The sequence below is a fragment of the Olea europaea genome, chromosome 18 (assembly GCF_002742605.1).
Source record: "Olea europaea var. sylvestris chromosome 18, O_europaea_v1, whole genome shotgun sequence".
Classification (NCBI taxonomy): Eukaryota; Viridiplantae; Streptophyta; class Magnoliopsida; order Lamiales; family Oleaceae; genus Olea; species Olea europaea.
This window is the reverse complement of record NC_036254.1, coordinates 305,754-357,517: the sequence shown is the minus strand read 5'-3', so window position 1 is coordinate 357,517 and position 51,764 is coordinate 305,754. Positions and strand designations below refer to the sequence as shown.

At 34.9% G+C, this 51,764-nt stretch overlaps 6 protein-coding genes and 2 pseudogenes across 9 annotated transcripts; 3 read left to right on the top strand and 5 right to left on the bottom strand.

Moving 5' to 3' along the window:
* Positions 1-3,968: 3,968 nt before the first annotated feature.
* On the bottom strand, positions 3,969-5,932 carry LOC111366406 (triacylglycerol lipase 2-like). Its single transcript, XM_022987169.1, has 5 exons — positions 5,807-5,932; positions 5,328-5,445; positions 4,983-5,254; positions 4,391-4,528; positions 3,969-4,046 (listed from the first exon to the last, which is right to left on the bottom strand). The coding sequence occupies exons 1-5, from the start codon at positions 5,930-5,932 to the stop codon at positions 3,969-3,971; spliced, it is 732 nt and encodes a 243-aa protein (XP_022842937.1).
* Positions 5,933-8,078: 2,146 nt separating this feature from the next.
* Positions 8,079-10,205, top strand: LOC111366405. Its single transcript, XM_022987168.1, has 5 exons — positions 8,079-8,268; positions 8,365-9,137; positions 9,230-9,352; positions 9,651-9,704; positions 9,921-10,205. Exons 1-5 carry the CDS (start codon positions 8,079-8,081, stop codon positions 10,203-10,205), a joined length of 1,425 nt encoding a protein of 474 aa, XP_022842936.1.
* Positions 10,206-14,958: 4,753 nt separating this feature from the next.
* Positions 14,959-18,962, bottom strand: LOC111367039 (uncharacterized protein At3g27210-like). Of its 2 annotated transcripts, none has more exons than XM_022987726.1 (3): positions 18,576-18,962; positions 15,840-15,920; positions 14,959-15,685 (listed from the first exon to the last, which is right to left on the bottom strand). In XM_022987726.1, the coding sequence occupies exons 1-3, from the start codon at positions 18,706-18,708 to the stop codon at positions 15,228-15,230; spliced, it is 672 nt and encodes a 223-aa protein (XP_022843494.1). In that variant the 5' UTR covers positions 18,709-18,962; the 3' UTR covers positions 14,959-15,227. The 2 variants fall into 2 exon arrangements, with proteins under 2 accessions (XP_022843494.1, XP_022843493.1); XM_022987725.1 differs by having other exon boundaries at positions 18,498-18,961.
* A 3,135-nt stretch (positions 18,963-22,097) lies between these two features.
* On the bottom strand, positions 22,098-22,751 carry LOC111366424 (putative calcium-binding protein CML19). Its single transcript, XM_022987186.1, has one exon. It carries the CDS (start codon positions 22,708-22,710, stop codon positions 22,204-22,206), a length of 507 nt encoding a protein of 168 aa, XP_022842954.1. The 5' UTR covers positions 22,711-22,751; the 3' UTR covers positions 22,098-22,203.
* A 758-nt stretch (positions 22,752-23,509) lies between these two features.
* Positions 23,510-29,232, bottom strand: LOC111366404. The gene is made up of 9 exons (XM_022987167.1): positions 29,217-29,232; positions 28,028-28,731; positions 26,612-27,747; positions 25,839-26,127; positions 25,265-25,489; positions 24,761-24,958; positions 24,235-24,338; positions 23,981-24,044; positions 23,510-23,824 (listed from the first exon to the last, which is right to left on the bottom strand). The coding sequence occupies exons 1-9, from the start codon at positions 29,230-29,232 to the stop codon at positions 23,510-23,512; spliced, it is 3,051 nt and encodes a 1,016-aa protein (XP_022842935.1).
* A 405-nt stretch (positions 29,233-29,637) lies between these two features.
* On the top strand, positions 29,638-30,583 carry LOC111366403 (annotated as a pseudogene).
* Positions 30,584-31,291: 708 nt separating this feature from the next.
* On the top strand, positions 31,292-34,327 carry LOC111366402 (annotated as a pseudogene).
* A 122-nt stretch (positions 34,328-34,449) lies between these two features.
* LOC111367038 (probable inactive leucine-rich repeat receptor-like protein kinase At3g03770) lies at positions 34,450-39,722 on the bottom strand. 3 transcript variants are annotated; one of them, XM_022987723.1, is made up of 8 exons: positions 39,205-39,722; positions 37,479-38,911; positions 37,218-37,351; positions 36,336-36,579; positions 35,902-36,113; positions 35,800-35,825; positions 35,243-35,354; positions 34,450-35,085 (listed from the first exon to the last, which is right to left on the bottom strand). In XM_022987723.1, the coding sequence occupies exons 2-8, from the start codon at positions 38,854-38,856 to the stop codon at positions 34,840-34,842; spliced, it is 2,352 nt and encodes a 783-aa protein (XP_022843491.1). In that variant the 5' UTR covers positions 38,857-38,911; positions 39,205-39,722; the 3' UTR covers positions 34,450-34,839. The 3 variants fall into 3 exon arrangements, with proteins under 3 accessions (XP_022843491.1, XP_022843492.1, XP_022843490.1); XM_022987724.1 differs by having other exon boundaries at positions 37,479-38,908; XM_022987722.1 differs by having other exon boundaries at positions 37,479-39,722.
* Positions 39,723-51,764: the final 12,042 nt, after the last annotated feature.

Genomic DNA, 51,764 nt, shown 5'->3' with positions numbered 1-51,764 from the left:
TATAAGCTGATTTTCCTTATTTTCTTGCCCCAATTATATAATCATTTTTTGATTTGTTGAGAATGTTTTGTTTTGTTTTGTTTGTTTACTAATATACACTTATTTAATTTGCCTAATTATAATCAATTTTTTTCACTTATCTTGAAATTGTATAAATATAAATCAGGATAAACTAGAAAAGCTTTTGACAAAATTTGTTTTTTCAATAACATTAAGCCTTTGTTTGAGCCCCATTGTTTTGAAAAAAAAAATATAATCTTAAACAGTGTTTTGATATCATTTCAACAACACATTCTTCAATAAAATAATACTACATGTAAATTCAAAATCTTTCCTTATTTGTTAACCACACATTTCCCATCAATACACTATTCAAAAATTCATTTTTTGCCTCAGAATGAGGCTCAAACAAGGGCTAAATACGATTTCTTTAATCTTCGAGAAAAATAAAATAAGTCAATATAAATATAAATGGAACAAATGGAGTATATATAAGCATGAAACTTGCATCTTGGAGCTTTGAAAAACTCTGTTTTCACATTAGAGAAAAATGCCAGTTAGCCAACCCAAAACCGAGTCCGTTACTCTGTCATTGGATGGCATTACGCGCACGCAATACTCTGCACAAACCAAGCGTGGCAATTCGCACGCATCATCAGAATTGATTTCCATTCCATATGCCTTGAAAAACGCATCATGTCTGATACCTTGGAAATTGTGCGATCAGGACACCAACCTCTTTACTTTAAATAGAAATATTTACAATTTATCTGTATTTAATTCAACCAATTGAAGGTGCCAGTGCCAATTCTTGAACGTTGTTATAAATGAGTAAAAATTGGAGATCACCAACTACTCCTAAAAGCTTTGTTAAACTGGAATATTAAACGGAAATTCTCTTTTGACAAATCAATTCAGGGAAAATTTAAAAAGTCATGAGAACTCACTTTTTTCCTTAAAAGTGAAGCAAGCAATTAATAATTCTGTCTACCACTAAAATTATGATATTGGGACACTTTAATCAAAGATGCAAATTCGCGGACTCTGAATTCATCTGTCTTTAATGTAAGTTTCACACGAAATCTGCGACTGGTACGCTATGCGTATACAATTACAAAAGAAATGCTTACCACAAGAACTCCGTGTTGCAGCAAAACTGGTGGTTTGTTCAGCCCGCCCCCGCCACCACCTGTGCGGCCTTCCGGGATCCTTTGCAAGCTTAATATGTACCCATCATCAGTTTTCACCTGAAACATCGAACATCCTTTACTCAAATAAGTAATACATATTAAATGAATAACTTGACAGCCGCTCTTACATCAAATTCTTGGCACTTGTAACCGTGTATGATGACTGCGCTCGCACATAAACCTGGCGGTGGCGCGTTAAACTCATTAATCTGACTGCGACTAGAGCCAAATGCTTGATAAGGAAGGACTAATGCAAGCAGTTGCAAACAGAAGCTGGAGACCGCCAAATTCAAGAAACTATTTGGAGCCATTTCTCTTTGCTTGTTCATGCCATGAAATTGTTCAAGTGGTGGGTATATATTTGGAGTGGGAAAACTGATAGTTGAGTGTGAACTAGAACGAGAAAGTGAAGGAAGAAATATGGGCAAAGGACTGCTTTTTTTCTGGCCTTTTTCTAGCTCAAAGGAAAAGGCTATTGTCCAGCTAGGAATATCTCTCCATATTTTTAATTGCAAAGGATTTTTTTTTTCCACGTGTACACAGATATGCTTAACTGATTGGAATTGGAATTCCGTTACATAGACTCTACAAACATCTGACCTTAGCTAAATCCAAAAGACGTCTAGGATTGCAGTTAGAAGTGAAGGGGCAGCACAATACGACGCTTTAGCAATTTGAACCTAAGTCTTAGTCAAAATTCCGATACCATGAATAATTGTTACTGTCGGTAAAATGTAATTTTCATGACGATTGCTTATATATTTACCGTTAATTTTCTTCTAATACTATCTTAAATAAAAAAAAAAATACCTGGATTCAATACGACACTTTAGCAATTTGAACCTAAGTTTGAGTCAAAATCCCGATACCTTGAATAATTGTTACTGTCCGTAAAATGTAATTTTCATGACGATTGCTTATATATTTATTGGACCTAAGTTTGAGTCAAAATCCCGATACCTTGAATAATTGTTACTGTCGGTAAAATGTAATTTTCATGACGATTGCTTATATATTTATCGTTAATTTTCTTCTAATACTATCTTAAATAAAAAAAAAAAATACCTGGATTCAATACGACACTTTAGCAATTTGAACCTAAGTTTGAGTCAAAATCCCGATACCTTGAATAATTATTACTGTCGGTAAAATGTAATTTTCATGACGATTGCTTATATATTTATCGTTAATTTTCTTCTAATACTATCTTAAATAAAAAAAAAATACCTGGATTCAATAATCGTGTTATTTTTAAATAAGCAAAATAAAATGAATTCGATAAGTTTTAGAGAAATTCAAATTGACGAAAATATGAGAACGTGGGATTCACCACATTTTCCATTTCAACCTCAACTAGTGTAGTTGACAATAGTTGAATAAATTTGATTATTAATATTCCTAATATATTCAGTAAACTCATTCGTAAAATTAAACCAATTTTGACATTCAACTCTACAATATTTCTATAAAAGATGCGAGTATGTAAAAACGCGTGAAAATCTGGAACTCTTGCTTAACATAATTGAGTTACAAAAGCACCTTTGAATGAGAACATATGACCCAGATTCCAATAGAAGAAAAATAAAAGATTAACACATGAGCTGTTCAATCTTGAGGCATGTTGATGAAGATAAGATCAAGAATTAGAAGAAAATACATGTCTTAAAGTACCCCGTTTGGCCCCTATTAATTTTCATTCCATTACATTTCATCTTTTTATCTTCTATTTTCAACCAAACAATTTTCTATAAAATAATATTACAAGTAAATCGAAAACTTTTCCTTCTTTTTCAACCACCTATTTTTCAAAATAATACTATTCCATCTATTTTCATTACCACGAAATGGGGCCAAACGAGCAGAGTGCAAGGGCGTTGACTAAGAAAATGAAATGTCAATCGAAAGTTTACCAAGTTAGAGTCGAACACAATATATGATTTGCAATTCAAATTTCTTATAAAAAGTTATGCACATTTTCTATCGCCTGAGTCGCCTCAAAACAATACCAACAAATATGATAAAGGCGCGAATATGAGCCCTTGTCTGAGCCCTATTCTTTTGGAAAAATACATTTTTCAACGGTATTTTGACATCATTTCAACCATACATTTTTGAATAAAATAATATTACACGTAAATCCAGAATTTTTCCTTATTTTTTAACCACACATTTCTCATCAATACACTATTCAAAAATTCATTCTTCCCAAAAAAAGGGGCTCAAACAAGGGCTGAATAAAGTCGAGCAATTCAAGTGAGATCTCGTTTAATACGATAACAAACTTAGGTTAACATGAAGTTGCTACCTGGTCAAAAGTATTAATTTCCAATCTGTTTCCGTTTAGCAAACACAATGATTTAAATAAAAACGATGCCAACCGACCGAATAATACTTATGGTTCTTATCGAGATTATTCATTTATAAAACGCGAAAACGATTTGATCACTTAACTAACGAGTAAATTTAATGAATGCTCACCGAACTTTACTTCATATTACTAATTGCTTACCCAATTTAACTTGATTACCCATTGCTCACCTATCTATCCAATACCCTACCCGTCTATCATCCATCTCATCTCCTCACATTCACTTAACGGAAAGTGCCACGCAGCAGACGGAATCCGACGTGGCACATAACGGAACACCAACTGGGCCAAAAACCAAAAAAAAAAGAAAAAAGAAAATGGCAATTTCATTTCTCTGTTGAACATGTAAAACACGTTTTTCTCTAAAAAAGAATTCACTTTCGCTAAGCACAACGGGAAGTGAGGAACCCTCATTTACGTTCATATGTATCAAGTTCTACCAAATTCAGAGTTCCCCCCAATTTCTCTGTCTTCCCCTCATGTTGCAGCTGTAGATATAGAAAATATAGAAAATCCATTCAGCCTTCTCTCAAGATTCAGAGTGAAATCAAGATTCAGGGAATATATATAATTCACTACACTATTGAGTGTGTTGTGGAATCAAGATTCAAAGTATCCCCCAATTTCTCCCCTCTCTCAACGAAAATTCTCTCTGATACAAATATTGCAGATATCCTTTTGGGCTGACTACATATAATATTAGTACAGTGCTCCTCGCATATTTTAATTCGAATATCAACACTGAAAATTGAAATTCAAGATTTCAGCTCGTAAATTGGAGCTTCTTCTTCCTCCTCCCCTGATTTCTTCTTCACTTTTCTCATTGTTCTACTCCTTCTCTTTCCCCAGCCATTCCTTCTGTAACAGGATTCGGGGGTGATTCGAGTTTCTTTATGGCTTCCTTTTTGGGACTAGGCGATTTGTAGGGTTCTTCATGGATTCGGGGGTAATTTAAGTTCCTTTTTGACTTCTGTTTTGGGACTACAGAAGCATGGTATCAATTGACGTGTTTTTTCCCCTCAATTTTGGCCCAGATGGCTTTCCGTTATATGCCACGTCAGATTTCCATCCGCCATGTGGCACATTCCATTAAGTGAATGTAATGGAGATGATATGGGTGATGGACGGGTAAGTTATTGGATAGATCAGTGAGCAACGGGTAATGAAGTAAAGTTCGATGAGCAAGTAGTAATATATGATAAAGTTTGATGAGCATTCATTAAATTTACTCCTTAACTAACATAACTAAAATTCTAAATACTGTTGTTTTCGATTTATCTATCAAATTATTACACATTTCGCGTATAAATATGGGAATGCTTAGTTCTCATTTGACAAGAAGCAAACTTGCAAAACTCCAATCAAAATTAATCTTTAGTGCAAGTTCTTGAAAAAAGCTAGAATCTGATTGTAAACTATATCACCCCCATAATGAAATCAAGATAAGCATAATCCTCGACATACTGCACAAGCACATGCAGCTTGTCTATGTCGTGCAGGTTAAGACATGAATCTAGCAAAATCGCCACATCTGTGGTATCAGAGAGAGCATCTTGGTTTCCCTGACTCAAAAACAGGGGAAAATCATGAGGATTTTTTCTCAAATCATATACCGGTGGATTCGATTCACCATAATGCTCCATGTTGGAATTGTCACTTCCATAATCGTACTTTGACAGGATCCCACCACGGATGGCTGCATTTTATTCAAGTCTTGTCAATTATAATACAAGATCATGTTCACTATTACAGCGAATAAATGAACTTACATTGAGACAGATGAACCAGGTTCTTAGCTGCAGTTGATTGAACTTCATACTTCAAGACAGACAAGTCATAGGATGCGTTTAGACAATAGTTCTTTCCTGTAATTAAACTGTGGGAAGTCTATTAATATATGCAGAGCCGAGATTTGGTCATTCTGCAGTATGGATAAACATATTACATATGCCTAAAATGAAGATAGCAAGTCAAAACAGTTCATTCCAGGAGTGGCGCACAGGGATTTGAGGACGTCTTACACTGCCTCCCTTTAAAGTTTTACCAACAAGATGAAAATAATTCACGCGTAAAATCAGTTAGTCCAAGCCGGATACGTATAATAATCCAATCTAAGATTTTATTACCCTTGTGGATTGAGTTCTGCTAGACCAAATGCTATTTCAATCTGGAGAAAAAAAATTTACTGATTAGAGATCCAAAAAGCCAAAATGGAAAAAAGAGAAAAAGAAAAGAAACAAGTGCTTACTTCGTCAGGGAAGGCTTTAGCTCCAATAACTCCAAGTGGAGTGGTGATATGGCTTAAGTAGGCTATCGGGCTTAACAATACAGCAGATCTAATCTTGTCTGTTTCTTCTCCTTCGGCAAATACCATCAACGTTCTATGTCCAATTACTTATTCACATGCTCATAATGTCCTAATTAATCTGGGGCTGGGGATATAATTTCTTAGGAGGGAATGGCCTACATAATGGATTTTCCAACCAGTTTGTTTGCAAACTAACTAAGTAACACTGCGTAAATCATGAAGCACCAGCTCATCCAATGACCAGTCAATGGCGGAGCCATGAAGGCATGTTAGGGTGGGCTCAAAATTGAATTTTTTTCTTAGATGCTCTTTATCACTCGAAATTTAATTTAAAAGGTTAAACTCTTGATGTTAATGACAAAGTGGGTCAAAATATATTTTTGAACACTTATGACAAAATTCTAACAAATATATTTTTAATTGACAAAAGTAAATATAGAGTATATTATTTATTTTGATGATAACATTCATTTCATGGTCGAAATAAATAAATTTTTATCTCACAAGTATAAATAGGTAATACATGAAAAAGTACGTTACAAAAATTAATTACTTTTAAGCTTAGTCAAACATGCGACACATTACAATAAGTAATTTATCTTTACTTTAATCTATAAAATTTATTTGTTATATAATAAACTAATTTGATTATAAATGAATTATTTAATTTTGAAGCTAAATTTGAATAATTGAACATTGAGCTTGGGTTGGAAATGAAGTTAATTGGTCTAAAATTCATTTTTTTTGCTGAGCTAAATTTTTATTTGTTTTTAGGGGAAAAAATCACGTTTTATGCAATTAAGCTCGCTTATCATATATAATAGGACTCCAAATGCTAAAAATACGTTACCAAAATTCAAAAAAATCTGTCGGATTTCATTATGCACGGCAACAAAAATGATGTTGTCGATTGATTTTACTGAAAATTGGTAAATTTCATTCCTCTATCGGGTCACAGAGATCGGTGTTGATTCCATAAAAAAGAAATAATTGTCAGAGAAGCCAATCCATGTAATAATATGAATGTTATGTTCATCGATTCGAATGTCACATTCCGAACTGAATTTCGTAACACGAATTGGTCCTAAAATCATCGTTGCAAGGGATGATAAATCATTGCTGGCCACGGAAGTGCTGATCGTCCCTGACTAATATAATATAAGTAACCGTGTATTTTGCTGCCATCACAACTTGAAATCAATAATCACGAATGTCGTTCGTCAAGGAATTAGTATAATATCTAACATATGGGTCATAGCTGCTCATATCATTAGCTGGTTTCTCGTCACAGGTTGTTATTCAGTAGAATCGTAGTAGATGCCTGTGACACGTACGTGAACTGTTTGTGTGAATGTGACTTGATCTATGAAACTGTAACCTCTCTACTGTGAAATGTGAAGTGTTTTAACAACTATGTCCATGTATTTGCCATCAAACATGTCGTTATTTACTTCGAGCTTACGTGACCACTGTGTAACAATGTAGGAAAAGCCATATGTGACCTAATTTGTGGCTTTGTAACCCTAATAGGTAATGTGTGACCTGCTTTGTGAAATTGTGACTTGTGAAACTGTAACCTATTTGATGTGACGTGTTTTGCCCACTATGTGCCGAGAATATAAAATTAAACATTTCGTCATTCGTTTCGAGCATATGTGACCCTCCCTGTCAACTCTATAGTCTAAATGATACCGATCTGTGACCCGACTTGTGATTGTCTTATCCATAACTATCTGTAACTTGGTTTGCTAATTTGTGACATCATTGCTGTGCAGTGTGACATGTGACATATTTGACCTATGATGAAATTATTGATATTAATTGTAATTTGCATAATGGTGTACTTGCACGTATGTTTATGGATTGCAATCCTCATTGGTGTTGGCAGCTCAGAACTGCAGTTATTTAACCATTGCGAATACAGTTATGATAGAATTTGCTTTAGATCCTACGAAGGTAGCGGTGTCATTGAAGTACATACTGAAGAAAGATTTGCCTCCCATCAGGATAAAAAATGACAATAAATTAGCTATCATTTATTCTGCTAAAGGACATGGAGCGTGAACCTACTAAATATCTGATAATTGTTGACGTTGTTGAGGCAAGAATAGATAATGCGTCCATCACAGTGCCAATCAATGCGCATTCCAGCGGTGAGATATTTACATTTCAAGACATGGCATCAAACATATGAGAAGCATCAAATGAAAAAATGGGTCACGTTTGTGACACTGAAGTCACAGTTGTGTCTATCACGGATGCTAGAGAGGTAGAAGAAGGAAGGGTGTTTCGTGATAAAGATGTTTTGAAAATGAGCCTATCATTTTTTGCTATACAGAACATGTTTGAGTTTATGGTTGGATGGTCCGACAAGAGAGAATATATTGTGAGGTGTTCGAATGGTGGATATAGTTGGATATGTAGATCGTCAATATGAGGTAAAACAGATCTATTTAAGATTCGAAAGATTGGTAGTCACACATGTGCATCAAATGTAGTATTGGGATCACATAGACAAGTGTCATCTAAGGTTGTGTCATCTACAATTAAGTACAAGTACACATTGTCCCGTACTATATATACACCAAAGGACATATGCAGTGACATGTTGAATACTTTTAGGGTTTATTTGAGTTATATGAAAGCTTGGAGATCTCGCAAGCAAACTTTGAAAATGATTAGGGGTGATCCAACCAAGTCATTTGGTAAATTGCCAAAATTCTTCTACATGCTCCGACAGAAAAATCCTGGTACGATCACAGAAATAGAGGTTGGTAGTCACAGTAAGTTCAAATATTGTTTTATGACACTAGGAGCATCAATACGGGGATGGGAGCATTGTAGACCGGTGATTGTTGTTGGTGGTACATACTTGAATGGTAAATATGGAGGTACCCTTTTCATAGCATATACACAAGATACAAATAATAGCATATTCGTTCTTACTTTTGGAATTGGAGACAATGAGAATAACAAATCTTGGGGATGGTTTTTCGATGAGTTGAAGAAGGCGTGTGGAAACAGAGAAGGGCTGTGTTTTGTGTCGGACCGTCACCCAAGTATAAAGAATGTGATAGAACATGTGTATTCGAGAGCCTATCACGGTATTTGTTCTTATCATTTGCTGCAAAATATAAAATCATATTATAGAAAGTTAGACCAAAACATTACACAAGCATTTAATTCGACTATCCGTGCTTACACACTGGAAGAATATGATTATAACTTGTCTCTGCTGACAACGATGAATGAGAATATTATTTCGTACATGGTAGTGTACTACGTCTTATTTCATTTTACATACATATAAATGGTCACATATGGTATTTATATGATGTTCATTGAATTGATTTATGTTTGCAGGCTCGTGTCGGACCTGAAAAGTGGTCACAAATACATATACCAACAAACAAATATTCTACAATGACATCAAACATTGTGGAATCGGTCAACACGGTCACGAAGGCAGTCAAAAATTACCCTATTGTATCTTTGCTAAAGTCATTACGGCAAACCATACAATTGTGATTTTGTAAACACAGGGATGATGCGCATGAAATAATCACAAAGTTTTCGAGTAAGTACGAGAAAGAGATTAGGAAAATGTGCATGGATTTAGAACTTGAGGGTAATTTTCTATATTTTAACATTCAGATGTATATGTGACCCATCGTAAGTGTCAGTAGCTTGAACTATAATGTAGCAAATCTGATATATGACCTGTTTTGTGATTTTGTGGACTCGTTGGTAAACTAAGTTTGAAGCTCTATATTCTATTTCACAGCTATCTGTAAATGGAACAAATTTGTGTAACCCAATATCTAAATCTGTGACCTATGTGATGTGATATGTGATGTAACTGTGTACTCTCTATCAACTATGTATTCTAATACATGTCTATCTGCCAAGTGATGTCTGGACTACATGTGTAACATGCTTCTTGAATCTGTAAATGAACTCAGGGATATGAGTCATTCATGCGTGACCAACACGATGGAGTATATGTGACTTGTATACAACTACATATGACCTGACTGTTATTACATGTACGCAGGTATCTCCTTCAAACCAGATAATATTTTCTATCAGCAATAAAAGATCAATGTTTGTCGTCGATATTGAGCAACAAACGTGCACTTGCAGGATTCTACAAGTTGATTTGTTACTGTGTCCACACGCTTTGGCTATAATTGTAAACACAAGAAGAGATCCATATGATTACTGTTTTTATTATTACACAAAAAATGCGCGCGTACCAAGATTCTGTATATCCCGTTGGAAATCAAGAGGAATGGACAGTGCCGAAAAAAGTACAACCAGAAATAGTGTTACCTCTTAACCAGAAGAGGAGTTGTGGAAGACCTATGGAAAAAAGAACGAGATCATCCAGAGAAGAGAGACCGATGGCAAAATGCGGACGTTGTGGAGGACAGAGTCACAACCGTAGGAGATGCGCCAGCTTGGCTCCATTACACTAAAATGACCAATAGAATTACATACAAATATTTCATAGATAGGTGATATTCTTTTAAGGATAATGTTCATTGAAAATAGTCTTTTTAGAGAATGCATTCAGATTCATCAACTAACAGTTAATTGTCTGTCAACTTTGGAGTCAGAATAATAATTCTTTGAGATTTGGACCACATCTATAACCTAATACCAGATCTGTGACTTGTGTGCTATGACCTGTGATGTGTGACATGCCGTATGAAAAAGTTAACCGATTTGTGAATATGTAACCTGAAATAAGAATATGTTACTTGAGGTGTGGACACATACGGGTAACATGAATCCTAATGTCTGTAACCCATGTGCTGTGACATGTCACGTGTTGTATGAAAGGTATGTGTAACGTGGTATGTAAATAAGTGACCAAGTTAAGAAACCAACTGTGACCTGTCTGTTGTACCATTTGACATGTTTCACCGATACGTGACGTTGTTCGAAATAAAGAACCTGTATAATTTACACCATATATATAAAAATATCATTAAAATGGAATCGAAGATGGATGAATCATGAACGTAAACACTTTAATATCCTTTATTGCAAATTAAAGGTTACGAGTTACTATTCATTACATGAACCTCTATTGATTAGACACATGCAATGTTCATAACATTTACAAACTAAATCCTTGTCCTCACTAACAAATCTAAAGCCAGTTTTCATTTTAGAACAAGTGCTTCCTCCGTCATAGGCTGATTCACTCTCTTCATGTAAACTTGCTAGTGTTTGTAGAGCAGCGTAGCAATATCCATTCTGAACTTGCTAGTATCAAACTTCTTGGGAATGGAACATCTACCACCACGGATAAGATACAACGCATATAATACCACGAATATCCCGCAATCATGATTGCAGAACATGTGACAGACTGTTATGAATGAATCCATCAAAATGATATTCGCATTGTAAATCTTGATCACAGACTTAACCATTTATTTGTTGAGGGAGTGCGTCGTCAATGATCACCTCCAATTCTTTGGCTTCTGGTTCGTGATAATCAGGATCCTTCTTTGAAATTCTCAAGGTATTCATTAGAGCAGGCAATACCTTCACGTACGGCTCAATACCTTACAAAACCTTCTAGTCACGGTAAGATTTACCCGTCGAGTTGAACACAATCAAAGTATGACTTCTGAATTATAACAGGCCAAGCATCCAATGTGCTTTGTTGGTGGGTATGATCGGCATGAACACATAGTCAACATCGGCTCAGGGTGAGCTAAAAGAGAGGTTGTGACCTGTTACAACCTCAAGCTGGCTCAGTTCTGACATCAGAACATTTGAGTCCTTCATGAAGGCTGGAAAAATGTCTTTTATTTTAATCTGGAACCATGAGTTTGTGGTAGTGGCCTTGTATTTCACATTTTTGTCAAATTTTGCTACCTAGTGAATGAAATAGAAGCAGGCATCCATTTGCTATTTCAATGAGAAGAAAAGATGTAAGCATTGCGTACAACAGACGTGATACAAATGAATCTGTGACTAATTCCAATATGAAATGTGACTTGTTTGTATCATCTCTAATACTCTTTTAACGGGTACAAAAGAAATCAGAATTTTTAAAAGAGTAATGTAACTTAATTGAGTGTGTAAACGTAATCGTACCGCACCACTAAGTGATGACTCCGAATTTATAAGCTCGTGGAACCAAGTCTTATAACCTACTGGGAATGAACCAATTAGAAAAATAGGCTTGATGGCGTCGTCTTCCCATCTAAACTTTTTCTTGTGACCGACATTAAAGGTTACATTCTTTTGTCAAAACTGTATATTGAGTAACTTTTCATAAATAGTACGAAATTCACTTACTTGTTTTTTGGTTTGTACCCCCTCTGGAACCAACCCATGAAGGCTGATTTGTCAACTTCGTCAACATTGTCTTTGTAATTCTCAAAAACGACAACATTATCATTGTGCTTGAATAATTTCGTCCTCCCGTTCGGCAACGAAAGGAGACTGTAATACTCTCGCTGGCCTTAAAACCCGCTTAACTGGTAATTTCGAGGTTGGTTTAGCAGTAGGTGATCCCTGTATATTATTACAGTAGGTTACAAATTGATTGAAAATACGACACATGAGCTGTCTGTGGCATAATTTGTAAGCGTGTTTGGTCTGTCACTTATACATGTGACCTGATCTGAATGTGTCTGTGACCTGTGACATATGATTGGAAGATAGTTTGGAAGGGTGTGTGGCCTGTGACCCATTAATATAACATGGTGTGGAATGTATGTTATCTGTGACCTATGAATAGGACATGGGCTGAAGGAATCTGTGATCTGTTACCTGAGAATGTGACATGGTTTGGAATTGTGTCTGTGACCTATAAGCTATGAATGAGACATGGTTTGATAGTATCTATGCTCTGTGATCCATGACTGGAACATGTGTTGGTATTGTGTGTGATCCATAGCCTATGAAAGGGACATGGTTTGGAATGTCTGTGAAATGTAACCTATGAATAGGACATGATCTGAAGTGTGTAATCTGTGACCTAATAATATAACATGGTTTGGAGATATGTGTGATTTGAGATATACAACTACTGGAACATGTAAATACCTCATTCTCTACAGTCTTTGTTGCGGTCACCACATCAGATATGATGGAATCCTCTTTTGAGTTTCCTCCGAATGCAAAACATTGGGTAGGGTGAATTCAATCCCCAAATCAAATGATGGTGGCTCAAGGGAGAAGAGAAGATCATCACTTGGGTCCATTTTGCCCTTCCCTTTTCTGTCAACATTTGATACTACGATTTCCACATACATGTTGAATGAAAAATGTTAAAATAACCTATGTTATTTTACAGAAATGTGAAATATATCAAGTGACTACCTCCTGAGATTTTTCAGATCCACCAGCCCCATGATGTTCTTGATCTCCAACTCCAGGAGCTTCTTTTTGTCCTATTCCACGTTCGTTTGTCCTGTCACTGGACCGTCTAATGATCTCGTCCATTGCATTGGATATCATTATTGACACAGACTCAGATAGAAACTGCATGTTCGTTCAAATATCCATTAGGTCGCTTTTAATACAGGCTTGCATTTGAATAATGTCATCCATTTTGTTAGTCTTCCATGTGACTTGATGTCTTCAAGCTCCGCCTTCAACACTTTATTATTCGCCTGGTGTGAAATTTAAAAGCCCTCCGGTGTGAAAACAAAAAAGTTTGTGACGCTGAACTAGACTCCTGATAGAAAAGAGAAATCGGAAATATCTTTTATCTCATACTACTCTCTCAATACATAATCGAATTTTTTGAGAGAAAAAAAAAAGACAAAAATTTTGCATATCAAATTCAAAGTGCCGTGCTATTATTACTTAATATGCGAAGGCATAGTCTCCTTTTTTCTCTCAAATAAAAAAATAAAAAATAAAACATATTGGCGCCAACTGTGAGGGAATGCTAGACATTTGGTAATTTCTCCTCCAACCAAGATAAAAGATCCCATTGATGCAACGAATCCCATGCATATTGTATGGACATCTGGTCACACAAATTGTATAGTATCGTAAATAGCTACTCCGGGTATTACCCATCTGCTAGGAGAGTTTATAAACAGATATAAATCTTTGGTATCATTCTTGATACTGAGATATACCATAAAACTAATAAGTTGATTCGAGATCTCGCTATCAACTTCTTGTGACAAGAAGTTGATAGCGAGGTCTCGGTTGATTAGGGTAATGCATTTAGTTCCTCTGCATTGATATGATCGATAATACTATCGGAGTGAAACAAGGTATTTAAAAAAAAAAAAAAGGCTAGACTAGATTAGTAACAAGTAAATCTTATGTGTGTATATCTCCAAAATCTCAACTCATGGCCAATATGAGCTCGAAGCTTCCTTCGTAACTCCCGAAACTTCTTCGTAGTGGCTCCCTTCCATGTCTCATAGGGGATCCCCTTTGCCGAACCCATACGTGTTTCAAGGGGTCTTATTGTGGCCGATTTGTCTAGAAATATATGGACAAATCGGATATGTAATTATTGGAATAATTTTTGGAGACTCAAATGATGGATATGCAAGCATGATAACTTATATGTTGTTTATATCGAGAAACAACGGGAATTGAACTCGACGGGAGATTAGATCTCATAGAGTTCAATTCCCGTTCTCAACCCATGACCAAAATGAGCTCGAAGGGGTGATTTTCTCCCCAACTACGGATCCCATACTACCCCCATAAACTAAAAATCCATCACCCAATTGCTACGAAAATATTATTTAGTTGACCCACTTATTGAATAGGGTCCTATGGTCGGTCCGTGACACATGGATGCCAAAGGTGCCGAGGCACATCTCATTTCAAGATTCGAGACCCTTTCAATTGCAGCCAATATCTTATTATGAATAATTCCGACAACTTAAAGAGAAAAATAGGCATTTACCAAGATAATAAGAAGTTGGTCTCAAGTATTGATTTCTAATCCGTTTCTTTCTAGTTAGTGTATCAAATTGAAGTTGTCCATTTAACAAACGCAGTGTTTTTAATTAAGACGATAACAACCTACCGAGTAATACTCATGTTCTAACAAAACTATTCATTCGTAAAACGTGAAAACAAGTTGATGACTTCTTTCTTTCTCCACATGTCGTACTGATATTATTTTCGTATTTTTCCTTCATTTTCCTTCACTGCGACAAAATAAGCTGGGGCTAGTTACCCAACGGCCCACAGCACCTACATCATTTTCCAATTTGACTCGAGTCGAAAAGAAGTAAATAAAATACTATTTCTACTATAGCAAATCACAAAAAATTGCAGCAAAATAATAGATTTAGTAGAGGGAAGAGTTTCAGGATCTTGACTCTCAGCATATAAAGTCTAAATTCATCCATCACTTAACGCTATGGGCTGGGCTCATCTTCTTCTTCCCTTCATTAAAGCTGCGATTTGAACAAAACATTGGAATACAACATTCTGCAGACTTCATGGATTTGTCCTCCGCTCTTATAAGAGCTGCATTGGGAGTTCTTTCGCTACTGTACCCAGAGTCAGCGCCAGAAGCACAAGGGGTTCCACTTGCAGATTTTGGTGGTAGAATGGAGTTGGTTGCCTCGGCTTTGGTTTTTGCAGCAACCCCATTTTTGTTGTCTGCAGTATTTTGCTCATCTATATCGTGATCAACTCGTAACCTCTCTTGAAAGAGTTCAGAAAGTCTCTTTTTCTTTTCTGAAGGAGATTCCGGAAGTACTGTACCCGGGGTTCCCTCTAGTACAATAGTCCTATTCACTGGAGGGGTCCCCACAGCAAAACTGTGGTGCACTGGAGTGCTTCCACGAGATGGAGTAAAATCTGCATTTAGATCGACAAAGGAACTCATTAGAATGTAATACAATCCTGCCAGTCAAATGAACAAAAATCTAGGAACGACAATCTGTATTCATGCATATTGATGGAATGTGGAGAAAGCTTATAAGAAATTTCTAGTCTCTAGAATGCGTCTTACCGCCCTTGACACTGTAGAAATCATCTTCACAGTCAGACTCTAACCAAGGTTGGGAATCAAAGAAGGTTTCCCCTTTACTACCTGCAAGAAATTAAGACACCTCAGATCAAAATATATCTCACTTAACAAATGATTAGACATCAAGGTTCTGCAGTATACAGCCTTTATAAGCCTGAATTCACTAATGTAACCATTGCATCTATCAATAGTGGTGGTGTATTTTTATGTTCATCTAAACTGGATACCCTCAAAAAATTTCTAAGCCTGTATTTTTGTGTTGGTATAATCCCATGGTGTTACATTGGTCCAACATTTCTATGTTGGTTCTTTAATGTGCTTTCCTTATCAAAACATATACGAGAAATGCACGACAGTGGAAACTGTCTCAAGGACAAGTTGTGACTAAATTGCCACATCAAAAGAATAGAATGGGAATATTTACAAATAGACATCTAATACAATTAACTGAGTTCTATCATAACTAAAATATTTGAATCTCTTAGAATTTAAAAAATTAGATAGTGAGTCATCAATGCGAAATAACATTGATTTAAATTCATTACTTTATATCTCATCAGTTACAAAGAAATTCAGAATTTAACTAAATTATGAGCAAATTAGGAAGTCAGGAGAAACACTAATTCTCTTATCACCATATTGAAGTTTCTTATTTAAGCCTCCACAATATATATAAAAGCTTCAACTTCTCAAGTATAGAAGCAGAAAAATAGATTAGTCAACTAGTTAGATATCTTATGCTGGTTTGTGCAAATATGGATAAAAATCATCAATCTGGACAGGGTAATACCATGATCATGCTAGAAGCACACAATGAAATATATCAACTAATTAAGGCATGGAATTAAAATGTTGTGGTTCCCACTATTGTCTTGTCTGCCCTTTCATTCTTAGAGTGTGCGCTCCTATCCAGTAGTACCTGGGTGACTCGACTTTATTTGGTTAACTAAGATGAGTCAATATGTTGAAAACAATTATACGAAGGATAACTAAGAATAAGCACAAGACTAGATGATTAGAAGGAAGCAAATATATATTTGTCTCGAATTCAAACATCTATGAAAAGGCCATAGCAGCAACAAAATTCCTAACAATTCTGAGGACTGCCCATATTGTGGAGGTATAGATTTCCTAAGACAACTACCAGCGAAAGAATAACTTTATTATCGATTCATTTACGGCAGACAAGCAGAATACAAGCGACATCCTCACCCATTTCATTAAATGCTCAAAAGGCGTAGAATAATTATATAAATGGTCCTTTCTTGCAGGCAGCATTGGGATTCTATTGAGACATGGATGTAAATTTCTTTCACCTCCTTCAACCATTACTCCCTTTCATTAGGGCTTAAATGCTCACACACCAATATCTCATATTTGTCACCATCCTCTTAAGAGCCTGGTCCATGTGTCACAGTCTGGCAATTAGAATTGAAAGTAACCATTCAACCTGGCTTGATAAATCATCAATTCATGGAAAGTTATGGGATGATAGGCCCCTCAATAGGAACATCATTTGTGAAGGCTTGAACTTACTAACATATGTGCTGTCCAATGTCAATATATTTTCTGTGGGGTCATATTCTCACAAGCCATACGATTGTTAGGTTTGGAGTCACTATGTGATTAAAATCTCCAATCAAGAAAGAAGGGTAGGGAGTTGTTGAACTCTTATTATCCCGAGTACAGAAAATGATTAGAAACCATATTGTGCCAGGTTTATGGAAGGATCATTTCAATTTCATAACAAATTCACCTAAAAGGGTATTTGAGGAAACCTTCCTTCCTCTATTACTAGGAAAATATTCTACAAGTCACAATCTTCATATAGAAATAGCAAGAACATAAAATAAGCACCTCAAATAAAAATTCAGCAGCATTAATGGCTAATTGTCAATAAAACTGTAGCCTATACTCTATAGGCAAAAAGGTTAAGCAGTCTATATCTTATTATCTCAATATACAGCATAAGAAAATATTGTAGGAAAGTGACCATTGCACAAAATTAATTCCCACTTCTCTATCACTAGGTAGATGGTCCCCCAAGAAAAAAAACATTATGCCAGGATATTTTTATAAAAAAGAAAAATACCAAACCTTACAAGGCCTTTGAAGGATATTTTTTTCATTCATAAAAGCCATAGATTATTGAAATCCAGTTTTCAAAATGGAGACTGGGTCCTTTTTCTAATAGGAAGTGTTGATATTTCAATTCCAAGGGTACCAATAATTTTAACATTATTCAACATACTACGTAAATCTAAGACCAATAATATCAATTATACACCACGAAAACCAGCTAAAAAACTGTCACTTCTATAAAAGTTTAATCTTTGCCATGGTAAAATTCTACCAGGTAAAGGAAATTCAATTCTTGAAACAAATCATATGGTTGTTCTTCTGGGACAATAAAAGGGGGTCAACCAACCAAAATAATAATAATAATAATAATTAAATATGAAAACAACAGGTCAGATACAAACAGAAAACAAAAATAATTGAAGGGGAAAAATAATCAAATCAAAAAGATTAATAAACAAATTTTACCATATAAACTAGAGAGTTGAAACTACAAATAACTCATATGACACAACAAAACCACACAAAAAGGAAAAATTGCAATTTGCCGGGAAATCGTACCAGAGTCACGAAACGGGGTGGTGGGGGAAGCCGGTGACCACTGAGACTTAAGAGCCAAGTTAGCTATCAATATCTCACCTCCGGTAACCTCCGCCGGCTTTTCTTTCACAGGCGATGGTGCCACAGATTTTTCATTTTTCGACCGCATTGACAGATGGAGCTTCAAAGCTGATAATTTCCGACTTTTGTGCACCGAAACACACGAACCCATTTCTCCAAAAAAAGGCGCACACCAATTCAAATTTTATATTTCTATAAGTTTCTTTTGTTCAGAAACACATTTTAAAGAGATTGAAGTGAGCAGAAGCCATAAGGTGAAGAATTAAGAAACCGTTGGCAGGGGTAGTAGGAGGGACCGAGACGCTCACTCTAACTGGACATGGAAAGAGTCAGATTTGGGGCGTGAAACGAATTCAATGCAAGTATGAACATGGGCGTGGACACTAGCGATGGAAAAGTTAGTGGCATAATATTTCAATTTATTTAAGTGGCATAATATTTCAATTTATTTAAGGTTAAAATTGTAGTAGCGCTCCCTAATTTTTTCATTTTTTGTAGAATGTACCCTAATCTTCATTTGTGTTAGTGAATATTCCTAATCTTTCATAAATATGCACCTAAGGTCTATTTGAATGGAAATTATTCAAAACACCGTCAATTGATCAAGAAAATTTCTTGAACTATATGCTATCGCGACAATTTTATTAAATGTTGGTACCTTTTTGGACAGTGTTTTTGGATGGTTTTTTGGAAGGTTTTATTGGATGTTAATTCCTTCAATTTTTCGTTCATAGATAATGTTTTGGACGGTTTCCATGCAGATGAATCTCAAGTGTATATTTATGAAAAGTTAGGAACTTCCGCTAGCACAAATGAAGATTAGAATAAAGTTTGCAAAAAATGAAAAGGTTAAGGATTATTGCTGCAATTTTCCCTAGATTTTATTGTGCATATTGATTTGTGTGGCTAATTGAGTTTCAACGTGTGAGTGTTTGTAGTGAGTTATTTTAGATGGAAATTGTGATGTTCAATGTTGACATACTTGCAGTATAAAATAAATATTTAGCTCCCGTTTGGTACCTTTTTTAAAAAAAATGTATTTTTTCTTTCTTCTTTTCAACCACACATTCTTTATTAAAATAATATTACACGTAAATAAAAAAAAATCCTTATTTTTCAATCACACACTTTTCATTAAGTTACGATTCTAAAATGCATTTTTACATAAAAATGCATCTCAAAAACCCCCTTCATAAATATCTTGAACATATTTGACATTACAAATTAAAAAATAATTAAATCGAATTAAGAATTTATCTATAATTTTATTTGTTCCATCTAATTTACAAGTAACACATGGGTAGTTAATAGTTGATGCCCCCCGACCCCATTAGTTTGATTTTTCAATGCACGGATTAGTAGTGGGTGGGAATAAAAATTGGAACTACTCCTAAGCTAACTTCCTACTTATCATGTGACATCTAACTATGTGTCCCTCTACACAGACTCATTCCAGAAAAATTTCAACACAAATTTGTTTTAATCAAAGGTACTTATTTTGAACCAGTTCTTGAGATTTTCTTCTATTGTTAAGTTAAACCAATAGTGTGTTCAATTGTTAATATCTACACTAATAGGCCCAATTCGATAGTTATCTATTTTTGGGCCAGTTTCCCATCTTGCTCTGTTACTAATGGATCGCTTATGAAACTACATTTTTGGGCCTCTGAAGCCCAATACTCCATCTAGTGTGGAAGCCCAATGGGCCTCTATAGGGAGCACAGCAACAAATCGGAGAGGAAGTGAGTGAACGAAATCTTAAAGGGAAAATTACCCAAAATTCCTTGTTCGGTTTCCATTATTTTTTAGATATATTTTTTCCCTTCTTTTCAACCACACATTTTTCAATAAAATAGTACTACATGCAAATTTAAAATTTTTCTCATCTTTTAACTATACATTCTCTGTCAAAATACATTTAAGACAAAACAAGCTCTAAGTATACTATTCAAAAACAAGGAGGATTAGTTTTCAATTCATAAATTAAGTGATAATTAAAAATTATTAGATTAATTAATACCTCCCCTACTCCCCACCGCACCACCCTCGCCCCTACTCTATTATACGTATATTCATATATACAAATAAATCTCTCAATCTCGCTCTTTATAAATCACTCACTTTCTCTCTCTATCTCTCTAATTTAGGCCCCATTTTTGTCCCATTAATTTGAAGTAATATATTATGAAATAGTGATTGATGAATAATGTGTGGTTAAAAAAGAATTTTTTTTTATTTGAGTGTAATATTATTTAAATAAAGAATATGTGGTTAAAATGAATATCGTAGAAAAAATAATGAGAGAGAATGCAAAAGAATAGGGCTCAAACATGAGCTTAAATTTTTCTCTAGCCATTTAGCCCATTTCTATATATCTCTTTCTATAATAAATAGAAACATAATGAAGAATTTCTCTTTCTACCTATTTATCCATCTCGTTAGCGAAATCAACTAGATCTATTCTTTTTTTTTTTTTTATCCATCTCATTTGTACAGATCTAAATTAATGGGGTCAACTGGGCCCACAGTTATCGACCATTTCACTTAGATTTGAATCTAAGATGGAGGGCATGATGGGTTTTAGGTGGATATGGAAGTGATGGTGCTGGTGATTACTGTTATGGATTTGAGGTGAATGTAGTATTTATAATTGTTGAGTTGAGTTGAATGTGGTGGTGGTGCAATGTTGGAGATGGTGGTTGTGGATTATGATGCTGGTCTACAGTGCGTGTGAATTTATTTGTGGTGATCTTCCATGATCAAGTCTGTATTAATTATGATTGATTGTGACTATATGCACCAAATTAATAGTAACTTGGTCACATACTGTTACAATTTAGATTGACTTAGTCACATACAATCACAATAAAAACAAACTTGATCACACATGATCACAAATAACACTGGTCTAGTCACAAACAATTATAACTTATACAGATATGATTACAAATAATAATAACTTACATAGATTTAGTCACAAATTGTCACTGTTAAACACAATTTGGTCATCGGTGGAAGTACAAATAATGCGGTAGGATCGAGTAAAATTGATGTGAACAATAGTATTTGTGGGCATAATGAGTCCAAAAATGAAATGGAGTTTTTGCGGCTTCTAAAATGAGAAGTGGGATTCAAGAACCAGCGAAACAATTAGTAATGATATGAATATAAGTATTGTACCTTTGGAAATATTAAAAATGGGGAGAATTCGAGGGAAGGTGAATTGAATAATCAATTTCAGAATATACCATTTGCAAATGGGGCTCTGCTACTTGGATCCTGATCACCTCAAAAAATCAATTTTTTGACAATTATTTTATTATTTCAGCCGTCAAATCCTAATTCTTTACTCACAGATGAGATCTACTTTTCTCTCTAACGATTAAAAAATCAATTCTCATAATTATTATCGAACATGTCCGAAATATATTATTTTATTGTATTTACTACTTGATTTTTGAAACTATTTTATATTATTGTTAGTTATGAAATTAGTCTAATAGTTATACATTTTCTCCCTTTCTTAAATCCAATTATCCATGGCAGAAAGAATTTCTACTTCTACAATAATCAGCAATCAATGATGAAATTGAGACATATACATATACAGAAACAAAAACTGAAACGAAGATGAAACAATTTAAGGTTAACACGACATCATAACCTTGAACTCATCAAAATTGAGCTCCCCATCTCCATCGAGATCAAAATGATGAATCATAAGACTGCACTCCTCAATGCTTCTGATCTCTCCTAATCTACAGAGCATCCTCTTCAAACTCTTGGGTGTAATGCACCCACTTCCCTCCATTTCATACAGCCTGAACGTCTCCTTTAAATCATTCGCCTTTTCTTCTTCTCCGACTCCAAATTCCACCAATTTCACAAAATCCTCAAAACAAAGCAATCCATCTCCATCAGTGTCCATCAGAACCACAGCCACCTCTGCGTCTGCCAACGACAACTCTCCTCCTCGGCCAATTGATTCAACACACCGCTGCAACTCTGAAGCCGATATTTTCCCGTCTCCGTTTGCATCAAAATGATTAAACGCACGTTTGTATTGCTGGTGTTTATCCATTAACAGTCGAAACAAATATGTATATGTGAGAACCCTAATATCCAAGCTGGTTAGATGTATAGAACGGTACATACATATAATGGCAAGGGTGTACGGATGCTGAATTAGAAAATTAAAAATGGTGGGCGCTTTTGTTTTGAGAAAGTCCAACTTCCAGAATATTTGGAACCGCCCAGGAAGTGTCCAATATTTATAAAATTACGGCAGAGAGTTATTTAATTTAAAAAGTTAATGGACATTTTTAAGTACAATGCGATTACTTATTGATAACCTAAGTTATTTGGTTATGTGGCTAAAAAAAATAAATGTTTACCTAACTTTACAATTACTAGTCAACCATAAGTATTGTGGCATCACGCATGTTCACATTATTAAGTCTTGTTTTGTCACCCAGGATATTAATCATTTTCCTAATTATACTTAACAATTTAGCAATATCAAACCCGTGTAGCTTAGTCGGTGGAGCGCAACGATCTTAATCTTGTGGTCGTGGGTTCGAGCCCCACAGTCGGCGCATATCTCAAATGAGATTTTGATCCAAATAAATCTTCAAGAAGTATTGTCCATGTAATTTTTCCACATTCAAGAACTTGATTAAAGAAAACACGAAAATCATTATTAGTATAAAATAATCATCAACCCAAACAATAGAAACTTCCAGAAGGCCGCCAAATTCGAATTCTTCCAGTTGCAGGCTATTAATATTTGTATACATATTGATATAGTAGACAAAAAACTTCGGCTTCTTTTCTGGTATTATAATACATGGCAAGAAAAGTCCTTGTGCCGCCCATTGAAAAAAAATAAAAAATAAAATAGGAATATATTTTCTATAAGTAGGCTGTAAATTGAAGATCATTTAAACTACTGGTCATTCACTGCTCAGCCATACTTCCCGGAGGAGTTGATACCTCACAGCATTTTGACTTCCACTTTCTTTCAACTTCCAGTCGGGCTCTGCCGAAGAACGTGAAGAGTGAAAACTGTTGGTGATTATGGATCTTAAAGGCGAATTCAGTTCATCGAGCTCGTCGTCACTAGTGTGTGATTTCTTGAGCACTGAAGAGTAGCTACCGAACTCATGTAGAATTACAGTAACAGAAGAAACCGAAGGTGCCATATATTCGATAGGGGCTGCAGCACACGGGAAGTTTATAAAAGAATCTTCCTCGGCCTCGAGGGGATCCTAAGAGAAAAATCCAATTGAGCAAGAGATTAACATCCTTAAATTTTAAAAAACATAATGCATGTGTACTTCAAATGTGTGAGAAAGAAGTGACTAGTACAATATTTATTATGGAAGTACAACTCCAGGGATCAGAATCCTTGGAAATGAACAAACCTCTGAATTCAAGGCGTCAAGTAAAACTCCAGGGNCCCCACCCCGCGCCCGTTTGGCCCAAACCCTGCCCCACCTTAGACAGCGCGGGATGGGGCGCGATGGGCAACCTTTTGTCCCGTTTAATTTTTTTTTTATTTTCTTTACATTTTCAAAGTTTCGAATTCTGTTATTATTAGAGAATAAAATACAAATTCAAAATGGATTTCTAACGAGTGAATTGTCTAGAAATAAAATTTTCTAATTTTTATCTTCACGGGGCGGGTTTGGGGCTGGGCATCCTCGCCTTGTCCCGCCCATGCCTTGCCCCACCCCGCCAACCCATTTGGGGTAGCGGGGCAGGACGGGTTTTTTGCCATCCCTAAAGATGATGGGCAGAGGAGCAGAAGACAGAATATCTCACAAAGAAGGAGACACATGGGTTGGATGCCAAGAGAAGAAGACAAAGCCCAATATATATTCAAACATATGACCACTTAAGGTAAGTCTAGGTAGGTTAAGTAATGGGTTAAGTAAGGCCCAACATTAGACAAATGAGCTACTAAGTGGACTTCCCTTATTTTGACCATCCAAACAAGTGAGTTGGGTCATAAGCTACACTAAAAAATTTAGATTGCTTCAAATGACCCAATTAACCTTCGGGTTAGGTGATTTCGATTGTGATGCCATATTTTCCATTCAGTCATTTGCCAAAGTCAACATGGAATTAAACCGAATTAACATCATAGCCTGGGAGGTCGTTTGACAACAATTTGCCCAACATTTTCTTTTCTATTTATTGGCTTCATTGTGTAAGAAATAACTCACCACATTTTTCAGTTGTACACCGGACCCAAAGCTAGCGCTCCCTGCCTGAATAGGAAGAACCTCAGAATCACTAATGGGGTCGGAAACAGGATCTGTTGGAATTTCGTCAGCAGATTTACGAAGGATGGCATTAAACATTGATACATCCAATCTGGCAATGCATTGCTCCATTATCTAGTTATCAAAACAGAACTTTTTAACAGTATATTCCGTGAAGAAAGCAGGTTTTGCATGATAAAAATATCAATGAAACATCTAACAACGTATGTAAGTTGATATCCAGTATCAGATTATTCATAATGTTTCCTGGAAAAAGAATCTTCCAAAATAATTAGTAAAGGGAACCGTGCAAAAATGGTGATAGCCATATAACATACCCCCAAAGGTAAAACTTTGCGGTAAGTTGCTCATAACAATCCAGAGGGAAAAATTGGACCTTCATGTTCACATGGTAAAAAGATAATGGTATAGAAGTTTTACCATTCTAGAAAGCATGTGCAAACATCCACACTCGTGTCCTGCAGCTCGAACAGGACAAATCCTATCACAAGCATCCCTGAAGGCCCTTTTCCAAAGTTCCAAAGAAAAATTACCCTGTTCTTGATTGGCTGAACTAGATGTCCTTCCATATAATCTACTTTTGTCAGAATTCATACTTTTACGAATTGCTTTAGCAGCACCGGACTGCATATGTGGAGTGAAAGTCTGGAAAAACATGACAACAAAAATCCCTTAGGGTATGTCTGGCAAGGTGCTTATAAACACGGGTAAATGAGTGGTGAAGTAGGTAGATCCTACTAAATGTGTGAGTAAAAAAGTAGTTTGGCCAAAAGTGTTTTTGACCAGGGTGTTTATAAACACCGGGAAACAATGAGCCGTACATAGGCTTAGCTAACTAAATGGTTTCATTCAGGTTAGAGTCACCAAATTCTCTTCTGATATGATCAGTATCAGGAAACCTGAGCTTCTTAAGCAGAACTTGTCTTCTTTGGCTTCTATTAACTACACAGAGAAATTTGCCAGAGCAATCTAATAAATAATAGAAAGTGAATACCTGCCACCAAATAGACTCAATTATTCGAGAAAATATCCATGCTTCAACCCTTTCAAGTCCAGCAGCAAATATAAGGGGGTTCTCCCAGTTATTGAAACTTTCCTCGGTAGCAATTCTTGTACCCTTGCTGGAAATGGACCCCCATATTAGTGCTGATGGCTTCTTGTTGCCATTCCTATACCCCACCTTTCCAGTGACAGGTCGAACAGAAACAGGTAACTGACTTTTTCCAAATGAATTGCTTATAATTGCTCTCAGTAGAATGCAATTTGACAGCCAGAAAGTTAATCTGCAATAAGTAGAAGGTATCATACGAAGCACAAAATAAGTTAAACTATGCTTTGTAAACAATAACTTTGTCTAGGTTCAAAACAATCTAACTTGAATCTTGGATGGCTTCAGATTCTGTGACGTTTCAAGAGATATGCAGTTAACCAGTAGTCAAACACTTCATAGTTTTTACCAATAATAGCAGCAGGATATGGATTATCACTAGGAAAAAAAATACTCATTTGAAAAATAACTAAAAATAACTTTCCCAGTAATTGATTGAACTATACTGACCTAGTAAAGTCAAAACCAAATAAATAAACGAGAGAAAGAAAATGAAAGAACTGAGAACTTTTGCTGGGGCCTTGGGCATGTCACGAGAATCCACTTGTGTTTAATTAAAAACCAAGAAAATAGACTCTTTCTCCACTTCGAGTAAGTATCAAGCTCAATGAAACTAGCTTGATATGCTTTGGAACTAGGATGGTGAGTGTAAAACATACCTAGGAACATCATTTCCGCATGCTTTTGCAACTAAAAGTAATCCTGATGCGGCACTTTTAGCCACACTGCATGCTCTTGATTTTGAATTCTGTTTGCACACATGAAGATAGAGCCTTGAGAGGCGTCGAGCTGGAGCATGTACTTTAGTCATGGAACTTCCGTGCTCTGCAACTATTGAGTAAAGACTAACCTCCATAGCAGCAGCTTCTCTCAGTTCTCCTTCTAACATCTTTATTTTGTGTTCCAAATGCTGAATTCTACTCTCTGAAAAGTGATTTCTTGATTCCTTTGAAGGCATCTTAGCATCTTTTGGTTTTCTCCCTAAAAATCCTCGAGTTATATCACTCTCTGCCACAAAATATTGATTAACCTGAACAGAACTGTTGTTTCTGTACGAGTCTGTTGTTGATTGAACAGACTTCCCATGATTTGATCTATCATCAGTATTTGGTAAATTTCTGTTAAACAGAAGATTCTCTTTACTGGAAGAAAGCTCTCCATTACCAACTGAGACTTGATTTTGAACATCATCTTGAGAAGAACTATTCAACAGATCATCTTCAATGCATTTCGCATTCTCTTCTGTAATTTCTGTTTCTTGTGCATATTCTTGATGATTTTCTGGGACCTCAGCCTTTTTAAAACCATTATGAGTGACACCACTTCTTCGAAAATAATTAGGATCGTCTACGCTGAGAGGTGATACAATATCATCACCATTACTACTGCAATGAGATTCGACAAAGTCCAAATCTTCATCTGCCTGGCTATCTAAATTCGCATGGGTTTCTTTGGTAATAATACCACTAAATATTCTTCCTTTGGAGCATTCAATTTTTATGTCACTTGCAACATTGTTTTCCTGAATATTCGTTGATTGTTTTTCATGCCTGTGGCTTCTCAAGTTAAAATTCTTCTCTCTCTCTGATGCTTCAGTTGAAGAGGACTGCAAACTTCGAGCAGTAATTTTCTTTGAGATCCACGAAAGATCAGAGGATAAATCTATTGATGAGGAACAAGATAACCTCTCTATACTCACTTGCTCCTTATGTGATTTGGCGACATGGTGTTTTGAATCTCGGAAATGGTCAACTTTTGCATCTACAATACTGCCATTCCCTCCCAGTTTTCCATTCTGAAATTATTTTCCAATTTGCTAACATTATATACTATGTTAAGAGAACTAATGAAGAGAAGCAATTAGACAGTGATAAATGTGACAATAACATCATGCATATACCAACACCATAACTATCCAAGGGAAAGTACACGAATTTATCTAAGTTTAATTACATTATCGAGAACGCATTCAGATTTATGAAATTTTAGCCACTTAATTATAGGTAGCTAACAGTTGTCACTGAAATGATAAAGGTATTAAAGTGATAAAAACGAGACTAGCACAAGCAACCTACCACTTTCTGATGAGCTGAACAGCCGTTTGATTCAACAACTGAAGACAAAACAGTCAGCGAAGAGCGTGAGGAAACATCATCATCAGTAAACGAGGCTGAATCAGCTTCTTCTGCATATTCTTCACTCAGCAATGAAGAAACAGAATCACTATTATTCCTGTGCACTGAAGCTCCTCTCATCTTAACTGGCTGAATCTTAAGGAAGAGAAGTGGTTGTGCAGTGTTCTTATATGTCCGCTTACAGTTAACGGGAACACTAATGCTCAGACTCTCTTTAACAACACCGTAATCTGCCAAGTCCACAACAGCAATACCCAACAGCTGACCTTTCACCATCTTATTACTCCGAGGTTCATATAGATTGAACTCGAGGCAATTCTTCTGAAAAGTATCTCCATTCCCACATTTAATGGACATTTCTCTCAATAGTGTCACAGGAAGCCTAAAAGACTTGTTGAATTCAATTCTTCCATCAGCTGCACTAGATCCAGTCCCAAGTGAAGGGACAACTTGGTTAGTAATCCCAGAAATCCTATCACCATGTTCCCATTGAATCAGAACGGAACGAAGTGTTCTCAGTGACTGTGATGGGGGCCAGGGCTTAATCTCCTGAATATAGATTGTGTAATCAAGCTGAATTGCAGGGCTTTTCCTGCTTTTGGTCCTCATAACCAGCACTACAGTAACAGAAATGGGATTACTTTCTTACTCGTAGTGCAATGGAATGTGCCTGAACAAATTGAGTCACACAAACCCCTCAACCACGTCACAACCTCAATAAATTGGCATGAATGTGCGTAAAAGATTTAAATCACATAAAACATATATAGAAAGCAAAGTAGCATATTTATCGTGCACATATCACTGCTCGGAAAAGTCTCATCATATAAATGAGCTCTCACATGACAATCTAAGAAGTTTGTGAATAAATTATTTTATTCGTGTAGGGTGACTAGGAAACTGTAATGTGACTTCATTGCTGTACACAAACATATTTATCAAAAGTGAATTGTGACTTCATTGTTGTACACAAAGTCATTGTCAAAAGTGACCGGACACACTTAGTGCATGGTTGGCACGCAATATTAGAATTTACTAAGTGCATGGTTAGTACGCAATATTAAAATCGACTATATAGTATTACGTGTAAGATTTAACCTTCTCTTTTCTTACTATTTTCTAGGGGTACCGCTATTACCATCCATACTTTTTATAAGTACATCCACTTTTAAAAATAGTTTTTTATTATATTTTAAATGCTATGTAAATTTACTTAAATAGACATAAACAAAATTAAATAAAACTACAAAACTCTAAATTGATCCACTAATTTTTACTTTCATTAAATTATCAATCTTTTTTTATTCTTTTAGAATTTGTGTTTAACTAGAATCTTAATAGATTAAGAAAAATTACATGAATATAATTAGGGAAAATTAGGCAATACTTTAATGAATGTCGTTTATTTATTTGATAAGTTTTGTTAATGAATTTCTGTGATATATATAAACTTCAACTGGGCAATTCTGTAAGGTGTTTGTTAGAACACAACGCAGGGCCCAGAAAAGAAGAGTTGTCTTACACTCCCAACAATCTGCTTACAGAATTGATTTGAAGATGTAACAGAGGAAAACGTTGGAATTGCTAAGGATGTGACCGAATTGATTGGTAAAACCCCATTGGTATACCTTAATAATATTGTTGATGGTTGCGTCGCGCGTGTTGCGGCCAAGCTGGAATCTATGGAGCCTTTCTCTAGTGTTAAGGATAGGATTGGTTATAGCATGATTTCAGATGCCGAGGCAAAAGGCCTTATCAAACCTGGGGAGAGTGTCCATATTGAACCTACAAGTGGTAACACTAGCATAGGCTTGGCATTCATGGCAGCAGCAAAGGGATACAGGCTTATCATTACAATGCCTTCAATTCTCATTGGTTTTGGTGCTGAAGTGGTGCTCACTAACCCGCAAAGGGAATGAAAGGTGTTGTTCAGAAAGCTAAAGAGATACGAGACAAGACACCTAACTCCTACATTCTTCAACAGTTTGAAAATCCTGCCAACCCGAAGATACATTATGAAACCACTGGACCAGAGATCTAGAAAGGGTCGAACGGAAAAATTGATGCTTTTGTTTCTGGAATTGGTACTGGAGGGACGATCACAAGTGCATGAAAGTTCCTTAAAGAGCAGAACCCTGGTATAAAGTTGTTTGGTGTGGAACCAGTTGAAAGTCATGTTCTCTCTGGAGGAAAACCTGGTCCTTATAAGATTCAAGGAATTGGTGCTGGTTTTATTCCTGGGGTTGTGAAGGTTGATCTTATTAATGAAGTAATTCAAATTTCAACCGATGAAGCCATAGAAACTACAAAGCTTCTAACATTGAAAGAAGGGTTGGTTGCTAGTGGGAAAATCATCTGATACTGCAGCAGCTGCTGCAATTAGGATTGCGAAGAGACTAGAGAATGTTGGAAAACTCATTATTGTGACCTTCTCGAGTTTTGGTTGTGCTTTTTGAATCCGTGAGGCGAGAAGCTGAGAACATGACTTTCGCATAAAAGGTTTGCTGGCTTTTTTGTGAATAAATTATTTTATTCGTGTAGGGTGACTAGGAAACTGTAATGTGACTTCATTGCTGTACACAAACATATTTATCAAAAGTGAATTGTGACTTCATTGTTGTACACAAAGTCATTGTCAAAAGTGACCGGACACACTTAGTGCATGGTTGGCACGCAATATTAGAATTTACTAAGTGCATGGTTAGTACGCAATATTAAAATCGACTATATAGTATTACGTGTAAGATTTAACCTTCTCTTTTCTTACTATTTTCTAGGGATACCGCTATTACCATCCATACTTTTTATAAGTACATCCACTTTTAAAAATAGTTTTTTATTATATTTTAAATGCTATGTAAATTTACTTAAATAGACATAAACAAAATTAAATAAAACTACAAAACTCTAAATTGATCCACTAATTTTTACTTTCATTAAATTATCAATCTTTTTTTATTCTTTTAGAATTTGTGTTTAACTAGAATCTTAATAGATTAAGAAAAATTACATGAATATAATTAGGGAAAATTAGGCAATACTTTAATGAATGTCGTTTATTTATTTGATAAGTTTTGTTAATGAATTTCTGTGATATATATAAACTTCAACTGGGCAATTCTGTAAGGTGTTTGTCAGAACACAACGCAGGGCCCAGAAAAGAAGAGTTGTCTTACACTCCCAACAATCTGCTTACAGAATTGATTTGAAGATGTAACAGAGGAAAACGTTGGAATTGCTAAGGATGTGACCGAATTGATTGGTAAAACCCCATTGGTATACCTTAATAATATTGTTGATGGTTGCGTCGCGCGTGTTGCGGCCAAGCTGGAATCTATGGAGCCTTTCTCTAGTGTTAAGGATAGGATTGGTTATAGCATGATTTCAGATGCCGAGGCAAAAGGCCTTATCAAACCTGGGGAGAGTGTCCATATTGAACCTACAAGTGGTAACACTAGCATAGGCTTGGCATTCATGGCAGCAGCAAAGGGATACAGGCTTATCATTACAATGCCTTCAATTCTCATTGGTTTTGGTGCTGAAGTGGTGCTCACTGACCCGCAAAGGGAATGAAAGGTGTTGTTCAAAAAGCTGAAGAGATACGAGACAAGACACCTAACTCCTACATTCTTCAACAGTTTGAAAATCCTGCCAACCCGAAGATACATTATGAAACCACTGGACCAGAGATCTAGAAAGGGTCGAACGGAAAAATTGATGCTTTTGTTTCTGGAATTGGTACTGGAGGGACGATCACAAGTGCATGAAAGTTCCTTAAAGAGCAGAACCCTGGTATAAAGTTGTTTGGTGTGGAACCAGTTGAAAGTCATGTTCTCTCTGGAGGAAAACCTGGTCCTTATAAGATTCAAGGAATTGGTGCTGGTTTTATTCCTGGGGTTGTGAAGGTTGATCTTATTAATGAAGTAATTCAAATTTCAACCGATGAAGCCATAGAAACTACAAAGCTTCTAACATTGAAAGAAGGGTTGGTTGCTAGTGGGAAAATCATCTGATACTGCAGTAGCTGTTGCAATTAGGATTGCGAAGAGACTAGAGAATGTTGGAAAACTCATTATTGTGATCTTCTCGAGTTTTGGTTGTGCTTTTTGAATCCGTGAGGCGAGAAGCTGAGAACATGACTTTCGCATAAAAGGTTTGCTGGCTTTTCGACCCCCCTAATGTTTGTCGCATCCTGTGTTTTTGTCATTTCAGTTTTCTTCAAATGTATCAGATGAAATTGTTAGAAATAATGTGACGCTTTCTTATAGACTTAGGCTATGTCACATAGCATGAAGTGATGGGATTTTGCATTAAAAATAGAAAAATGGGCAATCTGCAAATGCAAAAGAGTTACATTATTAACGTGGATGCAAATAGTATTTCTTAAGTGTGGATATATGTTATTCAAATGAATGAATTTAGTCAAGATAAGATTGTAATATATCGTGGATGCAAATAGTCTTTTTTTAAAATTTTAATAGGGATGAACTTAGAGGGGATGTACTTATAAAAAGTATGGATGGAAATAGCGCTACCCTTTTCTAGTACCATGAAGTCCTCACTATCAAACGCGTTACCGCATAGCTGGAATACAACTACACCATATTATTTAAAGACTTACTGAAAGTCCATAAAATCATACAGAAAAACAAAACGCCAACACGAGAATGAGAAAAATTGAAATCAACCCCTTCACTCTTTGAAACGGTTAATAATAAAACATGAAATATCAACACTTAATAATTGAAACAAGAAGAGAAGAAAAAAGTAGCATCTAGCTTCTGATCAGTACAAAAACTAGCTCAATCAGCTATTATCAGCACAATCAGATAAACAATACTTAAAAGTTAAACCACTAATAGCTCAAATTATCACATACCAAACAGCTGGTCAACAATGCAGCATCAAATGAAGTCAGTTATTCTACTTACAGAAACACATGATTCGAAAATACTTGATAAGTTGAAGATAAATGGAATAAAAGAAAAAGGCGAAGAATGTGGAGCGGAGAGATCTTACACAGAGGGAAAGCAGTGGAGAAGTATTAGAGGAATGTGCGAAGGGAACGAGAAAGCTGAAACGGTGCGTTTCGTAACTGATGGTTAATAACTCATACAAGCAAGAATGTCGAAAGGGTGTAAAAAAAATAGAAGACTTTATAGTACGAAAATGATGACAAAATAATCGAAAATAAAATTGAAAGTATTAGTTATTTTTCCGTTTGTTTTGCTCCAGAATTCTTACAATTTAGTTTCATATTGTGATTTCTTAATAATGTTAATTAAAGATGTTATGAATGAATATACAATTATTATTATTATTATTATTATTATTATTATTATTATTATTCTTGTTTTTGTTGTTGTTGCTTCAGCAAAACTATTTGGCTTATAATAAGTTGAGATGTCCAGCTCAAGTGAAAATATGAAAACTATACTTATACTTTACTCCCAAGATTTACTGCTTTCTCAGACATTTTGGATATTTTTTAGGTAAGATTTGACAATTCTCCATCCCTAATTTTCATTTTCGTAATTGGTAAGTTGTAAGGTCATCTCACAACAAACAACAACCCGCAAAGGGAATGAAAGGTGTTGTTCAAAAAGCTGAAGAGATACGAGACAAGACACCTAACTCCTACATTCTTCAGCAGTTTGAAAATCCTGCCAACCCGAAGATACATTATGAAACCACTGGACTAGAGATCTAGAAAGGGTCGAACGGAAAAATTGATGCTTTTGTTTCTGGAATTGGTACTGGAGGGACGATCACAAGTGCATGAAACAATTGACACCAAACAGACTCCTTATTGCCCCCAACAATTCTTCTGTTAGGCAGGCTTAGAGCATTAGACTAAATAGCAAAGCTGTTGGCAAATTGGCACCTAATGAAGGAACAATAGTGAAGTTAGAATAAAACCCTACGCACATAAGCCATGTGTAATCGAGGAGTATCTTGCAAGTGTCATGGACAAGAACAAAAACACGTGGTTTATTGAGTCCATGTTTTTGAGTGTTCAACAATATCGAAATACGACGCGACATGACACTTGACGAACACATGCACATTTTCCTTTTAGGAATGCCTATCTATCATAGGTCAGCCCTCCCCTAGCTGTTGCAATTAGGATTGCGAAGAGACTAGAGAATGTTGGAAAACTCATTATTGTGATCTTCTCGAGTTTTGGTTGTGCTTTTTGAATCCGTGAGGCGAGAAGCTGAGAACATGACTTTCGCATAAAAGGTTTGCTGGCTTTATCTATCATAGGTCAGCCCTCCCCTCTCCTAGTAGCTCTTGAGGTAACCCAAGTGCTCTCTTCCTGTCTTTAGTAAGCATATCCCACTACTGGGAACTCTATAATGACCCATAATCCATGCAAGCCTATATTCAAATAAAAACTTGAGGATTAATCCCATCTTGTGGAGCCCATTAAGGATAAATCATCAAATTCCAGCATTACAATGAAAGTAGTTCCTTGATAGGAACAAGAATATGAATGGAAAAAACTTCCTATTACAAGTTTGTTTGGAGATGATATTTGAGAGGCTGTAATATGAAATATCGCATATTTCCTAAGGTAAATCAGAAAACAAAACAACATATACAATCTATTCAATTATGAATAAAATGAGAATAGCTAGTTGAAACATGGCCAATTTCATGCTGACAAAACCACCACAAAGATGCTTCATCATCAAAACACTGCAATAAGACTCCACAGTAAGTACGCGGATGCCATTATGACGGGAGAGTTATCTCAATTGAAGTTCTGACTGTGAGGTAGTATCTGATTTCTGATCTAAATCGACAGTAGCCTGGACTTGCGCTGCATATTGCAGATTCCAGAGGACATCCTCAAATGAGGGCCGGCTTGAAGATTCAGATAAAATACATTTATTGGTCAAGGACACCACAATTGACAATGACTCTTGTGAACTAGTGGATAACACAATTGGATCCACAATTTTGCGCATATCGTCTTGACTTCCAAAGGATGTCTGTATTTTGAAACCAAGGTACAAAAGTCAAAATTTAAGATGATGGCACGTGATTAGTTGTAGATAATCTTTGATTTTTAGTATAGTACTTGGAACTTCGAGCATGTTAAGGCTACCAAAGGAAATTGGAATCGTATTAAAAAATGACATATCATACCATTTCATTTAGCAAAAATGCTTCTCTTTTTCCACTTGCAATAGGACCCACAATTGACTCGAGCAATATGAACCCAAAGTTGTAAACATCATCCTCTAACTTTGTCGAACGCCTGTAACAACAGTTTTATATATCAACTATAAGTAGAACTACAATCTTGGTGTCCAAACAGACATCCCTAGCTGCACTGCAATCTTGGAGGTAGAAGCACAAAAAATAGAAGTTGGGTGACAAGAAACACTACTATAGAGACAGAGAAGTATAAAAATATGGATGCTGGATAATTTTTTATATCACCAAACTGTTGTTAAATTTTAAAAAATAGAGAATGGTTAAAGCATAGAAGATTAAACAACATCTGAGATTCTGAACTTCATTTTGTGGATCAGGAACCTAGGAAAAACTTCCTTTGTTAATTTGCAGGCCTTAGTATGAATTGTCAGCGACAGAGTTCAATAGTCTCAAAATATTAGCATTTTTCAAAAACCAAAAAAAAAAACCAATAAACCGTTTAGAGCAACCACTGAGAATATCATTTCAAGTGGGAATTTCCTTACCATGATTTGGAGACATCCCCCTTAGCCTACAAAAAAGACATTATATGTGTTAGGCATGGCCCTTGCAACCACTAATATGGTCTAAATATCAAGGAAACATACTTCAGCCTTTTCAGTTTCATCTGTGATTATGGATATCCCGTAGTCACTAAGCTTTGCAATCCGATGCTCATCCAGCAGTATATTATTCGTCTTCAGGCGGTTATTGTAACACGGAGGAATCACCCCAGTATGTAGAAAATGCACAGCCTTGGAAACACCTATCAGCAATCCTAATCTATCCGACCACTTCAGAGCTTTCTCAGGACTAGTGTCTGCAGGTACATTAATTGAATTCAAGCTCAATGAAGTCCAATATATGGAATATGCATTCACAAAAAATGAGCAGGACAACTTAAAGGATTTTCAAATAATCAAAAATGAATGGTAGAAGGTTCTTAAAAAGACATGTCTAGAAATATAGACATAAAGTCGTACTCAGTGACTTCAAGTTCTAGATAAACATTAAGGATAACCCAATGCAGTAGTTCTACTACCTGAAAGGTAAGCACAGAAGTTTCCATTAGGGACAAATTCGTACACGAGCAGCAATCCATGGACAGATGAATCGTCCTGCCTTCCACCATCAATGCAATGACCTATAAGGCCTACAAGATGAGGGTGGCGAAGCTTTGAGAGCAAATCCAAGTGTTGTTTGAGGTTCTGAATAGAATATTTTCTGCATAAAGCCAAAGATCTTATAGCAACATTGGTGCCATTCGCTAATCTTCCTTTATAAACCTGAAAATAATGAGAACGAAATGTTAAGTAAGGTTGTTCTTAATTTAATAATAGTCACATGGAGTTAAAAATAAATTTAAAAAGTGAAATTATTAAACCTCTGATGTAAACGCCTTGTTTTATATGAGAGTTGTCTATCTGATTCGGGCAGCAATTGCCACTTTGCCAGAAATTTCTATAATAGTAAGACTTGAGTTCATGGTTTTGGAAATCAAATGTAACCCAACGCATAAAATCACCACAGATAAGCGTTTTATTTTGAGAAAATTCCTAAAAATGCATTGATAAATTTACTCTAACTACGTGCTGTATCAATATATATAGCCTATCATTGATTCTTCATGTTACGTAACATTACAACTTTCACCAAGACGTCATTCCCACTTGCCAATTTCATTGTTTAAGCATATCCTTAAACAACAACTGTCATTCATTTCTACATGGATTATCTTTGAGGTTGCAGGGCTCTCATAACTCTCTGTACAGGAAAACTAGTATTCTACGCTTCTCATTCAATAAATGTTAAAACACAAATATCATGCTATGAAGACTGAGTGCATCAGTCAATAATATATTTTCCAAATACTCGTTAATAAGAAAGGGCGGTTGAGAAAGTAAAATAGCATTTCTAGGAGTACCTTTCCTAGAGGGCTCTCACCCAGGTAAGCTAACGGATCAAAATTGTCAGTGGCTTCTCCCAGTTCTTCAATGGAAAACACCCTATATGCTGGAGCACTTTGTGTACCGAGTTTCACTGCTTTAGAAATGATCCCTAAAGAAATAAAATGGGTAAATGAATTTTAAAGAAAAACTATTTCCTTGAGAGGATCAATGATTAGATTCTCTCAAGGAAATGCTTAAATATGCAGAGATCTTAACTAATTTTTAACAGAACTTACTGGCATTTGCAAGGAGTTCAGCGGAAATCCCTAGTGGTGCATCATCTTGCAAAATCTTTGGTGTAAAATGCTGAACCACTGTCCTCTCTGTTTTGTGTCTTTTACAGAAAAAGAGAAGCCCAGAAACCGAGAGTACAACAATAGCAACAATTCCCCCAATGACAGCAGCAAATAGGGCTATTTTCTTTCCAGAAGACAGTCCTTTATCTTTTCCAGTGTCTTTGCAATATGACTCAGGATGCTGACTTCCGGTATCAAACGACAAGCAATTCCCGCTAGTCTTCACAACTCTCTTATCTGAATCAATGTCCAGGCAAGTTGGAAGCGCGCCTATCAATCTGTTATCAGAAATATCGACAAGACTGAGAGCATCCCCACACTTGAGATGCTGTGGAAGTGAACCACTAAGCATGTTGGATGATAAATTCAAATAATTAATATTGGGCATAGAGAACAACTCCGTAGGCGGCATCCCACTCAGATGATTGTTTGATAAATCAAGACGCTGAAGTTCATTCAATTTGCCAAGTTGGTCCGGGATACTACCAGAAAATGAATTGTTGCTGAGAAAAATATTAGTCAGTCCTTTTGGCAGAGGAGACAATTGTGAATCTAAATGGTTCTCTCTCAGATCCAACAGTCGTAAATTAGACAAGCTACTCAAATCAGGCAATTTCCCAGAAAGCAAATTGTGTGACAAAACAACTTCAGTCAGTGTTGTTATTCTGGGAACTGTAGAAGGAATCTGACCCTTGAACCTGTTGTTCTTTAAGCTTAAAACAGTGAGATTTGTTAGAGAATTAAGCCATTCGGGGATTGTATCATTGAAAAAATTCCCATCCAATTTAAAAGTCTGAAGCTTCACCAATCTAGACATCTCCGATGGAATCGAACCAAATATAAAACTCGAACTCATATCTAAAGCTTCAAGAGAATATAACCGATGAATTTTGTCTGGAAGTGTTCCCCAAATTCCCAGAGAGACTAAGCTAAGAACCCTTAAGCTAGTTAACCTTGTCAATGTCGTAACAAAGGAATCAATAGAGAAACCCCCAGATAAGGTTTGATTGGGAATTGCAAATCCAATGAATTCACTGACGTTGACAGGCTTATCTCCCATAATCCTGAGCTCGATAATAGAGTTGTTCTCGCATTTGATGCTAATTTGTGGAGGGGAGGACAAATTACAGAAATCACCATTGTAATTTTCCAAATCAGCCAATCGCATTGGGTACTCCAAGTGCTTCCTCAGCTGGAGAAGAATTTGCGTCTCATAGCTTCTTAACTGATGAGTACTTGAAGCAAAGAAAATCCACGAAAGAACCACCATAACAACTACATTTGAACAACTCATTTGCAAATCCCAACTAGAGAACATCAATTTCAAAAGTTTGCAAACAAAACCGTACAAAGGTTGCAACTTCAATGGGCTACTGAGAAACAAACACAGACCCATCGATCAGAAACAGCTAATTGACAAATTTCTGAAAGACTACATAAGTTGGTAAAACTCAATTAAAAAGACAATAAAGCACTTGCTTCATTACTACTCTTAGTGCACAAACACCGTTCAAACAGCATTAAATGTCTAAATACGAGCAAAAATTCCAGAAATCAAAGAAAAATTCAAATGGGGAATTTAATGCAATTGGATTTTGTTCAAGTAAATCGCTGAATGCGAGCATTAAACTGGTCAAAAAACAATTAAAGAAGCCAGAGAAACAACCTTAAGCTAGTCACCAGAAGAATGTTGGGTTTTCAGTAGAAAAAGAGAACAGACCAAAACGACAACGAGACGAGATCCAGATATATTTGCTGCTTGGATAATAGAGACAAACCGTTGGGATAGATGAAGTATAAAATGATGCTGTGAGGTGAAATTTTTTATGAGATTAAAAGAAGTGGACTAAATAATGGAGGTAGGCTGATGATTGAAGAAAAAAAATAGAAACTGACAGTGGCAAAGCATTTACTGCAGCATGCATTTAAGAAGAAGAAGAAAGATAGAAGAAAATGTCCATTATGACATCGTTTGTCTGGCTTGCATTAATGGGGTCGGTTCTTATCAAGAATTCGCGCTATCCAACTTGTGAAGTATAGTAGATTTCTCTAATCTTCCTTTGTGCCAACAGGAGGACAACTTGATGTGAGGTGTAACTGGAGAAAGAAAGACCGACAGCCAAATGATATCAAATGGCGATTGGAGAATATCAATAGTCATGAGGGACAGGCAAGTGTCATCTTTCTTCACTTACATTTCTTGTTATCACGCTGATTGATTAGTGTGTTTTTAAACACTTATTCAGATCACAAACATGACTTAATTACGAATAAAATGATTGAATTGTGACCTAATTTTATTACTTTTGGGAATTGTAGATAACACTGATGAATATGGTGAAATACATGAAAAAAGACGCGAAAATGACTAAAATGACACAAAGTGAAAGTTCAAGGACCAAGGTGCAAGTACCCAAAAGTTGACCCGATGAAAAAAAATCAAGAAATTGAGTTTGCCAAATACAAATTGATGACATTTTGGGATGATGAAATGTAAAGAATGAAGAAAAGATACAAAGAAGTGGAAGATTCAACTAGAGGGACCAATTTGCAGAAAATGAAAATTGAATTCTACAATGTGGTCGGATGGTAGAACTCTCGTGCGGCCGCACGAAGGGATGCAGGGAATTCAATTGGAAATATGGAATAACCATGCGGCCGTACGGATTAAAACCATGCGGTCGCATGGTTATTTGTCCGGTGCGATTTTTTTCTTTCCTTATACGATTTGAACTCCTTTGGTAACCTAATTTTCCACAGGATATAAATATCAAAAACATTCCAAAGACGATGGGAACGCAATTGGAGGCCGAAAAACACTTCTTGGAGAGGATTTGATCACAAGAACAAGGATTGGCACGAAGAACTTCAAGATTTCATAACCCGGTGATATCCTTTATTCAAAACATGATGCATTTTGTTATTTTAATCATGCTAGGCTAGATTTTTATTATGCTTGGAGATTGATGAACCATGTGATTTGAAATCTAATATCCTCGTTTTGCAATTTGATGTTAAGACACAATTTTTATTATTTTGAATGATTTATATGCAATTAATGTTTTTGCAATTAAGGGCTTGTAATTGTGTGAATTTAAATGATTTTTTCTTGCATTCGAGAGAATTGGAATAGATTTGACATAATATAAATCATCGTAGGGTCCGATAGTGGATAGAAATATACCGCTATACCCTACGTGAATCTTTAAGTGTTCATAAAATCGCATGAATTTTTACATATGCTCTTGTCATAGAAATATAGACCGGTGGTATGTCGAAATAGGTTTGATACATCTCAAGAGAGAGTATTGAATAGACTTAGGAACATTGATTCGTCACAATTGAAGTGTGTTGTCATATTGTGAAACTAGGGTTTAAAATGATAATTGCATGGGAATTCGTAATCCTAGCCTATTTAATTTCTATTGATTATAACAACGTGCATTCTCGACTTTTAGTTTATTTCTAGAGTGTTAAAATATTGTTTTGAGTTTTAATTTCAATTTACTCATTAAATTCGCGTAATTAGGGTTTCTTTTTGAAATTAAAGTTTTTAATTAGATCCATATCCACTTTGACAATTCAGTTTCGATTAACGCTACGTTAGATAAAATTTGAACTAATCAATCTCTGTGGGATGATATTCGGACTCATTGAATCCACTTTATTACTTGTTAACGAACCATACACTTGCGGTGGTTTAAAATCGAAAGAAACAATTTCGCGAACACTGATCTCTCAACTCTTATCTTCAATGGCAATATTTGACCTTGTACAGTGCTTATAGGAATTGGTTCAAATAATTAACTAAAAATTGGAAAATTAAAAGGTGTGTAAAAGTGGAAAATGAAAAGGTGTGACTACATGTCAACTTAGACCAAATATTCGGACTTGATCCAATGGTCAAATTACAAAATTAAATAGATCAACTTATTCTACTCGTCGAGTAAATCATCGTGGTATATTTGAAATCTTGAAACCAATTCCGGATGAATGAGAAATTGCGGACGAAAGTTGGAAGAAATGAAGTGTTGCAACTTTTCGAAAGGATGCAGGTTTTGGCCAAGTGTTGCAATTTTTTGAAAGGATGCATGTTTTGGTCCACACTACTTCATTTTCACCCTTTCTACATCTATAAATAGAATCCTATGGACATGGTTTTGGGTACACCAATTGCATTAAGCATTCATTCTCCTCTTGCAATTCTCTCATTTCTAATTCCATAGTATTTTCATGCATTTCCTTGGTAGAGAGGGAATTCTGTTCGAGTTCGCTGATCGAAGTCATTTGGAGTACTCCTATGGCTTGACGTGATCGTTGTATCTTGAAAGATGATTGTGGAAAAACTGTTAGCACCGATGCGAGGCAAATTCATCTTAAGGAAAGAGTTATACTCGCATCGGCCAATCGCATCACTTACATCTAATTTTTTCTGATTTCATTTCTACTTGATTTTAGAAAATGATTAATTTTATTTATATGGTTTATGCAATGTTCCATATGAAAAATCGCATATTTTAATTCAAGAATGGAAATGGTCATATTCGATAATCATTGGTTAGTTTCTCAAACTCCATTTCGGTAAGTCGAAACCTTGTTTCGATTTCGTGAACATAAACGGTATATTTTTTGTGAATATAATATGCACATAATCGGTGTATTCCCCAACAATTTTAAGATGAATTTTGTGTTCTTTGTGCATTGTATATTCTGTTTCGAATTTGTCAACCATACTACTCACTTAAGGGAACAGATTGGGTTCTATTAAAAATTTGCAATTTGAAATTTTGCTATATTTGTATCATAAAACGAAAATAAAAATCTGAACCGATGCTTGCATGGGAACCCAATATTATGTGAAAATACGAATGGAGACGTTTGAAGATAACAGTAATTATAGAGTTTCCTTCATCTTTGCATATGCATTTTTCCTTAAGCATGTGCAGATTTCTGCATACATCTGGTAATATATTTCATGAAAATATTTGGAAAGATAGATGGCATGTGTGACTGTAATTAAATACATATGTTGCTATAATTTGAACCAATGGATTTACGCTTGACATTCTGCCATACTTTGAACATTCTAGTTTGTGAAATTTTTCTGCTAGCCTCGAAAAATATGATGTTTCTGTATAATGTCCATCTTGGGAACTTGTGAGTGACAATTTTCTTCTATGTGAGATTGCAATATCTCTTATGATATGGAAGTAAACATTCCTATAAATGGAATAAACTTATACAATGGATGTATAAATATTTGGAATATAAGTTGTTATTCCTTCACATTGGTCATGATGAATTGGATATTGTTAAAAACAACTCGAGTCCAATAATGAATGGATGGAAATAAGGAATTATTCCTAACATATAAGGATGCCAATTATTTGATGAAAGTATATGAACTTTCCTAACGATTCCTTTGATTGAAATATGATAATGGTATGGTAAATTAGTTGGTTAAAATTTCAAATCTTATTAAAATTATACTAACTTTGACTATGATGATAGCCTCAATTAATTTCATAAAATTAAGTGAGATGATTTAAGTGAATATCATTATTTAGTAATGAGAATTAAGCCACTTAATTATTTGAAATCATAGAAAATTTTGCATGGAAAGATGTGTTTTTTCATATGGAGAATCATGACTTTTGGTATGATTAATTTTCAATGGGCGTGCCTCTTTATAGAGATTAATTCAAGAGGTGTGTCCTCTTGTAGGATTGTGTCTTTTGAGAACACAACTTTTCAACCGATGGTTGAAATGAAACATTCAGGAGGTGTGTCCTCTTGTAGGATTGTGTCTTTTGAAAACACAACTTTTCAACCAATGGTTGAAATAAAACTATCATGTGAAATATGTTTGAAGAAGTTGCAATGTTTAGCCCTCTTTATTGTGGAATTGACTTCAATCATGAGACCAATTAAAATTGGTTTATGCTTGGAAAGTATTGCTGGTCTATATGATGGCTTTCATTTAATTTGGATGATCAAAATTAATTAGATTGAAGTACGTTATATGCAAGTTGATGACTACTACTTTGAAAGTACATAGACTTTCACGAAGCACTCGATACGGATATTATCTAAAAGATAAATGAATAGAACTATAAAAGTGTTAATGAACTCTAAGTTTAAGCATAACCCAAGAATGTGGGGGGTTAAATTTAATGCTTGTGAACTTGAAATGGAAAGTTCAAAACTTGTGAATGCAATATTACTAGATTACATATGTATTCCTAATTGAGGAATTGTGGGGGTAACTCAGTTTAACAGTTACGTTTTGCTTCTATCTTATATCTATGAAGGTGGAAAGATGGAAAACCCTTATACTAATTATAAGGATGATATATACTAAGTCCAAAGTGGATGAGATAGGTTGTAAAGTCGATTATGGCGTTTGTTTGGACATGCAAGAACAATTGAAACATTTGATGAATATTCATAAAGTTCGAATGTACTGTAATGTTTCAATGATGATATTGAATACCTATGACTCTGAAATCCACTAGTAAACATGGTTGACTAGTGTAATAATTAGATAGAAATCCTCTAACAGTGTTATTTGGAAATTGATAATGCTAATAAGAAACATGTAGCTTCATGAAATGATTTCTTGGTAGTGACAATTTGTATCTATTAAATGAAATCGATCGTTTGCTAGCAATAATTGATAAGATAGTAAGTCACATGTAATGGTAGGTCTAGACGTATAAGTCATAGACATAATACCATTAAACAATTGATCTCAATGGTGTAAACTCGTGGTACCTTTAAAGAGATTTACTAAAAGAGATCAATAATACTGCATATCGAAAGGAATGAGGTAAAGCCTACTATGTTAGAGTCCTTGTAATGATAACCCTACCTTGTTGACTGGAGATCCCAAGATCTTGGTTCAAAAGGACAACTAAGTTATGAGGATTCCATGAAGCACTCAGGAAAATAATTTCCTAACTCATTCCTATGATATTAAAGTGTTTTCTGCAGAGTTGCAAGAGGTTAAGATAATCTTTTAATGATTTCTATATCTTGATTAAGTCAAGTGGAGTATGGTAGAATACTCTTAATAGGAGGTCACCTATGTGAGTGTGAAGTGTGGCCGCTTCAATGAGAATTATTCAAGACTTAAATTCTCTAAACACTCACAGAACTAAGAAGGGTTCAGGGCCAAAATGAACTAAGTCATAAGAACCATGAATGGTTTAGGGAAGACATTGTTTGAATATCGTTGTCTTGGATTACACTAAAGGTTGAATGGTTCAAGATATCACGTTCACCAATTAGCCGAGTAAGTCCGATGGTATTTCACTAAGGGAGGTTCAAGGCCAGAAGCTACCTTCCCTGATGCAATGTTTTTTCGCACCCTCTCTACATTGCATCATATCATCACATTTGCATATGCATACCCAATTTCCATTCATGTAGAGGATTGTAGGAATTGGTTCAAATAATTAACCAAAAATTGGAAAATGAAAAGGTGTGTAAAAGTGGAAAATGAAAAGGTATGACTACATGTCAACTTCGACCAAATATTCGGACTTGATTCGATAGTCAAATTACAAAAGTAAATAGACAAACTTGTTCTACTCGTCGAGTAGATCGTCGTGGTATATTTGGAATCTCGAAACCAATTCCGGATAAATGAGAAATTGCGGACCAAAGTTGGAAGAAATGAAGTGTTGCAACTTTTCGAAAGGATGCAGGTTTTGACCAAGTGTTGCAACTTTTTGAAAGGATGTATATTTTGGTCCACACTACTTCATTTGTACTCTTTCTACATCTATAAATAGAATCCTATAGACATGGTTTTGGGTACACCAATTGCATTGAGCATTCATTCTCCTCTTACAATTCTCTCCTTTCTAATTCCATAGCATTTTCATGCATTTCCTTGGTAGAGAGGGAATTCCATTCGAGTTCGCTGGTCGAAGTCATTTGGAGTGCTCTTATAGCTTAACATGGTCGTTGTATCTTGGAAGATGATTGCAGAAAAATCGTTAGCACCGATGCAGAGCAAATTCATCTTAAGGAAAGAGTTATACTCACCTCGGCAAATCGCATCACTTACATCTAATTTTTTCTGATTTCATTTCTACTTGATTTTAGAAAATGATTAATTTTATTTTATGGTTTATGCAATGTTCGAGATGAAGAATCACATATTTTAATTCAAGAATGGAAATGGTTAGATTCGATAATCATTGGTTAGTTTCTCAAACTCCATTTCGGTAAGTCGAAACCTTTTTTCGATTTCGTGAACATAAACGGTATATTTTTTGTGAATATAATATGCACATAATCGGTGTATTCCCCAACAGTGCTTTCACCGTCTTGTTACTTCCACAGCCCACATAGGCACCACATTATTGGCAAAACCAGTTATTACATCTTCTCATGACGTAGATGCCTAGCAAAGACAAAAGCATCATGTGAGGAGCAAATAGGGAAAGGATGACAGCTAACCAATGCAGAAGTCTACCGTCAAACATAAATATTAGGTTCGTACTACCAACCAAGTCGGGTAACCTTTTCCAAAGCCTATGTGATAAAATACGGACATCATGGGTGAACCAACAACCAAGAGTTGGGTTGCCCTGTTCGAAAGAATCGAAACCAATGTGACAAAAAATAAGAACCTCACGCCTTTAAACAATATCAAAACATTTGTTTTTCGACAGTTACCATTATGAAAGGGAGGTTTTTAAAGGATCTCTTCGAAAGGGACAAAAACCTTCTAACATTATTGTACTTCACTACATACATTTGTTAACAAAAAAGTACAAGAAACAACCTGACATTCTTAAGACAATTATTGTAACGCCTCGAAATCTATGTACGAAAGATTACTCAAATAATTTTTTTAGCTATTATAAAAATTGATTGACACATTCTAATACCCAAAAAATAAAATGAAAAACTTTTTGAAACAAAATAAGTTATTTTATTGTCTCATAAAAAGTCAATTAATCCAATCCACTGCTATAATATAAATCTAGTACTTATTTTTAAAAAATCAACATTGATTTTGAACATTAATTAAATAAAATTCTAATTTAAAAATAGTTTTCGAACTAAATACTAAATTTTGAAAGAAAAACTTAAATTCTTGATCCAACACTTTCAATAGCCTCAATCTTCAACTCCGATCCACAAGCATTTGTAAAAATAATTTAGAATATGGAAGGAGCATGTGAATATACTCGGTACAGATTTCATGCCAATATTTTTACAATTTAATATAAAAAGCAAATAAAGTACTAACATAACATAATTTTCTAGTGAAATAAAAACTTGACCGTCTCATTTTCATTTAGGTCATACCCATTCTCAATCTCCACTTACAGTGCTCTATAGCTAGTTTCTATGTATATCTATATAGTCTTAGGAACTTTAGTTGCTTTAACTTTCCACTGATGGTAGCTTGATTGTAAATCAATTTTCAAGAAAACTTTGGCACCTTGTAGCTGGTAAAATAAATATTCAATTTGGGGAGGGGAATATTTATTTTTAGTTGTAATGTGGTTCAGCTCTCGATAATCAATGCACATTCTCATTGATCCATCATTTTTCTTTATGAACAATATTAGAGCTTCTCATAGTGAGACACTGGGTCTAATCAAAACCATTGTCTAGCAACTTCTATAATTGTACTTTCAATTCTTGAAGTTCTACTGGTGCCAACGATAAGGGCCTTTGAAATTGGTGCGGCATCGAGTATGAGGTCAATAATAAACTTGGCCTCTTAGTCTGGAGACATTCTTGGTAAATCTTCTATAAATACATTTGAAAAATCTATAACCACTCGAACTTCTTCGATGGTTAACTCTTTCTGATTAATACTAGTCAAAGACACTAAGAATTCTTGAGCAGACTTCTTTTTCAATAAGCTTTTAGCCTGCACTGCTAATATAAGTAAGGGTAAAGGTTTTACCCTTATTTCAAAGAAATGAAATTCTTCTTCAGTGGTCGTTGAAAATTACATTCTTCTCGAAACAATGAATGGTCACATGATTTTTTGAAAACCAGTCAATTTCAAGTATAACGTCAAGATCTTTCACATTTAGGACCACCAAGTCTATTTTTATAATCTTCCTATCCATTTCCAAATTTAGGTTTCTCGCCATTTAATTTGCATTAATCACCTTTCCGGACGATTGTGATATTTCTAATATGTTATGTTATCAAGGGATACACGTTCTATATTCGACTTTGAAACGCATATCAAAAAACAAATGAGTATGTAGATACAGAATTAATTAATATAAAAGCAAGCATGTCAAATATTGATATGATAGATGCTCTACATTGCAGTTGAGCTTTGATTCTTCCTATGTTAAAGCAAAAACTTTAGCCTTGCCCACCTTTTGATCTTCAGCCCTCTTAGATTGCTCTTTAGCGTATTCTTTAACGACGTGTCCTGGCTTGCCACATTTGTAACGGATACTTTTTCCTGCCAAGCATTCTCCCTTATAATGTTTTTGACATTTAGGACAGAGTGGTCATTGATTTTTGTCACTGATGTTGGCATCTATTTTTATCGTTCCCTTTTTGTCGAGGCATTTTCCATTCTTCTTGATATTGTCATACTATTTCAACTTTTCTAAGGAGCTAGATTGCTGTTTACTACCTTCACCAATTTGGTCATTGTCAAAGGCGTATACTTGAACCTTCTTCAAAACCCTCTGATAAGTACCTTATTGGAATATTGCCACTACTTTCCTAATGTCAATTCGCAATCCATGCTTAAAACGCCGAGCTCGTCGATCCTCTGTGTCCACTAGATGTCGGCCAAATTTGGATAATTACTCAAACTTTTGCTCATAATAAGTGAGTGTCATGTTTCCCTGCTTCAGTTCAAGAAACTCGGCTTCCTTCTTGTCTCTTAAAATAAATGGAAAGTACTTCTAAATCACTGTATCTTTGAACTCTGCCTAGTTAAGGTTACTCTATTGCTCCTTGATGTGGGATCTAGTGGTCATCTCCCTCTAATAACCTGCTCATTTCTTCATCATAAATATCGCATAAAGGATTTTTTGATCGTCGATACATTCCATAGATTTGAAGATACGCTCAAGTTGGCAAAGCCATTCTTCAGCAACCAGTGGATCAAGGATACCTTCAAACATAGGTGGGTGCATCTTATGAAATTGTTCTATAATTGAGGATGATTCATGTCTGGCTTGTGGTTGTTGAAATGGTTGTTGCTATGACATCTCTCACATAGCAGCTAGTAATTCTCGTACTGAGTTAGCAACAATCTAAATCTTAAATATATGGATCATATATTAGATGTCATTCAAGTCAATTCAACTAACCTGATATAGTTGATAATGATAGACTATTTGAATATAAATAGTGTTGTTTATTTTCAATATATTCATATTGTCTCCAATAAGATTTGACTAAACAGGCTTTACATAATTTTTTTAGTGAGTTTGCAATATTGCTTTTTTGCCTTCTTGATTTGAATAAAGCGTAACTGAAAAGGCTTCCAGGTGAGGAGAGGATCACAAGTGGATCGTTTACATCTCAAGCTCGCCTTAGACAATTTAGGTCTTTTTGACAAATCCTTTTAATCTTATAAATACGCAAAGCTAGAAAATTCAAACAATAAATTTTCCCCTTTTTTTAAATAATCATTGCTTTTCTTAATTACTTTTCTAATTCTCATCATAACTCTATAGAAATAAACATCGCGATGAATTTTTCTGTAAAATATAACAATTCAACTTTTTAGAAAAGAATATATATTTAGTTCAAGCAATCACTTACTAACTTTAAAACTAATGTAATTTCATACCTTATATCATTGGTTAAAAGTTGATCATGCTGGTCCCGATATCGCGTCGATCAAAACTTATATAAAACTTTAACATACAAACATATTAAAAATTTTAATTTCACATAGTCTACAGAAAAAATTGACTGGGCTCTATTACCATGTTGTAGCACCTTGAAATCTATATTTCGATTGTTACTCTATTAATTCCTATAGCCATTATAAAGTTGATTGACACATTATATAACCAAAAAAAAAATTAAAAAAAATAAAATTGAAGAACTTTACAAAATAAAATAAGTTATTTTATTTTCTCATATAAAGTCAATTAATATAATCCACTACTGTAATATAAATCCATCACTTATTTTTTAAAATTCAAAATCGATTTTGAACATTAAATAAATAAAATTCTAACGTGAAAAATATTTTTCTAACTGAATATTAAATATTGAAAGAAAATCTTAAATTCTTAATCTAGCGATACAAATTCTATCAGCACTCTCAACCTCCAACTCCGATCCATCAAGTATCTGTAAAAATAACTTAGAATATGAAATGAACATATGAATACACTCAGTACAAATTTCATTCCAGTATTTTCATAACTGAATATAAAAAGCAAATAAAAGTACGTACATAACATACTTTTCTAGTGGGAGAAACATGACCGTCTCATTCTCACTTATCATACCTATTCTTAATCACCATCTTGGGTACTTTGCCGTATGGCTGGTTTCTATATAGATCTACATAATAATACTCTATGACATTACCTATAAAATCCTTCTTTAATTTGAATCATATAATAGCACATAAAATGCTTAATTTAAAACATTAAAAGGTGAAAACACAAATCACCCAACATTAGTGAAATCTATACTTGATTCATTAAATTTCTTTTGTACTTGAACTATTTTGGAATAAAAAATTTTGTGAACAGATTTCGAATGCACCAAAAAACCTTTTTTTTTTTCTCTCTCTTTTTTCTCTCCCTCACTTTTCTTCTCTCTCTATATTTCTCTCGGTATGATTAGTGAATAGGCCATCAATTGAGGACAATATATATAATAACTAAATAGTTATGATAATGATAATGATATATTTAGATTTTTAATATAACTCTTAATTAGAATTTATATTGGACTCTTAACAAACAATCTTATCAAGGATAATTCTAATTACATGAGGATAAGATTCTAATATAAATATGTTAAAATTCTAAATTTATCTAAACACGTTTATATGAAATAATCCGATAATAATTCAATAGATATCCAATACTAAATTGTAATTTCATTAAAATTCGTATTTTCAATCAAATACCCAAGTCAAAATCCCTATAAATGCCTCAGATTTGAACAAAGATATAAATTCATAACTTCCAGCTAAAAATTTCATCAATTTATTTTCCGCATTCAATATTTTAGTATTTGACATTATCACCAGACCAACCCTGATAAGACGACTTTGCATTCTAACAAAGTTCTAATGTTCATATAATGCATAGATAAATGGGGATGTGACAATTTAAAGTGGACAATTCTTTGGGATAACTTTGAGAATAGCTGGTAAATTCTTCCTTTTTTCCACAATAGCCTCTCCTATTAAAAGTACTATATTGCCCTTAATGAAATTATTTACAAGATCTATCTTATATCTTTAAGGATTTATCAATCAGACCCTATATCTATATTTTTCAATTTTTTGAACACTTTTAAATATTCTTTATATTTTAGTAATTCTTTAAAGATTATAGGTTGACCTTTCTTGGTTATATATCCTTTAAATAATCCTTCTGAAATTTCTTCTTGTATATCCATATGTTTAGTTATAATATCTTCTACTTTTCTTATTTCTCTGCTAGTTCCTACAGGATCAAATCCTATATTATTTCTATAATTATAATCAATATCCCTGTATATTTCTTCTATTTTTTCTTTACCAACAGGAAATATATCATCAGATTTTTTATCTAATTTAAGTAAGAACGAAACATCTTTTTCATCTAAAAATAAAATAAGATTATTATCATCATTAATATTTGAAGTGGATGCTTGTGAATTGTTCGTGTAGATAATTAAAACATAAGCATGTAAAAATAAGTAAATAACTTACAGTAATCAATTGGAAATAAACAGGCATTCCCTCCAGTATGCTTTTATAGATGTTTTGCATGTACTTAATCAATCTTCTGAATCAAGTAAAGATTTAAAATATTTTTTGAAATCATTTGGGTCCACAACTGCTTCCGCAAAAGATTCTATCTGTACTGCCGAGGAATCATGAGAAACTTAACGAAATCCTTTTATGAAAACTTTGTTGAACATGACAAACTTTACTTTAATATTCATGAACTAAAATTGTACATGCTTACAAACTATATTTACATACATTTGGTACTCACCTTATGAAGTTTAGAACTCCATAAGTGATTACCT

Bases quoted from the DNA above. Each gene is read 5' to 3' on its own strand.
- LOC111366406 (XM_022987169.1), bottom strand. From the start codon at position 5,932: ATGGTATTTGCCGAAGGAGAAGAAACAGACAAGATTAGATCTGCTGTA. The intron at 5,446-5,806 runs GTAAGCACTTGT...ATATATTAATAG, and splicing joins CTAAAGCCTTCCCTGACGAA to ACTTCCCACAGTTTAATTAC. The intron at 5,255-5,327 runs GTAAGTTCATTT...AATAAAATGCAG, and splicing joins CCTGGTTCATCTGTCTCAAT to CCATCCGTGGTGGGATCCTG.
- LOC111366405 (XM_022987168.1), top strand. From the start codon at position 8,079: ATGGGTCACGTTTGTGACACTGAAGTCACAGTTGTGTCTATCACGGAT. The intron at 8,269-8,364 runs GTGGATATAGTT...CATCAAATGTAG, and splicing joins TATTGTGAGGTGTTCGAATG to TATTGGGATCACATAGACAA. The intron at 9,353-9,650 runs GTATCTTTGCTA...TCTATTTCACAG, and splicing joins CAGTCAAAAATTACCCTATT to CTATCTGTAAATGGAACAAA.
- LOC111367039 (XM_022987725.1), bottom strand. From the start codon at position 18,708: ATGGGTTCGTGTGTTTCGGTGCACAAAAGTCGGAAATTATCAGCTTTG. The intron at 15,921-18,497 runs GTACGATTTCCC...AATTTCTTGCAG, and splicing joins CACCCCGTTTCGTGACTCTG to GTAGTAAAGGGGAAACCTTC. The intron at 15,686-15,839 runs GTAAGACGCATT...ATCTAAATGCAG, and splicing joins TTTCTACAGTGTCAAGGGCG to ATTTTACTCCATCTCGTGGA.
- LOC111366424 (XM_022987186.1), bottom strand. From the start codon at position 22,710: ATGTACCGTTCTATACATCTAACCAGCTTGGATATTAGGGTTCTCACA.
- LOC111367038 (XM_022987722.1), bottom strand. From the start codon at position 38,934: ATGGGTCTGTGTTTGTTTCTCAGTAGCCCATTGAAGTTGCAACCTTTG. The intron at 35,826-35,901 runs GTATGTTTCCTT...TCTTTTTTGTAG, and splicing joins ATGAAACTGAAAAGGCTGAA to GCTAAGGGGGATGTCTCCAA. The intron at 35,355-35,799 runs GTAAGGAAATTC...CTGTTGTTACAG, and splicing joins GGGGATGTCTCCAAATCATG to GCGTTCGACAAAGTTAGAGG.